General features: G+C 39.7%; 2 protein-coding genes across 3 annotated transcripts; one reads left to right on the plus strand and one right to left on the minus strand.

Moving 5' to 3' along the window:
* Positions 1-7717: 7717 nt before the first annotated feature.
* CLDN25 (claudin 25) lies at positions 7718-8513 on the minus strand. Its single transcript, XM_032284898.1, has one exon. It carries the CDS (start codon positions 8405-8407, stop codon positions 7718-7720), a length of 690 nt encoding a protein of 229 aa, XP_032140789.1. The 5' UTR covers positions 8408-8513.
* A 3827-nt stretch (positions 8514-12340) lies between these two features.
* Positions 12341-48475, plus strand: ZW10 (zw10 kinetochore protein). Of its 2 annotated transcripts, XM_032285505.1 has the most exons (16): positions 12341-12585; positions 13753-13887; positions 20348-20449; positions 20698-20775; positions 20921-21080; positions 22586-22738; positions 23446-23637; positions 31711-31874; positions 32504-32686; positions 36666-36904; positions 39227-39298; positions 41595-41764; positions 42614-42744; positions 43605-43736; positions 44484-44686; positions 47842-48475. In XM_032285505.1, exons 1-16 carry the CDS (start codon positions 12481-12483, stop codon positions 47960-47962), a joined length of 2340 nt encoding a protein of 779 aa, XP_032141396.1. In that variant the 5' UTR covers positions 12341-12480; the 3' UTR covers positions 47963-48475. The 2 variants fall into 2 exon arrangements, with proteins under 2 accessions (XP_032141396.1, XP_032141397.1); XM_032285506.1 differs by lacking the exon at positions 20348-20449 and having other exon boundaries at positions 12390-12585.
* The last annotated feature ends 9940 nt before the right edge of the window (positions 48476-58415 follow it).

The raw sequence follows: 58415 nt of genomic DNA on the forward strand, positions 1-58415 counted from the left end.
TATAGAACTTTTATACCTACTTTAAAAACATGACTTTTACATTATCATCAACACTTTAAATTCTACGGTTTTGTAAAAAGTCTGTAGAACCTCCTTCAATGATAGTTTAAAGGTTACATACCTTTTAAATTAATATTTTTTATCTTCTGCACATTCTTCATGTTAAATTTGACTGGTGGAGATATAGAAATATATATATAACATTTTCTGCATAATTGGCCTCTTAATTACCATAAACCCACCAGTTCCTTAAGGTTTTCTCATAAGTTGAACTTCTGAGTTAATCATTACATTACTTTTTCCTGAGCCTTAAAAAAAAATTCTCTACCTTCTTTTTAAGTTGTTAAACAATTAACTGACATTAATTTATAAATCTGAATAGAACTAGCTTAAGGGGGGGTGTGTGTGTGTGTGTGTGTATATATATAGTAAAGGGACACAAGCATAGGTGAGAAGAGATTTTAAGGATGTTACCATGTCTTCCTTTTAGCACTGTTGACTGAGTGTGGTGGCTCACGCCTATAATCACATCACTCTGGAAGTCTGAGGTGGGTAGATAACTTAAGGTCAGGAGTTCAAGACCAGCCTGGCTATCACAGTGAAACCCCGTCTCCACTAAAAATACAAAAATTAGCCAGGTGTTGTGGTGGGCGCCTGTAATCCCAGTACTTGGGAGGCTAAGGCAGGAGAATTGCTTGAATCCGGGAGGCGGAGGTTGCAGTGAGCTGAGATCATACCACTGTAATCCAGCCAAGACGGAGTGAGACTCTGTCTAAAACAACACCCTTGATTGCTGCATTGCCCATTAAGTTGTTAACGAGTTGTGATGACCCTCAGTCTCCTTGTTGTCTTATCTGATTAACCATTTATAGGCAGGAGAATAGAATCTGCTCAAGGAATGGGTCCAACAAGGCACAAACCTGGTCTCTTTCCTTTTCAAAAGAAGATAAGCCTGGGTTGTCCCTGCTATACCAGCAGGACAAGAAATTGTGATAATTAAAAAGCAGGAATGTTAACTTTGAGTACAAGTAGAGGGTAGAAACCATCTGAAGAATTTAGATGACTTGGAATTGATAAGCTGGCACAGAAGTGATACCCAGGAATGCCAATGGTGAGCTCTCAAAATTAAATATTTGCTGGTCCTGGTATGAGTAGTATTCATGGAGGGATGGTTGGTTTTCTATCTAGAGTCCTGGTGATGGGCTAGATGTTTCACTGCATGCTGAAGATGATCTTCGCAAGTTAGCACTTAGATTTTAACAGTCAGGGCAGAATCCCCGCAAAGTCATCCTGACTGTCTCTGCTTATGGAATAGCCAGAGCTCATTCATAGCTTAAGCAGTTCCACAGATTTCCTGATTTAGAAGTCATGACTGAATCTGTATGTCTTCTAAGATGTGGTTCCATGGGAAGAATATTGACATTGGAATCTGACAGATCTGAGTTCAAATACTGGCTGAACCTTTATTTCTGGTCTATAAAATGAAAATATTTACTTGGGGACTGTTTTAAGGGTTAAAGGAGAGAATAGACGTAGCAATGACTCAGTGTAAAGATGCAGTTGCAGTTCTCACAGGGATTAGTCATCCGGGTAAGAATTTTAAGGGTTATCCTGACCTGCATAGGGCCCACAGGTAGGTTTTAAATAATTGGGGTATATTATCGAGGTATCCAGAGAGCTATGGGCCTCTGGCAAGTGGATGTATTCATATTAGCAAGTGTGACTGGAAGACAGTGTTTTTGAAGGGCTAGGGGCTTATGCTTGATCTAAAAATTGCAGTAGTTCAGGTCTGATTCCGCTGAGCAGATGGTGCATGCTTGTAGCTTGAGCTACTCCAGAGGATGAGGCAGGAGGATCGCTTGAGCCCAGGGGTTCAAGGTTGCAGTGAGCTATGATCACACGACTGCATTCCAGCCTAGACTACACAGCGAGAGCCTGTCTCTTAAAAAAATAAAATATTCCAGATCTAACTCTTACCCTGTTTTAGATATATTTTTCTTTAGTCATCTTATTGAATGGCCTGAACTTGATAGGGCTTAATGAATCAACAGCTTTATTTTGGTTTTCACTATTACTTTCAAAATGATCTTTCCCTTCCTTGGCCCTTGACAGCATCTAAAAAAGATCTCAAAGCTTTATTGTCATGTATGCGTAGGAAAACAGAATTATTTTCCTGTGGGAAAGAGCCTAGACTAGTCTCAATCCAAACTCACTCTTATTCATTGGTTTCAGTGCTTCTCCCCTGTCCTTAGTTCAGGCCTCAACCTGAGGTTCCAAGGCCAGCAGTAAGGAAGGAGACATAGGATTTCTTTCACTCTCCCTTCCCCATTCCTTCAGCTTATCCCCAATTTGGTTCCTCCAGAGCCTGGGGCTGGAGAGTTTATAGGAGAAAAAAGCAAAGGGCTTTTCTGACTTCTTAAAAAAGCTGTCATTGTCTAGGTGCAGTGGCTCATCCCCAAATCCCAGCGCTGTGGGAGGCTGAGGTGGGAGATCACTTGAGCCCAGGAGTTCAGGACCAACCTGGGCAACACAGTGAGACCCTGCCTCTATTTATTAAAAAATAAAATTAAATACTGGCATTTATGATACTCTCTTTATTCAGTGTCCTTTATTATGACCGGAACCCAATTACTAGCTCTTGTATGGGGCATTTAATGGGCTCTTCAGAGAGCCCTGTAGAAAACCTTCATACTCCATTCCTTCCTTGATGGCTTTGGGTTTTCTTTCTGACACCTTACAATTCCTCTTGGGTTCTGCTGTAGTCATTCATACTTTCCAGTGGTGCTTTGGAACATCAGCATGATTGCCTTCTCCAGCACCCATTTGGGTATAGGATGTTTACCACCTTGTTCTAGTAAAAGGCAGAAGTGCAGGTGCTGCTGCTGTCCCCATCCAACAAGCCTGCTGCCTTCAGGCTGCTTCAGTAGAGGTCACACACCCGCCTCTAGGCCTCTGCCTAGATTTTCCCAAGAGCTTTCTTGGTCTCCATTCTGGTTGCAGCAGGAGTAGGCCCACAGAGTTTCTGTGGCTTAGCAGGATTGGGATAGGGGGTGCCTCAGATTCCAGTCTTCCCTCCTGGGAACAACTTGGATCTGCAAGTGGTTCTCTTGCAGTCCACCTCCATCCCATTCCTCGCTAGGAAGGATAGAGAACATAATAATACTCTAGTCTGTTATGAATTCCCTTCCAGGAATTCTCCCCTAATGAGTCTGGATGCTTCTCTCCTGTAGGCTATTGAGAGTGAAAGTGAACCTGTTTGGACACTTCCTAGCAGCCCCTCTCTTTAGAATATAAAGCACTATCATCTATAGAATAGGGCTTTGAGGCTTTATTCAAAATTCTGGGCAACAGAAAAGTTCATTCCACATCCTATAAATGTAGATGTGGTCATGAGGAAAGCAACTGGATTAAATAAAATCAATCAATCAATTGATGGATTAGAAAGGGAGCTACAGCTTCTTTTAGTTCCCTGTGAGACCAGGGACTACAAACAAATATTTTCCTGAGTTTCTTGTTGTCCTAATCCTGACTGCGAGGACGCATCTCCTGGCCAGAAGCCCATGAAACCGCTCTGACTTCTTTCCCATCCCCAAATCAGGTGCCCTTAGGACTTTTCCCTAGAGCTAATTCAGAAGCTCGGAAAGGTTACCCACGTGTATTTTAATAGAGACCTTCCAGAATGCCTTCACTGACAATAGTGAAGCTTTCAAACCCAAAGACAGTTTGATGGAGAAGAGGGCACCAAGTTCCAAAACTCTAACTGCATCAAATTTGGTGAGTTCCTGAGTTATTTTCCTCTACTACTTTATAATAACACTTCTAACTTGAAATATTGATTGATTAGTGTTTCTGTTTCTGATACATACAACTACACACCTCTCCACGTGTAACCACAATAAAGAAATGTTTTTGATGTGAGACTAATTTGCCACAGAACCCTATGAGAAAAAGCTGTGTTGAAACTATGATTTAATTAGTTCTATTTTTATTTCTTATTATTTCCCCCTTCAAAGCAAGTGACTAAAAACAGTGGCAGTTTAGGTGAGCAGCATCTCCTTCCTCAGACTCTTTAAATATGGATTCCCACCAGAATGCAGATCACCTTCCCTTTCAGGGAAGGACATGCTGTTGGCCACATGGCCAGTATGTCATCAAGAGTTTCTGCCCACACCCATTTAAAAAAATGCCTTTGTGTCCTTTATAAAAACAGTTGGGAAGACAGAATATTTTCTTAACAAATCTTTAGTGTCCATTTCTCTGCAGAGGAAGCCATAATCACTTGCTGATGAAAAAATATCATCAGCACCTGCAAATGTGAGATTCGGGTGAGGGCTGCAAGCCACCAGCAAGAGCAGGTGAGCCACCTGGCAACAAAGAACCTGTTTAAACTTCAACATAAGCACAAAGGAGGGTTTTCTTTGAAGGTCTTTGGTTTTTCCATCGACTTCAGTGAGAGGTATTTTTTCTTTTGAGACAAAGTTTTGTTCTTGTTGCCCAGGCTTGAGTGCAATGGCATGATCTCAGATCACTGCAACCTCTGCCTCCTGGGTTTAAGCAATTCTCCTGCCTCAGCTGCCCAAGTAGCTGGGATTACAGGTACCCCCCATCAGGCCCAGCTAATTTTTGTATTTTTGTAGAGATGGGATTTCACCATGTTGGCCAGGCTGGTCTTGAACTCCTGACTTCACATGATCCGCCTGCCTTGGCCTCCCAAAGTGCTGGGATTATAGGCATGAGCCACCACACCTGGCCTTCAGTGAGAGTTTTTCCTTTGGTCTGGTCAATTGTCTAGGAAACCCATCCCATAAGGCCATAGGATAAGGTGGAGAAAGACTGCCATGGTGCCATACCCTGGCTTCAAGTCTTGACTCAGTTAATTACTCACCATGGGCATCCCACCTAACTTCTCAGAATCTCATTTTCCTCAGTAGCAAAACAAATAATATCTGTTCTTCCAAACTAATTTTCAAGACATGTTCAATAAAACTACCAAAATATGTAGGAGTGCTTTGTAAACGCTTAAGCCCAATACAACCATGTGATAGGGAAATTTCACAGAGACAAGTCATCAGAAAAGGGAGAGCAGGTTACTGCTGCAGTCAACTGGAAACCAAGCTCCTGTTCCCGGACCATGTGCTTGGCTTCCTATGGTCCTGAGAATAGAGACTACGTTCCTTACTGAGGCCTACAAGGTCTGGCTTCTTCCTACTTTGCCAGCTTCACCTTATGCATCTTCCTCTCCCCCTTCACCTGGAGCTGCTCCCCACCCTTTACCATTTCGCCAGTTATCTCTTCCTTTTGAGTACTGATCCATGAATCACTAACTAGGTGAAATCCCTCCTATTGCATGATTTTTTTAATATATATATATATATTTTTTTCTCTTGTACATTCATAAAGGTTGATTAAACTATTGCATGACCTTATAGAACCATGCACCTTTCCAAATTTTTAAAGGCTATCAAAGTTACTATTTACATTTATTTGGGTGATTTTACATTAATATTTGTTTCCTGGCCAGGTTCGGTGGCTCACACCTGTAATCCCAGCAGTTCCCTTATTTGCCTGAATGAGGGACAGAGCTATATTTTGTCTTATCATTTTATCCTGGTCCCTAGCACATGGTCAGTGGTCAATAAATATTTGTTAAGGGAGTGAATAAATGATCAGATGGATGAATAATGAAATAATTCTTTCATGTAGATACTGGAAGTTTAAGAAACTTAGATAATTGAGCCTCACCCTGATTGAAACTTGGTCCAAAGAGCTTTGAAGCTTTATAGAGAAGGAGTAGCTAATGTAACAGGCATTGGAAACCGTTTTCTGACTTACCAGACACAGAAAGCCAGAATACACCTCTGATGCAAACTGGCACTTTGTACTCAAAGCTGTATTTACCTAGGGATCATTTTGATTTGTGCATGCCAAGAAGACATACACAAAAGGACAGGCATAAAAGGAAAAGGAGCTTTCTGAAGAGATTGACTCCCAGAGAAATCTGCTCTGGGTAAGAAGGTAAGAGTTGCAGAAGATGAGCTGTACCTGGGCAGACTCCATTTACTCAGAAAAAAATAAAATAGTCATTTTCTAAGGAGGGAACTGTCCTGGGCTACTGTGGCAAATTTGTATACTCTTGTGTCAGAGTGCATGTATTCTTGCTTGAGCAATGGCTATCTTGTGATATTGGGGCTATTTTATCAGGTGGTGAGAGGCGTCATGAGAGCTGAGCTGACAAAGCTCCGTACCAGCTTGGGGAGGGAGGAGTGTCCCTGGTACTGCAAGGAATCCAGCATGCCTCTGAAGCTGGAGAAGTGACCTACTTGGGGCATTAGGAACCATCCCCGTTAGCTGCTCTCCTGAGGGAATTGTTGGCAGGGCCAATGGTGACTCTTGAACTGATTACAGGAGTGGAGGAGAGGTGGCAGGGAGGTGTATGCTGCAGGATGATTGCAGCTGACAACAGGTTTATGAGCAACAGGAGGCTCCTCCTTGAGGACCTGTAAAAATGCTGGAGGAAGACCTGAGGTGGGGTAGTCAGGAGAGAGCCTGCCATTGCAGGCAGAGCAAGCAAAGGAACTTAGGTTATTGATATGGAAGGGGCTTGATTTGCAGCCACAACCTGGGTAGGTCTGCTGACACTGCGGTTAAAATTTAAGGGGAGGCCACAAGTGTGGTACCAACCTGGGCAATAATATAGTGAGACCCCACTTCTACAAAAAATTTTAAAAATTAGTTGAGCTTGGTGCCTATGCCTCTAGTCCCAACTACTTGGGAGGATGAAGCAGGAGGATCCCTTGAACCTAAGAGTTTGAGGTGCAGTGAGCTGTGATCATTCCACTACATTCCAGCCTGCAACAGAGTGAGACCCTGTCTCAAAAACAAAAATGAAAACAGCACAACGAAACAAAAATTCAAGGGGTTTATACTGTGATTTTGCATATGGCTAAAGACATGTCTGAGAAGCTACTTCTTTCACATACATGCCCACATTGGGCAGTGTTTAGGCACAGTCATTCTAAGGTAATCACTGTGTCCCAGTTTGCTTGGGACTTTCCTAGTTTTAGCATGAAAGTATCTTGTCCTGGGCAAACCAGGAGGGTTGGTCACCCTACCACTCACTCAGGCTGGTGGTTAGCCTTCAAGTGGGGAAGACAGAGTAGACTGCTCATAGCCTCACGATGTAGCAGAAACAAGACTATGTCTCTCCTTTGGGATATTAAGAATCTATAACACAGCAAAGGTGTATTGTGAAGCTGTCTGTCAAATTGCACACCTGAGGCTGAAAATGGACACAAAGAGGATTTCTATCCTAAGGTGCTGTTCTGGGCTAATAATTCATTTTCCTTTGCCAAGGCACCTTCTTCAATTTTTTTTTTAAACCTTTACAGAATGGTAAGTGCCTCTTCACACTAGATTTTCTCTGATGGTTGCAATTTTATAATATATTTTTCCTTAGTCATAAAAGAATCAAATATGTAATTAAGGTTACAAATTTTAAAGCATTTTTTATATAAATCTCAAATCAGAAACATATGTTTGTTAGACACTGTGCCCTGATTTTTCATTCTGAAATGAGGATCGCCATATCATCAAGACAATCACATCCTTGATAAGTGGGACGGTGACCACCACCCCCAAAATGAAGCAAACAAATCTAGAGTGAGAAAGGATTCTACTGATACTCCTTTATTCCAGAGATCCTTGGAGGAAGCCAGTCCTAGATGACCAGGTTCCTAGGTCTTGGCAGGAGGTGGAAGGAGCCATCTGACTCCTCCACTGGAGCCCAGGATGGGGGAACTGTGGGATCAGCCACCAAGGGAGAAGGGACATCTTCTTTTCCCAGACAGGCTGAGAAGATGAGGAGTAGCCCGCCAAGAGCCAGGAAAATACCAGCAGCCCAGCCCAAGTAGAGGGCACCTCCAAACTCCCACCGAGGTATGATGTCAGGGATACTGTCATCCCAGAAGTCTTGGATTGTGGCATGGGCCACCCAGGAGATTGGAATGAGGGTAGTGGCTGAAGCTGATACCTCCAAAGTCCCTCCTAGGAGGCCAAGCCGCCTCTTGAATACCCATCTGATCCTGTGAAACTGGAAACATTCAGACCCAAAGCCAGAGAGCAAAAGCCCAAGTAGGCCCAGCCCATGGGAGGTTACCATGAGGATGCGTGCTACCTGGAGCTCCTGGGGCAGAGACAAGAAAGATTCAAAGGCCTTGCACACAGTGACAACTTCCTCTCGATCCACGCAGACCTCCCAAATCCCCATGATCCAGGTCTCCATCTCGTTCAGTTCCAGATTAAGAGTCTTCCACTGGGGCAGGACGGTGGTAACACAGGAGCAGATCCAGCCAAGGAGGGAGAGAAGTAGCCCCCCGAGCTGGGCTTTCCCACGAAAATTCCAGGCCATAGTCACTCCCACCACAGATGCAGAGCACAAGTGAGTCAGTGACAGGTTAGCAGAGACTACTTTTCGGGAGGCTTGAGTGGAAGATCTTTCGCATTGGGAGAGGGTTCTTGTTTCAGTTTTCTGAGTAGCAGCTGAGGCAGGTGCCAGGAATTGGCAATGTTTGGGTTTAGGGGGTGTGTCCAATATTGGATGTGGGTGTGGAGTCTGGGGGAGGGTCTCATGACAGGCAAAAAAGCCATAGAGGGAGCCATCAATACATATTTGATGAATAAATTCATAAACTAAAATCACTCCTTAGCTCTGAGATCACAAGAATGATTGATGCTCTTGGAATATACGTTGATACGATCTTTTTGAAGGGCAACATGACTTTATGTTTCATACTTTTAAACATATGCATACTTTGACTCAGCACCTTAGCTCCAGGAATCTATCTAATGTATCATAAATATATACAAAGATTTATGAAAATGTGCGCTGAAATAGTGTTAAGAATTGTCAGGTTTTGTTAATACAAGGCAGCCATTTAAAGTGATTTTGTAGAAAGAATTTTAATGATATGAAAAATATTTTTGATATCTTGTTAGTGAAAAAAGCAAATAACCAAACAGTGCGTAGATTATATAGAATACGGTCGGGCACGGTAATTTATGCCTGTAATCCCAGCACTTTGGGAGGCTGAGGAGGGTGGATCACTTGAAGCCAGGAGTTCAAGATCAACCTGGGAAACATGGTGAAAACTCATCTCTACTAAAAACAAAATAAAAAAAAATTAGCCAGGCATGGTGACACATGCATGTAGTATAAGCTGCTTAGGAGGCTGAGGTAGGAGAATCTCTTGAACCTGGGAGGTGGAAGTTGCAGTGAGCTGAGATGGTGCCACTATACTCCAGCCTAGGTGACAGAGTGAGATCCCAATCTCAAAAAAAACAATAAATAAATAAATAAAAATATAGAACTGTGTGTATGTTTGGTGATAGGATTATGTGCAGTTTTTATTTCCTTATTTGTGCGTACCCATGCATTTTACACATTTTATAAATTTATCACTTAATATTTTTATTTTATTATTTATTTTTATTTTTGAGATAGAGTCTCTGTCACCCAGGCTGGAGTGCAGTGGTACGATCTAGGCTTACTGCCACCTCTACCTCCTGGGTTCAAGCGATTCTCCTGCCTCAGCCTTCTGAGTAGCTGGGATTACAGGTGCGCACCACCATGCCTGGCTAACTTTTGTATTTTTAGTAGAGATGGGATTTCACCATGTTGGTCTGGCTGGTCTCGAACTCCTGACCTAGTGATCCACCTGCCTCGGCCTCCCAAAGTGTTAGGATTACAGGTGTGAATCACCGCGTCTGGCCCCGCTTAATGTTTTTATTACAAAAAGCCCACAAATGTTAATTTTACAAAATAATTAAAAATTCCCCAATCCAAGGAACCTACCCAGACCCAGAACATTCCCAGAGGGAGGTGCTCCCTCCCCAGACTCCCCTTGCTGCTGGGCCAGCAGCTATAAATAGATGATAATCACACCAGCTTCCATTCCTATTTGTTGCTGCTGCCAAGTAGCAGGTTCTGACAGGACAGGAAATAATTTACATTTACTGAGTACGGCTAAATGCCAGACTTTTTGCTAGACACTTTATTCTTATTTAATTTTCACACTGCCACTGTGTGATACACGTTAGGTAACTTGCCAAGGTCCCCCAGCTGGTAAAGAGCAGATCCAACATGAGCCAGGCAGCTCAGAGGAGGACATTTCATGTTCTTGTCCCCAGGTGGCAGCAGCTGCCCCTGCACACTGGTGACACAGCATGTGGGTGAGGCTCTAGTCTTTATGGCAAAACAGAGAAGAAAGCAGACATTCTGTTGGAGTCGTGAATGTCTGACTCATGTGTTTCCCTGTTTCCCTATTCACATATTAACTTACTGCACTCTGTGGGGTAGATATGAAGTGAAAGCAAAGGTGTTCCTGAAAGGAAGAGACATCTCCTGAGAAAGGAGGATCTTGACTTTGAATGATGGCTCAACACCCTAAGCCATCTGGTATACCAGTGATTGTCAGTGGTGCGAGGGTTTGTGGGGAGGCACAAAGAATCATCTGACGTGCTCATTTTTCTTTTATGTTTTATTACAGAAAATTTCAAACATATACAAAAGTAGAGTGAATGGTATAAAGAAATCCCATATTGCATCATTCTGCTTCAAAAAGTATCCACTCATCCCAATCTTGCTTCATTTCTACCCGCACCCACCCCTTCCCTTGCGTACTATTTTGAAGCAAATGGGTTGCTTTTTCAAATTGCAGGCACCTTGTGCTGCTTTTATAGCAACGTGGTGGCAAATACTGTGCAAACTTGGAAACGCTGTCTGCTTGTACTGTCCTTTGTCAGAATTATGTGTTTGCTAATTTGCTTCCTGAATGCAGGTACGTTGTGTGTATGTGAGCCATGTTAGGCCAGGAGGAATCCTTCCAGACTTTGCTCTTGATTTCCTTGCCTTTTCCTGATGATTTGTGAAAATTTGTGAATTGGGAGACATAATCAAGGCATGATAAATGTGAACTATGAAGAAGGTGAGGTTAATGAGGGAATACAGAACATATTCATTTATTAATTTCATTTTTTAAATTCAAGTATTCATTCATTGCTACATGCACTGTGTGTAGCCATCGCAGTCCATACTGCACGGTCTTTCTTGTCCTTTCTCAGTCTAACTCTGGCTCTTCCCTGACTTTTCCTTGGACCTTGAGGAGCAGTCTTCACCTTACCCAGTAGTCTCTTTGCTCAGGAAGAAGCAAGAGCTTAGGTAGTTAGTTGTGTTTTGTGGGTATGTATAGATAGGTTTTCTGGAGGGAGATCCCAGAACCTCAACCTCAAAGTAGCACTTCCTTTGATTCTCAGTTCAGATTTCTCATTACTGTTGTCAAAAGACAAAATTACAACAAATTTAAAGTTCTTAATTCACTTTATTCGTGATTCTAGAATCCGACAACACTTCATTCCATAAAGTGGAATCAGTGTCTCCATGAGCTGAACAGAGGACGTTGGTTTTATAGAAAGAAAAAGGCTGAAGAAAGGGAAACAAAGAACGAAAAGCAGATCGGTTGTTTCAAAGTTAATTTCCTTGTAAGGTGGGGACTGAGAAACAGGCGTGAACCACCACGCCCAGCTAGACTTACGTTTTTAAAAAGGAATCATACTACACATAGAATATTGTGAACATGGCCGGGCGTGGTGGCTCACGCCTGTAATCCAAGCACTTTGGAGGCCAAGACGGGCGGATCACCTGAGGTCGGGAGTTCAAGATCAGCCTGACCAACACGGTGAAACCCGTCTTTAAAAAAAAGAATATTGTGAACATCCTTCTGTATGCAATGCATTAAAATAAACGATTTTAAAAAGCTTTTGAAACATTTACATATTTATAATCTGATAGAAAGTACTTAAGTATCTTGTTCTAGTTCACACAGGACTAATATGTATATCTAAGTAATATAAATATGTAAGGTAGGTAACGTAAATGTGTAATGTATCACGTAGATGTAATAATATATGTACGTAAGTGTAATTATAGGCAACCTTTTATTTATAAGGTAGTGACGCCACTTCGTTACACAACTCCAGAGGGCGCCATTCATAGATTCTGATGCCACAGCGGCCCTATAAAAGTTAAGGAAAAAAGCTCGGGATGGGCTCGTTGGCTCTATCAGCTAGATAATTTTACAGGTACGCCTTTTGAAGTTTAGAAAGGTTCAGTTAGTGCTGGTTATTTAAAACGTTTAATTTCCTCTAGTGAAAAACGGGCGGGAAGCAACAAACTGTTTGAAAACAGCTAAGAAGGAAAACGCGTCTGCCTACAGTTTGCCAACTACGGGACACCGTGGAACTCCCATCCCAGGATTGGCGCGGTGCCTGCTGGGAGTTGTAGTGCGCCCCTCGTTTTCCGGGCGGCGGTCTGACGCCTTTGAGACTCCGTTTCCCGGCAGGCCGCGCGTCAAGACTGCCGGCGGGACGGGAGCTGCCGCGCTGGCTACGATAGTGACCCAGTCAGCGTTGGTTCCCGTCTTGGCCATGGCCTCGTTTGTGACAGAAGTTTTGGCACACTCTGGGAGGCTGGAAAAGGAGGATTTGGGGACCCGGATCAGCCGCCTGACGCGGCGGGTGGAGGAGATCAAGGTGAGATCCGGGCAGCTGTCAGCTGACTGGAAGGGGACGCCAGGTCCAAGTGTGAAGGGACTGGCGAGAGGAGTGGGGGGCTAAGGGCTAACAAAGTGGGGACCAGCAGACTGGGGCCTGCCGGGGAGATCTAGGTGTGGGGGCTCAATGAGGGTGGGAGGGCCTAGAGCTGTGGATTGAGGAAGGAGCTTGGAGGGGAGCCCATTCTGGGGTTGGGGACTGAGGAGGCCTGGGACTGTGGGGACGAAGAGGCGGTGGCTGAGGGGCACGGGGGAGTGGGGTTACGTTGGGGAGGGGTATGCCGGGGGAAGAGGGAGGCTGAAGAGATCAGCAGAGCGGGAGGAGCAACTGGAAGCTCGGAGGAAGCTAGGGAGCGAGAGCAGGAGAGGAATAGGAAAGAGACAGGATCTTCCCCCTCCCTTTCCCCAACAAGTAAGTGTATTTCCTCCACCCACTCCTTGATTTGTTGATAAATAAAATAGCCTGGGGGATTGCACCTTTTTCCTCCACGACATTAAAAAAAAAAAACCAAAAAACTCCAAACCCTCAATATGTCTTCATATTTATTTATTTGTTTGTTTATTTATTTTTGAGAGAGAGTCTTGCTCTGTTGCCCAGGCTGGAGTGCAATGGCGTGATCTCGGCTCACCGTAACCTCCGCCTCTCGGGTTCAAGCGATTCTCCTGCCTTAGCCTCCCAAGTAGTTGGGATTACAGGTGCGCGCCACCACGCCTGGCTGTTTTTATTTTTGTATTGTTAGTAGAGATGGGGTTTCACCATGTTGGTCAGGCTGGCCTCGAACTCCTGACCTCAGGTTATCCAACCGCCTCAGCCTCCCAAAGTGGTGGGATTACAGGTCTGAGCCACCGCTCCCGGCCCCTCAATGTGTTTTTAATTTTATTATTTTTTATTTATTATTATTTTTTTATAAAGACGGAGTTTCACAATGTTGGTCAGGCTGGTCTTGAACTCCCTACCTCAGGTGATCCGCCTGCCTTGGCCTCCAAAGTGCTTGGATTACAGGCGTGAGCCACCGCGCCCGGCCCCCCCTCAGTGTGGCAAGAAGATTCTAACATGGAAAATGCCTTGTGGAACACGAATATATTTTTTATCAGAGTTCTCTACTCACCTCACTGTCTTTTATGATAATTCTGTTTTATATTATAGGGTGAGGTGTGCAGTATGATTAGTAAGAAGTACAGTGAATTCCTGCCTAGCATGCAGAGTGCACAGGACCTGATTACTCAGGTGGATAAGCTATCTGAAGACATTGACCTGCTGAAATCTAGGATAGAGAGTGAGGTAAGGATAATCAGTTATATTGGGTAGGTTTGTTAGGGAGGTGGTTTGGCTTTCTGATTCCTGAGACAGCTTAATTGTGTACAGCTTTTCAAACCCTCACTTTTCTGATTGGTAAATGGAGATTGAACTAAATGATTGTAGGGTGACTTCAATTCTAAAATAGAAGTATCATCCAAAAATGCCATTTAAATAACTTATTTTTTATGGAAGAAAACTTGACCAGGCCTGGTGGATCACACCTGTAATCCCAGCACGTTGTGGGGCTGAAGTCAGTGGATTGCTTGAGCCTAGGAGTTGGAGACCAGCCTGGGCAACATGGTGAAACCTGGTCTCTACAAGAAAACAACAAACATTAGCCAGGTGTCATGGTGGGCTCCTGCAGTCTTAGCTACTCAAGAGGCTGATATGTGGGAGGATCTTTTGAGCATTTGAGCCTTGGAGGTTGAGGCTGCAGTGAGTTGTGATCATACCACTGTACTCCAGCCTGGGTGACAGAGTGAGACCCTGTCTAAAAAAAAAATTATTCAGCCATAATAATAATGTCTTGCATTTGAATAGCACTCTTTCTTTCCTTCCTTCCCTTCCTTCCCTTCCTTCCTTCCTTCTTTCCTTCCTCCCTCCCCTCCCCTCCCCTCTTCTCTTCTCCCCTCCCCTCCCTTTCCTTCCTCTTTCTTTCCTTCCTTCCTTCCTTCCTTCTTTCTTTTTCTTTCTTTTTCCTTCCTTCCTTCCTTCTTTCCCTCCTTCCCTCCCTCCCTCCCTCCCTCCCTTCCTTTCTTTCTCTTTCTCTCTCTCTCTCTCTTTCTTTCTTTCTTTTTCTTTCTTTTCTTTCTTCTTTTTCTTTCTTTCTTTCTTCTTTCGAGTCCCGCTCTTGTTGCCTAGGCTGTAGAGCTGTGATGCAATCTTGGCTCACTGCAACCTCCACCTCCTGGGTTCAAGTGACCCGCCTGCCTCAGCCTCCCAAATAGCTGGGATTACAGGCATGTGCCACCACACCCAGCTAATTTTTGCATTTTTAGTAGAGATGGGGTTTTGCCATGTTGGTCAGGCTGATCTTGAACTCCTGACCTCAGGTGATCCGCCTGCCTTGGCCTCCCAAAGTACTGAGATTACAAGTGTGAGCCACCCGCCCGGCCAGAATAGCACTTCATACATTAAAAAAAACTTCTGGAATTTATTGTCTTCATAATAAAATACAAACAGATGAAGCTTAGAAGTGGATCATTTCACCTTTTCTCATCTAATTTAATTGCTTATATCTCTGTCTCTGTCTCTTTTTTTTTTTTGAGATAGGTTCTCTGTCACCCAGGCTGGAGTGCAGTGACATGAATAGCTCACTGCAGCTTCAGCCTGCCAGACTCAAGCAGTCTTCCCACCTCAGCCTCCCAAGTAGCTGGGACTATAGGTGTGCACCACTACACTTGGCTAATTTTTGCATTTTTTGTAGAGACAGGATTTTGCATGTTGCCCAGGCTGGTCTCAAACTCCTGGACTCGAGCAATTCCCCTGCTTCGGCCTCTAGGTTTATAGGGCGGGAGCCACTGCACCTGGCTTAAATGCTTACGTCTCTTAATGGCCAACATTCTTTTAGATCTGCAGCTGGCCTCAACAAATTCAAGCATCAACATAATCTTCTGTCAGGTGTGGTGGCTCACACCTGTAATCCTAACACTTTGGGAGGCAGAAGTGGGAGGATGGCTTGAGCCCAAGAGTTTGAGACCGGCCTGCGCAACATAGTGAGACCTCGTCTCTACAAAAAGTAAACAATTTAGCTGGGTGTGGTGGCTTGTGCCAGTAGTCCCAGCTTCTTGGGAGGCTGAGATGGGAGGATTGCTTGTTGCCCAACCGTGATTGCATGGGTGACTGTAAGACCCTGACTCAAGCAGAACTAATAAACAAAACATAATCTTTGTCTTTTGGCCTTCTTCTGGAAAATTGGCTTGGTTTATCCATCATAACCAGTCTACTTTCTGTCATAAAGCCACTTTCCTTGGGCATACATAGGATCTTTGCCTTTCTTGTACAGTGTCACTTTGTGGGTTAGTGCTTCATAGACGTCTTAGGGGAAGTCTGGTGGGTTTGAGAAATATTTATCATGTTTGTTGGAGTGTTGTCATTAGAAAAAGAAGTAACTCAGTTTGAAAACAACTGCTTTATAATTTTAAAAACATTTGCTCATGTATCTCAGCAGGAATTTTTCCCCGAAGTTTTCTTTTAGCACAAATTGGCAGTTGAGAGCAAGCATACTGACATAAGAGGTTTAAACAAAGTACAATCGTAGGTGTTTCTATATCTATTTCTAAATTATTGCACAGGGCTCATTGATATTCAAAATCATGATCTTGAGGTATTCTGTAGGTTCTTAATACCAAGGAAAAATATCAAGTCTGTTCCCTATGTCATAGTTATTAAAAAACGAAAGTGAACAAATGTATTTTTCAGAAGTTCCCTAGAAAACCTGAATCACAAGTGAGGAAAACACCAGTTACCCAGAATATCTACTTAGTATCCCACTCACCAATCATTCTGATTAAAGATTTTAATAAAAATCAATCTGTTACTCTGCACCTCTGGCACAGTTCAAAAAATATCCCCAGAGTGTATTTGCAATTAGTGGATTAATTTGGGAGTCAGTATCCATAGTGCAGTATTAGACTGTGCTATTAGAAATGAAGTGTCTGGAACAAGACATTAATTGGCTCTCTACCTTTTACCGGCCACATCCTGGCCGTTGAAATTCATTTAGTTGTGGTTGTTGTATTTGGTTTAGCTCTGAACACTGTACTATTTGAAGAGCTATGAAATAAACTGAGGTTGTTTAGCCTTGGGAAGAAACAGTTTCAATATTTGAAGCTCTGTCATACAGGAGAAATACTCAAATTTATGGTTCATAATGGAGAATTTTTTCAGTAGGTGTATGTTACAGGTTTATTCAGGCATTTGGTATATTTATTGTGCACTTAAAAGGTGCCAGATACTGTGATAGTTGCTGAATAAGAATGTTTTTTATTCCAAGGTGTGATTCTCATGCCTGATAGTAGTGTGACACAACAATAAATAGGAGTAATACAGTTAGAGAGAGGAGATAAAGCTAAGGATGGCTTCCTATAGGAAACAGTATCCAAACCGAGATGGGAAGTGATAGGCAAAAGAGGAAGGAGGAGTGTTGTAAGTAGCCATAAGTTTTAGGTAGGCATAGGGATGGAGGTAATGGAGAGATGTCATTTTTGGGGGGCTACAAATATTCTATAAGATGAACGTTTAGGGATTGTGGTGAGAAGGGACATAAGATGCAGTTACAAAGGTAAGCAAGGAGCTTGCATATTAGGTTAGTAGTAATATGATAAAGTTAGTGTGGACGTTGTCTTGATGGCACTGTGGAAGCCACAGAGGATTTTAAGTAAGAGATTGAGATCATATTCGAATTTTAGTAGTCCTATTCTGCTTGCAGTTTGAAGAAAGGACTTGAGGGAAATGAATCCAGGATATGAGAAGGCAGTTAAGATGTTCAGAAGCAGTTAAAATAATTGAGGGAAAAAAAGGGTGGTGACTTCCCCTGAAGTCAGTGGCAGTGGGGATGGAAAAAAATTGATGGATTCTAGTGACATTTCAGAGAGAATGTTTGGGAATTGTTGATGTGGGCAGTGAAAGATGTAGGAGTCAAGGATAACGGGGAAGCTAGATCATGGTTTCATTCCATTCACTGAGAGAATTTAGAGAAAGAGCAGGTTTTTGTGAGAGATTTGAGGAATTTAAATTTAAGGTGCCTATGAGATATCCAATGGTCTTTCATAGGCAGTTGGATTATATTAAGGTGAAGGCTAGACTGTTGTAAAACAAAAAAAAACAAACAGTAAATAAAAAGAGATACCTTGAAATGCAATAGCTCAAACAAGAAATTTGTTTTTTGAGATGGAGTTTCACTTCTGTTGCCCAGGCTGGAGTACAGTGGCACGATCTCGGCTCATCAAAACTTGCTGTATGCCCAAAGGAATATAAATCATTCTCCTATAAAAACACATGCACACAAATGTTTATTGTAGTACTATTTGCAATAGCAAAGACATAGAACTAACCCAAAGGCCCAGCAGTAATAGACTGGGTAAAGAAAATGTGGTACATATACACCATGGAATTCTATGTAGCCATAAAAAGGAATGAGATCATGTCCTTTGCAGGGACATGGATGAAGCTGAAATCATTATCCTCAGTAAACTAACACAGGAGCAGAAAACTAAACACCGCATGTTCTCACTCATAAGTGGGGGTTGAACAATGAGAACACATGGACACAAAAAGGGGAACAACACACAGCAGGGCCTGTTGGGGGATGAGGGGCGAAGGGACGGAACTTAGAGGTTGGGTTAATAGGTGCAGCAAACCACCATGGCACATGTATACCTTTGTAACAAACTTGCATGTTCCTTGCATGTATCTGGTTTTTTTTTTTTTTTAGAGGAAATAAAGACACACAAAAAGTATTTTTGTACAGCTATATAGTGTGTTTGTGTTTTAAGATGTGTTTTTACAAATGTCAAAAAGTTAAAAAGATTAGCTGGGCACAGTAGCTCATGCCCGTAATCCCAGCACTTTGGGAGGCAGACGTGGGCGGATCACTTGAGGTCAGGAGTTCGAGACCAGCCTGGCCAACATGGTGAAATTTCGTCTTTATTGAAAATACAAAAATTAGCTGGTGTGGTGGTGGGCGCCTGTTATTCCAGCTACTTGGTTGGCTGAGGCAGGAGAATTGCTGGAACCTGAGAGGTGGAGGTTGCAGTTAGCTGATATTGTGCCACTGCACTTCAGCCTGGGTGACAGAGTAAGACTCCTCAAAAAAAAAAAAAGTTAAAAAGTTTATAAAGTAAAAATGTTACGGTAAGCTAATGTTAATTTATTTTTGAAGAAAGAAAAATTTTAGAAATAAATTTAGTGTACCCTAATGTACAGTGTTTATAAAGTCTTCAGTAGAGTACACTAATGTCCTAGGTCTTCACATTCACTCACCACTCACCCACTTACTCACCCAGAGCAACTCTGGTCCTGCAACCTCCATTTGTAGTAAGTACCCTATACAGGTGTACCATTTTTATGCTGTATTTTTACTGTATGTTTTCTGTGTTTACATATACAAATATTTATCATTGTGTAAATGGTATGGTAACATGCTGTATGGGTTATTAGCCCAGGAGCAATAGTTTTATATAGCCTAGGTGCATAGTAGAACATACCATCTAGGTTTGGGTAAGTATACTCTATGATGTTTGCATGATAACAAAGTCACCTAGCAGTGCATTTCTCAGAATGTGTCCCCATTGTTAAGTGACACACGATTGTACTAGTAATGTATGCTTTGGATTTAGCAATAAGGAGTTCAGTGTTTTTGTTTTTGTTTTTGGTTTTTTTTTTTTTTTTTTTTTTTGGAAGGAACAGTTTTGATAGAATGGTGGGGCTAGGAACCAGATCACAGTGAGGTATAGAGTGAGTGAGGGGTGAGAATGTAAAGACAGTGAATATTGATCATTATTTCAGGAAGCTATTTGTGAGAGGGAGGAGAAAAATGAGGCAGTTACTGAGAAATAGGGTGGTTGGTGAGGTGGAGGGAATTTTTTCTGAAAGACGGGAGAAATTTTAACATTAAATTTGATAGGATAAGTCATGCACTCATAGGTGTTCAGTCAATATATATTTCATGAATGAGTGAAGATAAATTAAGGTTAATCGGAGATTGTAGGAGAGAGGGAATAATTGATCCATGTAAAGTCATTGATAAGGTGGGACAGAATTCGGGGTAGATTCTGCCTCAATATTAAATCTTTTTGACAAGCTGCGGTGGCTCACACCTGCAATCTCAGAACTTTGGGATGCCAGGTGGGCAGATCACCTGAGTCCAGGAGTTCAAGACCAGCCTGGACAACATGGTGAAACTCTTTACAAAAAATACAAAAATTAGCCAGGCATAGTAGTACGTGCCTGTTTTCCTGGCTACTTGGCAGAGCTGAGGTGGAAGGATCGCTTAAGCCCAGGGAAGTTGAGGCTGCAATGACTTGAGATTGTACCACTGCATTTCAGCCTGGGCAACAGAGTGAGACCCCGTTTCAATTAAAAAAAAATTCTAATAGAGCTGTCTGACTGTAGAATGAGTTATCACTTGGCAGTGGGGATACCTTTCTAGTAGGTGGATGAACTCTCTGATGAAAGATACCTGCTGAAATTAAAAATAGATGGTGACATGAAGATATTATGTTGAGAGGAATGGGTCTTCTTGGAATAGGATAAGGATTTGGACTAGTTGGACCTCTAAGGTATCTTCCTACTGCATTGTGATTTTTATTACAGTCTTAACTAGCATTTAAATTTCAACATGAATTACGTTGACTTAATGAAACTTATTGATTTGCTGTAAATGTTATATTTATTAGGTATGGTATAGCTTAAAAGTTCTTGTCTTTGATGTGTGAATTAGGTCCGCCGGGATCTTCACGTATCAACTGGTGAATTTACAGACTTAAAGCAACAGTTGGAAAGAGACTCAGTTGTCCTAAGTTTGCTTAAACAGCTGCAGGAGGTCAGTAAACTCAACTTGAACCCTAGTGTTTTGGTGGTGAGAAGCTTGTTTTTTTTCACTTGGTCTCATTATTCAGTGGCTGTCTCCTGACTATATTGTATTTTTTCTTCATATTTTCTTTTCTTTTCTTTTTTTTTTTTTTTTTTGCATATGGGGGAGGGAGGGAAAGTGGGAGCATTTCTTAATATTTTAAAAGCAGCAAGACTTGAAATAATAGGATGTATAAACTATTATACTTAATTTTTCAGTTTTCCACTGCTATTGAAGAATATAATTGTGCATTAACAGAGAAGAAGTATGTCACTGGTGCTCAGCGTCTGGAAGAGGTACTAAATGCTTTCCCCAAAGCATGAGCAATAAGTGTTCTTCTTGTTTTCAGTAAATTTTGTATTCTTTATCATTATGCAAATATATTCTAATTGCCCTGAGTCCAGATGGAATGTTTAACAGTGATTCCATTTCATTACCCAGGCACAGAAATGCTTGAAGCTATTAAAATCCAGGAAATGCTTTGATTTAAAAATATTGAAATCTCTCAGCATGGAGTTCACAATACAGAAACAGAACATACTTTATCACCTTGGAGAAGAGTGGCAGAAGCTGATTGTGTGGAAGTTCCCACCATCAAAAGGTGCTGCTGACCTCAGGTGGACTGCTTTGCTTCATCTGCCTGAACCAGTGGTGTCTGAATATACTCTAAATTTTTGTCTTGGTAGATGAGGTTTCATTCATAATCTTCCAAGTCTGTATTGAGTGCTCCTGTTAGCAAGATGCTTTCTTAGGACCAACTCATCTGGGTCCCTACAGTGCCCTCACCTTACTTCCCTTACATTCCTTTTTTTTGTCCCATTCCCTAGGAATGTGAGAAAAAATGATAGGGTAATTGAGGTCCGTGTGGTGAGAGTGTGCTCAAGGAGGTGGTAGCAATTTGCGACCACATTAAGTTTCCGTTGCCTTGTAGGACATGCCTGTTCCTGACAGCCCTAATCCCAGCAGTTTGTTTGGCTAGAAAGTGTAAAGAAGCTATCTAGCCATTCTCTCTCTTGCTTAGGAAAGAAGATGGACCAGTAGACTTGTGGGTAGAAGAGGGGTTTTGCTCAATTTTTTTCCAGTCCTTGGGGAAAATCATGAGATAGGGAATGCTTTGCAAGGTGAGGAAATAGGATTACTTCTGCCCTGGCTTTGATTTATGCTACTTGGCTCTCAGCCTTTCTGCCTACCTCTGGGTATGAGCCCTCTTTGGTGTGTTGTTTGCTTTAAGAGTAAAACTTCAGAGGCTGTATATCAAGGACCTGCTATTGTACCTGTTGTATTTTCCAACATTGGATCTTGAAATTTAGTGTATTTCAAGAGAAACTGTCTCCCCCTGTTTCCTTTCCTGTAGCCACCTTGGCCTGCAAGTTCATTATATAACGTATGTGTGTACATAGACACACATGTGCATATGTGTATGTGTATCAGGTATTTGAAGGAAGTTATCCTGAAATTTTAGATTCTGTTCTCAAGTAGAATATTAGTTAAGAAAAGAGGGCAGGTATGTTGAATTATTTGTTATAACATATCCTACTTGTTAAACTTGTTGGGCAGAAAGAAAATAGAAAGGAAGGTCTGTCAAACTAGGACCTCATCTTTTTTTTTTTTTTTTTTTTTTTAAACAGAGGCTTGCTCTGTCGCACAGGCTGAAGTGCAGTGGCTCGATAGCTTACTAGTCTCAAACTCCTGAGCTGAAGTGATCCTCCTGCATTAGCCCCCATTACTTCCCCACCCCGCCCCCAGTGGCTGGGACCACAGGTGCGTGCTACCACACCTGACCAATTTAAAAATATTTTTTTAGAGACAGGGTCTCACTACACTGCCCAGACTGGTCTTGAACTCCTGGGCTCAAGCAGTCTTCCTGCCTAAGTCTCTCAAAGTGCTGGGATTATAGACATGAGCCACTGCATCTGACCTCAAAAAGTCATTTCCTTTTTTAAAGTGATGCTAAGGACATGTATGTCATAATTCATATTTGGTTGCATTAGGAGTACATTCTAATAGCACTGCATTTAGAAATATCAGAGAATGAACTCTGAGGAATAGAAGTGGGAACATCTTGTATTGGTGAGACAGCTGATATTTTTCCCCCTTTTCTCTTAGATACCAGCAGTTTGGAATCTTACCTACAAACCGAACTTCATTTATACACTGAACAATCACAAAAAGAGGAGAAGGTCCCTTTGCCACCCATCAGTTCTGTCCTCTTGGCATTTTCTGTTCTTGGAGAACTACGCAGCAAGCTTAAATCATTTGGTAAGCATGCTACTTTGTGTCATTTACACAAAATCTCCTAAGGCCCAGTGTTAAAGGGAAGACAGAAAAGATGATAAAATATTCTCTGGAGAGTATGAATATAGAGTCTGGCCTCTTGATTCATCAAAGGGAATTGTCATAAATATTAGCCTTTTTATTAAGAGATTGTTTTTTTTTTTTTAAACTGTTTTCTTTTTATCTGGTTTTTGAATAATGTAAATAAAAATATGTAGACAATCTGGGAAACTTTAGTGGTAAAACCTGCACTGCATAATGGTTGGTGTGCAATGTCATGGTATATGTATTTTGGTTGTTAAGCTCAAAGATTTATATATTTTTTTGACATGCTTTTTAGAAATTCTTTTTTTTTTTTTGAAATGGAGTTTTGCTTTTGTCACCCATGCTGGAGTGCAATGGCGTGATCTCGGCTTACTGTAACCTCTACCTCCTGGGTTCAAGCAGTTCTTCTGCCTTAGCCTCCCGAGTCGGCGGGATTACAGGCGCCTGCCACCACGCCCAGCTAATTTTTGTATTTTTAGTAGAGGCGGGGTCACACCATGTTGGCTAGGCTAGTTTTGAACTCCTGGCCTCAGATGATCCACTCTCCTTGGCCTCCCAGAGTGCTGGGATTATAGATGTGAGCCACCGTGCTTGGCCTAGAAGTTTCTTATAGTGATTTTTTGATGAATGATCATGTGATTTTTCAGGTCAGATGCTGCTGAAGTATATCCTTAGGCCTCTGGCTTCTTGCCCATCCCTTCATGCTGTGATAGAAAACCAGCCTGACATAGTTATTATTCGTTTTGAATCTATAATGACTAACTTGGAATATCCATCACCATCTGAAGTTTTTACAAAGATCAGACTGGTACTAGAAGTGCTCCAGAAACAGCTTCTAGGTATGTATCTCCAAGGCAGTGCTTTTATATTTTGGAAAAGTAATTGTTTTTCAAAATAAATGTGATTTTAAAGTAGAAATGGCTGTTATGTGTGAGAAAGGAGGGTCAGAAGCAGGTAACTTGTGCCATAGGGCAAAGTAGTTGCCTTCTGTTTTTTTTGCCTGTTTTGCATTCCTTCTCTGTACTATATTGACAAGTAGGGTCATCAGTGGTACCCCAGATTCTGGATTTGTAATATTATTTTAGTTGAATTCTAGGATGCACTTCTCTCACCAAACTCCCAGTACCATCACAGACTGGAACTCATGCTTTAATTATAGGGAAGTAGAAATGAACCAAGTGTTGTTTTACATATTTCCATGAAAATCCCTAATAATCTGATAAAAAAAAAAAAACTTGGCTTAACATAGGAAATACATTCTATCTTCTATTTCATCTTATTGATCTTTATGTATTCACACTAGAAACAGCCAGTTTCTGTATTCCTTATATCACTTTTTTTGGTTGTTATACCATTAAAAGTGAAGTCTCTTGTGTTTTAATACTAATTTTTTCTTTTTAAAGTCTATTTGATTTACCTTCTTTGTGCTTTTCTCAGTTGTCATATTGAATAGCCTGGCTAACCATTCTTGGTGTGGCTAAAGTAAAAAAGAAATGCTCCTATTGTCGTTGGCCTTTCTGGCAGTCATATACAGTATATTTATGTATAAACAATTTATATGTAAAGCAAGGACTTTTCTATTGTTTTGATGAGAGTAGAAAAGAAAAAATCATAAGGCTCGTATAAACTCAGAAATCTGAGGTGGTTTGTCTTGTCCCCAGATCCTTCCCTTAGGGAGAAATACAACTTAATTTTCATTAAATATAAATTAAGTTGTAAAAAAAAGCATCCAGAGATTAGAAGGAACTGGAGAGATGATTTGGTCCAAATATCTCAGATGCCTGAATCTTCTCTATAATATTCCATCAGTTTGTCAGCCAAATCTGAACACCTTTAGTGAGCGAGAACTTGAGGTATTTCATACTGCCTCTGGGCAGTTCTGAGTAACAGGCAGGTTTTTGTTATGTTATGTTTTTAAAACTCACATTTCTTACCTGTACTCTTAAATACTACTACGAAAATGCCACTTTTGCAAATTAAATCTTGAGGATAGTTGTTTTTAAAAGTTTGTCAAAATATACTACTCTGTAATGACTGCTTTATCGACGCTGTTTCTATTGTGTGGAGTTGTACAGAATGAGTCTACTTCTTATTACACATGATAGATTTTCAAATTCTTTATAGTTGCTGTTATTTCCCCTGTATCTTATCACCAATATAAACATTTTTATTTTTCGAATGACATAGTTTTAAGTGTTCCTGATCTTCACTGCTCTTCTGGTGTTGGCAGGTTTGATTTTTCCTAAAGCCTCTCTTCTTATCTTGCAGATGGCCTTCTTGCTGTGTCTTTGTATGGCTTTTTCTCTTGCACTTGCATCCTGGTGTCGTGTCTCTTCCACTTCTAGAAAGACAACAGTTGTATTGGATCAGGGCTCTACCCTTATGACCTCATATAACTTTAATTACCTCCCTAAAGGTGCTACTAGCATACCTCAGAGATATTGCGGGTTTGGTTTTAGACCACTGCAATAAAGTAAGTATGGCAATAAAGCAAGTCACACAAATTTTTTGGTTTCCCAGTGCATATAAAAGTTATAGTTACACTATAACCTTTTAAGTATACTATAGCATTATGTCTAAAAAGTGTGCATACCTTAATTTAAAAAATATATTATTAAAATATGCTAACAATCATCTGAGCCTTAAGTGAGTCATAATCTTTTTGCTGGTGAAGGGTCTTACCTTAATGTTGAGGGCTGTTGACTGATCAGATGGTGGTTGCTGAAGGTTGGATGGCTGTGGCAAATTCTTCTAAGTAAACAATGAAGCTTACCTCATCAGTTGGCTTCTCTTCTTGAAAGATTTCTCAGTAACATGCAGTGCTGTTTGATAGCATTTTATCCATAGTAGAACTTTTTTCAAAATTGGAGTCAATCTTCTCATCCTGCGACTGCTTTATCAACTAAATTTATGGACTATTCTAAATCCTTTGTTGTCATTTCAACAATGTTCACAGCATCTTCACCAGTAGTAGATTCTGTCTCAAGAAACCGCTTTCTTTGTTCATCCACTAGAAGCACCTCCTCATCCATTTGGTTTTATCATGAGATTGCAGCAATTTATTTATATTTTCATGCTCTATTTCTGATTCTAGCTCTCTTGCCATTTGTAATACATCTGCAGTTACTTCTTCAACTAAGTCTTAAACCCCTCAAAAGTCATGAGGGTTGGAATCAACTTCTTTCATACTGTTAATTTTGCTATTTTGATCTCCTCTCGTGAATCATGAATGCTTTTAATGACATGTAGAATGGTGAATCTTTTCTAGAAGATTTTCAGTTTACTTTGATCCATCAGAGGAATCACTGTGGCAGCTATAATTTTATTTCTTCTTTTTTTTTTTTTGTTTTTGAGATGGAGTTTCACTCTTGTTGCCCAGGCTGGTGTGCAATGGCACAATCTCAGCCCTCTGTAGCCTCTGCCTCCCGGGTTCAAGTGATTCTTCTGCCTCAGCCTCCTGAGTAGCTGGGATTACAGGCATGCACCACCACGCCTGGCTAATTTTGCATTTTTATTAGAGATGGGGTTTCTCCATGTTGGTCAGGCTGGTTTCGAACTCCTGACCTCAGGTGATTCACCCACCTTGGCCTTCAAACTCATGAACCAACATCTGCTAACTTCATCCTTTTCTTCTGCAGCTTCCTAACCTCTCTGAGCCTTTATAGAATTGAAGAGAGTTAAGGCCTTGCTCTGGATTAGGCTTTGGCTTTAAGAAAATGTGGTGGGTATGAGCTTCTACATAGACCACTCAAACATTCTCCATAAATGGCTGGGTGCAGTGGCTCACACCTGTATTCCCAGCACTTTGGGAGGCTGGGGCATGCAAATCACTTGAGGTCAGGAGTTCAAGACCAGCCTGGCCAACATGGTGAAACCCTGTCTCTACTAAAAATACAAAAATTAGCTGAGCATGATGGCATGTGCCTGTAATCCCAGTTACTCAGGAGGCTGAGGTGAGAGAATTGCCTGGACCCAGGAGGCAGAGGTTGCAGTGAGCTGAGATCATGCCATTGAACTCCAGCCTGGGTGACAGAGTGAGACTTCATCTCAAAACAAAACAAAAAAATAAAACCTTCTCCATAAATAAGGTTGTTTTACTTTATCATCCATGTGTTCACTGATACAGTTTTAATACACTTTTTATTTCCTTCAAGAACTTTTCCAACTAACTCAGGAACAGAAAACCAAATACCACATGTCATCACTTATATAAGTGGGAGCTAAGTAATGAGCACACATGGACCTATAGAGGGGAACAACACACACTGGGGCCTATTGGAGGGTAGAGACGGGGAGGAGGGCAAGAATCAGGAAAAATAAAGAATGGGTACTAGGTCTAATATCTGGGTGATGCAATAATATATACAACAAACCCCCATGACACAAGTTTACCTGTATAACAAACCTGCACCTGTACTCCTGAACTTAATGTAAAAGTTAAAAAAAGTAAAAATAAATAAGTAAATAAAAGTAATGTTTACATTAAAAAAACCCAATCCTCTCCTTTGCATTAGAAACTTGGCTAACTGAGGCAGGAGGCCTGGTTTTTGACTTATCTGAGCCTTTGCCATGCATTTGTCACTAAGTTTTATTATTTCTAGCTTTTGCTATAAAGTGAGAGATGTGTGACTCTTCCTTTCACTTGAACACGTATAAGCCAGTGTAGGGCTATTGGTTGGTCTAATCTCAGTGTTGTGTCTCAGGGAATAGGGAAACCCTAGGAGATAGAGACATGAGTGGAAAGGGTGGGGGAATGAGGGAAAGGGGTGGCTGGTTAGTGGAGTAGTCAGAACACACAGAACATTTGTTAAGGTCACTGTCTTATGTGGGTGTGGTTCATGGCCTCTCAAAACAATTACAATGGTAACGTCAAAGATCACTGATTGCAAATCACCGTAACAGATATAATAATAATATAATAATAATGTGAGAATTGCCAGAATGTGACACAGATATACGAAGTGAGCGCATGCCTTTGGACAAAATGATACGCATAGACTTGCTTAATGCAGGGTTGCCCCAAACCTTCAATTTGAAAAAAACCCCCAAAACCAGCATCTGTGAAGCACATTAAGCAAAACACAATAAAATGAAATATGCCTGTATATCCAAATCTAGTCACGTTGGGGGCTAGGGCTTCAATGTGTGAATTTGGGCAGGGATACAATTTGGTCCATAACAATTGCGTGTGTATCTATTTGGCAAACACACACACACACACACACACACACACACACACACCCCTTGTTCATATGCAGTATGACATAAGAAAAGTTTTTTGCCATTTTTTGATTATTTGAATATTTGGCAAGCATTTCTTTTAAGAAAGCCTTAAAGATAACAATATAACAATGTAGTAAATCTTTCTTTCTTTCTTTTTTTTTGAGAAGGAGTCTTGCTCTGTCTCCCAGACTAGAGTGCAGTGGCACTATTTTGGCCCACTGCAACCTCTGTCTCCTGTGGTCAAGCGATTCCCCTGCCTAAGCCTCCTGAATAGCTGGGACTACAGGTGCGCCCCACCACACCCTGCTAATTTTTTTTTATTTTAGTAGAGATGGGGTTTCACCATGTTGGCCAGATTGGTCTTGATCTGCTGACCTCGTGATCCGCCTGCCTTGGCCTCCCTAAGTGTTGGGATTACAGGCGTGAGCCACCACACCCGGCCTGTAGTAAATCTTTCTAAAACCCTCAGATTCAACTAATGAGCATTGGCAAAGAACATAAGATCATCATATTTATTGTCCTCTGTTTCTTTCAACAGTCCCATTAACCAGTAATAATTTATAGTATTTGCATGTATGTAAACTGGATTTCAACTGTGTTCATTAAACTATTTTTTATAGAGTATATTTCAGATAAAAAAAACACAAGTTATCACGTGAGAGAGTGAAGCCATAAGGGAATCGTTAGTCTTCTGTTTTAAAATCCCAATAAATCTGGATTTTTTCCCGCTAACATAGAACTAGAACACTATTCATTGTAATAAAAGTTAATTTTTTCATATTGCCAAAATTCTTTGACAAATGTGAAAGATTAAAAATATCTATGTAAAACAGACAAAACAAAATGTGTGCAGTGAGATTCATTTTTTTTAGGCTGTGAATTGATAATGTTTCTTTGCAAATTTGGAAGTTCCTTTAGATAAAGTATGATTTAAAACTAAAGTATGATTTAAAGCTAATAAATGTAATTGGCTTTTTTACCTCATTGAACTCCTGAGAGCAAGATAGATCACCAGCAGCTATACTGGAGCCATTGGTGAAAATTGGCCAGGATTCTCTGTCTTGTGTCTGCTCCAACCAGCATGGTCTAATAAGGAAATATGGCCTCAATATGTGCCACCAGTGTTTCAGTCAGGATGCAAAGGATATTGGTTTCATTAAGTTGGACTAAGTGATCTTCCTTGAAAGGATTATCCAAGGCATCTACCCAGTGAAAAACTATGTTGACTCTTTGTACATAAAATTAAAAAAAGAGAAAAAAAAAAAGAAAAGTATTTGCAATTTTCCAGAAATTGAACCAATTGATCTTTGATATTGTTAGAAAGATATATTTTATGGACAGTATTCTGTGGTGGCTTCATTGAAGATCTTTCACATTAAAAAAAAAATCTTTTTCTTATAATTTTTAAAGAAAATTAAAATAATTTATTTTGTCATCTCTCCATTTAAAAAGGATTTTCTTTTTTGTACAAGAATCCAAGTTATTTTATAGCTGGTGAAAGTGAGAAGTTCAGGTCCTGTTAAAATCACACTTTTTATTGGACATTTAATTGTGATTTCAAGTGATGATTTTGTCAGTTTTTTCACAGAAAACATCAAATTCCTAATGCATTTACTGAAAATGTCCCTTAATATTGTTCACTTTATTATCTTAAAAAATGTTTTATATACAAGCAGGCAGCTTTTTTTGTTTTGCTCTGTTGTAGCAAATTACAGCTGCCATTGATTGTGAAATTTGTGACATACTTTCTTCTCTTTTTTTTCCTTTGCTCTTTCAGTGGTACTACTAGCTTCTCCATCTTTAACTTGACTCTGTATCAATAGTAGGCTTTGTTTTAAATTTAAAAATGTGTACATAGTTATTTTCTTAATCTGGAAAAGAATAATAACTATTTAGATTTAACTACCTATTACAGTTTATGTAGGTATCACCATACTTGTGGCCTATGCATAAAATATCCAAATAGACATAGTACAGTGTCATATTAGTGCATGGAGGAAAAAACTGTGATAGGATCAGTCTGGAGAAAAAAATCATGATGAGGTCAGTCTGTTTACACTGACTGGTTTGGCAATGTTATATGAAATACCAGAAATGACATTTGTGCCTGTTGGGTGCTTGACAGTGTGACAGTAATATTTTATGTGATGCATTGGTTGCAGTGAAATGTAGTTCCATCAAAACAATGGAATTGTGTTTAATGGAAAAGTATTTTACACTGCTTCTTTAAAAAATTTTTTTCTATTCAAAAATTACAGAGAGCTCTCGGTCTCCTTCACTCAATTTGCTTCAGTGTTAACATCTTAAATATTATATAGTATTACATAGTGCAGTATAGTGCAATATCAAAACCAGGAAATTGACATGGGCACAATTCATAGAGTTTATATAGATTTCACTGGTTTTACATGTTTGTCTGTGTGTGTGTGTGTGTGTGTGTGTGTGTGCGCGTGTAGTTTTGTGCATTTTCATCATATGTGTAAATTTATGTAACCACCACTACAAACAAGATACAGCAATGTTCCAAAATCACAAGGCTCCCTTGTGCTTCCCCTTTGTAAGCACACACCCCTGCTTCCATTTTTAAACTTAAATTTAAATTAATAAAAACTTTAAAAAATTGAATTTCTCAGTCACACTAGCCACATTTTAAGTGCTTAGTAGCAAAATGTGGTTGGTGGGTATCATATTCAGACCAGACTTTAGAACGTTTTGAGGTATCTTAAAGGCTCTGAGATAATATATTCACTTTCTTCTAAGGGGTGTGTGTGTGTGTTTGTGTGTGTGTGTGTGTGTGTGTGTGTGTGTGTGTGTGTGTAAAGAGACATAGTCTTGCTATGTTGCCCGGGCTGGATTTGAACTCCTAGGCTCAAGTGATCCTCCTACCTCAGCCTCCTGAGTGGCTTTGCCACTGTGCCCTGCTCTTCTAAGGCTCTTAATCCTCTAATTCTTCCTTGGTGAATCAGAACTGGGTTCATAACAGCTAGCTTCACAACTAGGTTCATGAACAGAACTAGGTTCATAACCTCTTTCAAAGAGTCCTCTTTTATGAAAGAGGTTATGAACCTAGTTCTGTTCATGAACCTAGTTGCGAAGCTAGCTGTTATGAACCCAGTGGCCACTGGTTCTTAACTATTATTTAATTGATTAATAGGATATTCTTAACATTCTAAATATTTGTTGGAAAAAACCCCTATAACATATACCATAGAGGAGGTATTGAAATATTTTGTTTTATAGACTGCTTATGTTTTACTATAAAGTATAAGCACTCAGAGTCTATGCAGAGATGAAAAAAGTATGTTTATTCACTGTTAAAGAAGTGAGATTTTATTCTAAACTAGTTTCAAGTTAGAATGCAGAACTTCTGAGTGCTTGTCATATAATCAGATCAGCAGCTTAGCACTAGGTGATTATAACGTAGATGGCTTAATACCTTATTGTTACAGAGTACAGGCAGTAATATAGTGCAGACAATTCATTTGAGCAGTGAAAATAAAATAATAATAATTGTGTGTCATGATTTGTCCCACGCAGTCAGTTGAGAAGGCTGTAGAATTATCTGTGCTGTTTTCTTCCCCATCATCTTAAAATTAAAGAATTCTAGAAAACTAGGGAACTTAAGAATATATGACGACCGTGAATCGTTTCTTGTTTAAAACTTTTTTTTTTTTTTTTTTTAAATTCAGATTTGCCACTTGACACTGGCCTGGAAAATGAAAAAACATCTACTGTCCCAATGGCTGAGATGCTTGGAGACATGATCTGGGAGGACTTGTCTGAGTGCCTTATCAAAAACTGTTTGGTTTATTCTATTCCAACAAATAGCAGCAAATTACAGCAATATGAAGAGGTAAAGAGCCGTGATATCACAGGTTTTAAGACACTGTTGATTCTTATTGCTGTCTTTTGTTTCTCCTTAGAGATAGTTTGTTCTTAAAAGTTATACTTTTAAGAAAATTATTAATAAAGAATAGAGGCAAATTCCATAAAGCTTCATTTTTCTCTGGGCTTCCTACCTCTTTAACTGTGGAAGTTTGTTTTCTTATTAAATATATTTTCTTTACTGTTGATTTATACTTATATCAGCTATAATAGCTATTGTGTGACATTTTGCTTTTTCTTCTTTTCTTCCTTTTCTTTTTTTTTTTTTTTACAATTGACACCTTGCAGTAATCACTTCAGACATTTTACTTTTTTGCTTCTTTTTAGTTGTTTCCTTGAGTGCTAAAATAAGTATACTTATTTTGAAGATCTTTGTACTTATTATTACTAAGTAGAGTCAGAAATTTCTGTTGAAGATATTCTTTCTAATGAATTTAAGGCTGGAAATATGTATATTTTTATACCTAGTAATTGATGGTCCATTCTAAAACTTAAATGACCAGCTTGGTCTTTATTTTTTTATATATTGGATTTGAAATTCTAGTATTGAAATGGAATATATGTATATGATTCTTTTTTTTTTCTGGCATATCTCAGATCATACAATCCACTGAAGAATTTGAAAACGCCCTAAAGGAAATGAGATTTTTAAAAGGAGATATTACAGATTTGCTGAAATATGCTCGTAACATCAATTCTCATTTTGCAAATAAGAAGTGCCAGGATGTGATTGTGGCAGCCAGAAATCTAATGACCTCTGAAATTCATAACACTGTGAAGGTACCAGGGTTATATTGTATTGTATATGAAGCATTGTATATGAGAAAGCAACTCATTTTTGAGATGCATATAGTAAAGTGGAAGAGAGCATGACAGTTGTTGAGCTGAGTCAAGTTAGTAATCTTTTTTACATTGGTTTTGTCCCTTTTAAAGTGGTCCTAATCTCTTTCTCTTCCATTGGGTATTGTGAAGTCCAGATAAGACAATGCACATAAAAGCCTTTTATAAATTGATAAGGTCTACATAAATGTAATGGATTATTATTGTTGAAATGAGACTAGATTATTCTCATTTTCATTTCTGAAGGTTTTAGGGCACAACTTTGTGACAGGTATACTTGGGCTGTATTATGTCCAGAAATTATATCCTATTATGGAAATGCTGACTTCATCTAGTAGAGGGACTAGTCTTAAAGCTAAAATAATAAAACAGGTAAATAAAAATATAGGATATAAATAATTACCTGTAAAGGCAGTAGACCTTTGCAAATCTTACATGTATGAAATAATGTATATACCTTGAATTGGGTATAAAGCAAAACAAACTAAGGCAATCCCTTAACAGACAGTTCCTTAGCCATTTTTCTGCTATCATTGAGGGGACTGGGCTTTTCCTCTTTTGCTGTTTCCCATTTTCCTTGGGGTGCCCTGTTATCATGTCCACTTCAACAAAATGTTTAATTAGCCATTTGAAATGCACAGATATTAACACTATTTGAGGTAATTGTGGATTGTTAAAGGAGTCAAAACCTACCCAGTACCAGAACTGTGCTGTAGTTTCTTTTAACATAAATATCAATTGATTACGTCACTGTTCTGCAGAAAGTCCAGTGGCTTTCCATCTTTTTAAGAGAAGACCCAGTAGCCTTACAATAGTCTACAAGGCCTTATCTGATCTGCCTCCTATTGCCTCTCTATCTCTATTTCCTACTGCATTCATCCATCACTGTGCTGCAGGCACCCTGGACTTATTTCTGTTCCTTGAATGTTCTAGGCCCACATGGTTTCAGAATCTCTGAACCACTTGTTACCTCTGCATGGAACATTCTTTTTTTTTTTTTGAGATGGAGTTTCGCTCTTGTTACCCAGGCTGGAGTGCAATGGTGTGATCTCGGCTCACGGCAACCTCCGTCTCCTGGGTTCAGGCAATTCTCCTGCCTCAGCCTCCTGAGTAGCTGGGATTACAGGCACGTGCCACCATGCCCAGCTAGTTTTTTGTATTTTTAATAGAGATGGGGTTTCACCATGTTGACCAGGATGGTCTCGATCTCTTGACCTCGTGATCCACCCGCCTCGGCTTCCCAAAGTGCTGGGATTACAGGCTTGAGCCACTGCGCCCGGCCTGGAACATTCTTACTATAGATACTCACATGATTTGCTTTTTAAAAAGTGCTTTCTGATGACTTTTTAAAAAATCATAGCCTCCCATATTTCCTGTACCCCTTCCTTGCCATATTTTTCTTTTTATTGTTTATCAACCAACATTTTAAATGAATTGTTTATTGTTTTTCCCTCTAGAAAGTAAGCTCCATGAGGCTAGGGTTTTTTGTTTTTTTGTTTTTTGACTGTTTTGTTTACTGTTATATTGTCAGCACTAAGAAAATACCTGGTACATACTACTGCTATGTACTCAGTGGTCAGGTGCTTACTGAGTACCTTTGGTAAATGAATTCATATATATCTCACAACTCCTTGATGTAAACAGTATTACTTCTGAATTGCTCTGTGAGTCTGGGCTTAATCTTTTCACCTTGTTGAACCTCATTTTCCTCTTCTGTACTGTGAGAGAATTGAGATAATCTCTGAGTTTCCTACTCAGGTGGTTTTGGAAGTTTGTAAAATTGCATTTTTCCTGAGTACTCAAATCCTAATGTATCCTCCTCTAGGACAGGATGTCTAAACAGTGGCAGTGTTAACATTTGGGACCAGATAATTCTTTGCTGTGAGGGACTGTGCTCTGGGATATTTAGCAGCATCCCTGACCTCTATTCACTAGATTCCAGTAGCATCTCTTCCAGTTGTGACAAGCAAAAATATCTCCAGACATTGCTGAATGCCCCCTGGAAGGCCTATTGGTCCTAGATTGAGAACCACTGTTTTAGATCCCATCCTGGTTCTTTCTTTTGGCATTTAGGTCCTGAAATTAGATTTTTTAAATTTCCCAACTTTGAAAAAGCTCCTCCTCCATTTTCTAGAAACCATTTTCAACTAACTTGCCTTTCATATTCTTTATCTCAATTCTCTTTATTCCCCTGTGTGTACTCACTGCTTTTCCCAAAAGATCCATAGTTGTGTTTTTTGTTGTTTGGTTTTTACATTTTGACTTAAGAGACGTCTTATTAGGTCTAACATTCTTCCATTTTAGTTTCCTTTGCCCCTCCTCATGAAGTCACTTTTTTGAATCTTATGTATTTTAGGCCCACTATTTTTCAGACAAAGATTAGCATTCTTAACCATCTCTGTAAGTAAATTTTTTCGTCATCATTCTAATCTTAGCCATAATTTTTGACTACTCACCCTGACATTTGTATTCTCATTTAAACTTCATAACAGCTCTCTGAAGTAGATATTATTATACCATTTTACAGATTAGAAAGCCAAGCCCACTGACTTAAATAGTTTTATTAGGCTTTGAACCTGTTCTGCCAGAAAATCTCTGTCGAAGTCCAGTATGTGCAAAGCTGTTATTCTTGCAATGGGAGTAGGGAACTTGCTGCCTCTACCTGCTTAATCTTTTTTTTTTTTTCTTTTTTAAACCCCTGAGGCATCTTTGAGAAACAAGGTTCAAAAGCCATGAGTAGTAGTTTTATTTATTTTACAATGAGAAAATTGAGATCCAGAGTGGTTAAATGCCTTTGTTAAAGGTTAGGGTAAAAAATATTACTGTTTTCACATTCACAGCCCACTGTTCTTTCATTTAGTCCCAATCAAGGGAATTTTTGATTTGAAGCTTTTTGTTTTTTTTTCTTTTTGAGGGAAGGATATGTTAGTTTAAATGAGTTATTTCTTAGACTAAGCCAACACATGTGCCTGGTACAAAATAATTTGTTCAAAAATCTAGACAATGGAACCCAAAATTATGCTGCTCTGTAATAATCTAATAGTCTAGTATAAGACAGATGATTTTTGAAGGTCTTCTTGGAGTCTTGCTCTGTCACCCATGCTAGAGTGCAGTGGTATGATCTCGGCTCACTGTAACCTCTGCCTCCTGGTTTCAAGCGATTCTCCTTCCTCAGCCTCCTGAGTAGCTGGCATTACAGGTGCCTGCCACTGTGCCTAGCTATTTTTTGTATTTTTAGTAGAGACAGGGTTTCACCATCTTAGCCAGGCTGGTCTTGAACTCCTGACTGCGTGATCCACCTGCCTTGGCCTCCCAAAGTGCTGGGATTACATGAGTGAACCACCACGCCCAGCCAAATGTCTTTATTTAGCTGAAATCTTAGGTCAGTTGCATAGCTTTGTTATTTCAGCCAAGATTAAGAATGCTTGGGGCTGGGTGCCTTGGCTCATGCCTGTAATCCCAGTACTTTGGGAAGCCGAGAAGGGAGAATTACTTGATCTCAGGAGTTTGAGACCAGCCTGGGCCATATAGTAAGATATTTTCTTTACCAAAAATAAAAGTAAATTAGCTGGGTGTGGTGGTATCTGTAGTCCCAGCCTAGAGGTTGAGGCCGCAGTGAGCCATGATTGTGCCACTGCACTCCAGCCTGGGTGAAAGAGCAAGACCCTGTCTCACAAAGAGTGCTTAGAAGAATGTCACAATAAAGGGGATTAAGGAGATAGCTTATCACTGATGACATGTTTTCATCCAGGATTCAGCAGTCATTAAAATATTGTCATATTTACTCAAATTTTTAAATTACTCTGTAAAGCTGTAGCTTCATCATGAAAGCAAGCAGTATCTTATTCCTCACTGTGTGCTTACATTTGAATTATTCTGAAAACAGTATATTTTCTATATTTCTTTGTTTGAATCTTAGATTATTCCTGATTCTAAAATAGATGTGCCAGAGTTACCCACTCCTGATGAGGATGACAAACTGGAAATACAGAAAGTGTCCAAAACTCAATACAACGAAGTGGTGGATTTAGAGCCTGAAAATACATTGGACCAACATTCCTTTTCCTTGCCCACATGCCGTATCAGTGAATCTGTGAAGAAATTAATGGAACTTGCCTATCAGACTTTACTAGAGGCAACAACCAGTAGTGATCAATGGTATGAATTCTGGGTTGTGTGGAAATGGCAATGACTTGGTTAAATGCATATCTAATTAGATGTTTATCAGGAAAACAGCTGGAATTCTTTGGGTTTTCTTATCCTAGAAGTTAATGCTTTTTCTGGAAAAAAAACCACAAAACTCGTGCATCACATGGATTTGTGTCTATCTCTAACTTTTATTTACAACAGCATAGATGTTTGAGCAAGATATAAGAAGTAGGTGCACTTGTATGGATGGACAAATGGATTTTTTTGACATTAAAAATTGTTAATCATTTTTTAACAAAACTCTTTAATTGTTGCTGAATTTTTACTTTACTTTTTATTTGAATAGAATGATAGTATATGAGAAAGCACATGCAAAGAACTTAGAATCCTACCTGGAAAATGATTAATTTTCAAATGTTTGTTATTGTGGTGGCAGTGGGTAATAGTCACTATTCCAGCTTACTCTGGCTCTTTAGCTTAACATTCTTTTTACCTTTTGAAACCCAGTCCCTAATTCATTTACGTTTTAAATGTTTATATTTAAAGCAGTAACAATTTGTTAGGCAGTCAAAGGCAGAAGGAAAAGAATGGAACATGCTAAAGATTTGATTTCACTCTTTCAAGGTGGCTTCTAATCTGTATTGCATTCAGGTTGCCTTAAATTCTATTCTGTATCTCATTCTGAATCTGTTTTTATTTAATAAGCTTCTTCCCTACTCCCAGACTAAATTGAGAAGAAAATGGCAGAGCGTGGACGAAGTTGATTGCAAATCAGGTTTACAAAACTTCTTTAGTTTGAATCTGTGTTTAGCAATTTCATTCTTCTATCCTCATAGGGAAAACAGTTTCAGTTAGGGTTTGGCCCTATCTAATTGCATCTTTAGATGAACTTCTAGAGTTTCAATTTTTATCTCACATGCAAGCAACTCCCCCCTCCTTTTCTTCTCTCTTTCTTTTTTCTTTTTTTGAGATGGAGTCTCGCTTTGTTGCCCAAGCCGGACTGCAGCGGTGCAATCTCAGCTCACCGCAACCTCTGCCACCTGGGTTCAAGCGGTTCTCCTGCCTCAGCCTCCTGAGTAGCTGGGGCTACAGGCACGCGTCACCATGCCTGGCTAAGTTTTGTATTTTTAGTAGAGATGGGGTTGCACTATGTTGGCCAGACTGGTCTCGAACTCCTGACCTCCTGATTCGCCCACCTTGGCCTCTCAAAGTGCGTGAGCCACTGTGCCTGGCTGCAAACCCCTTGATTTTATTCTGCTCTAGAAAGAACATGTCTCCCAAGAAACTTCCCCTGGCTTTAATGAATCATTATATTCACATGTCCATTCAAAATTAATTATAAGAAGGAAGAAAATGAATATAGGAGTGACTGTTGGCAAAATGAATATAGGACTGTTTCTTCACATGGCACTCTCCTGAAATATATCAGAGCAGAAGTTAGAGATGCAGGGCAATAATTCTTAAATTTTTTGAGAACAAAAAACACCAAACAGTATTTGTATACTGACTTTCTATGGACATTCTTTCCACTAAAAGTAATAGTTTTTAACAGGACAAACAAATCCAACAACCTGTTTTTCATTATCAAACTCCAGCAGCTTATGCAGCAAAAATCAAATAATTTAATCAGGTATTATAATAAGCAAGTAATAACTGTTTTGGGATGTGACTTATTTTCCTAGATATTTATGGAATCCCTGTAAGCTTTTTAGGTACATAGCTTAAGATATTCTTATGTAGAGGTAAGCTACACAAACCTTATGTTTGCCTTTTGAAAGTGCATTTTAATAATCTGTAGGTGTTTTAAGGCTAGATTTAAAGGGCAAAAAATTTTTGGGGGGCTAGATTCTATCCTAGAAATGTTGACTCATCTCCTTGCATTGAAGTAAGAAGGAGAAAAGGTGAAGGCTGAAAGTCAGATTGATTCTAAAAGAACCAAGTGAGAGCTTTTATTGATACCTTGCCCTTTGTAGAGCGCATCAGTGAGTAGGTGACATTTGCTCGAGGCTTAGCTCCATTTGTTACTGAAGGGATACTCTGGGTACTGGCAGAATACAAATTGATAAATAGAAAAGAGGCTTTGGGTTGAATGCTGATGTTCTTAAAATTATTAATGGATCCAAGTGTTTAGAATTGTAGTCTAGTTAGTAAATACTGGTTGAGAATATATTTCCATCTAGATTAATGGTGTTTTCCAGCAACCAAGGCAGGTGTTCTCTGCAACTGTAGTTTTAGCTCATGATTCTCACTGAAGATGCACTTGGCTTAAATTTTTTTCTTATTTTTAGTGTATTCTTAGGCATTTCTGTTAAGCCTATGTTTTCTTTTTAGTGCTGTTCAACTTTTCTACTCAGTGAGGAATATCTTCCATTTGTTCCATGATGTTGTACCAACATATCACAAGTAAGTACCACTGTGTCTTATTTCTGTATAATAATTGTGTGTCTAAAATGTGTAAGTTAAGTTAAAACAAGTAATTTTATATTCCTACTTAAGATATTTTGATTACTAAAATGCAGTAAATCATTTTAAAACACGTGTTTAAAGGATTTGGTCATTTCTTACTAAATTAATAAGGATACTATAATTTTGCAGTATAGTTCATGATGCACATTTTAAAATTCAAAAGAACTATCTTGTTTTGATGCTAAGCATTTTCAGAACTGCTTAACTCTAAACCTCTAGTTCAGTTCTTTTTGTTATTTGAATTAAAGTGTTTAGATGCTTTCATTAATATCTTTGATAATATGTCAACAAAGCTATTCTTTAACCAAGAATTCTGAATTTCAAAGACAAAAATCAGCCAGGCACAGTGGCTCACACTTGTAATCCCAGCTCTTTGGAAGGCAGAGGTGGAAGGATTGTTTGAGGCACGAAGTTCGAGACTAGCATGAGCAACATAGTTGCTTAGAGACAAGACATAGCCTTGTCTCTACTTTAAAAAAAAAAAAAAAGCCATTTATTATTTGAAGTATTTTTTAATAATTGGGATGTTTTAAACTAGGCTCACCTGTTGTTTTTTATTATAAAAAGCTTATTGTGAACCTTATTAGTTTCATTTGTATCCTCTTTACTGTGGTTTAAAATTCTTATTTCATTTTTTACTTAAGCAAAGGAACAGAGAAAACATATTTGGGTTAGCTGATAGCCTTGTCTTTGGGGATTCAAAGACAGTTGTCTTAGACATTTCGTGGCTTGGAAACATTTTTCACACTGTTGTGGAGTTAGATTTGCCTCTCTTTCTCCTTTGTATAACTCGGAACTTTAGTGTGCATCAGAATCACTTGGAAGTCTTGTTGAAACACAGATTGCTTGATCTGTGCCCAAGGTTTCTGATTCAGTAGGTCTGGAGTGGGGCTTGGATTTTTAGCAAACTTCCAGATGATGCTGATATTGCCTGTCAGGGGACCACATTTTGAGAACCACTGTCTTTAGATAATGGTTCTCAGCTTTGTCAGCATTTCATTTCATTTCATTTCAATTTCATTCCATTCATTCGATTTCGTATTTTGAGACAGAGTTTAGCTCTGTTGCCCAGGCCGGAGTGCAGTGATGCAGTCATGGCACACTGTAGCCTCTAACTCCTGGGCTCAGGCAATCTTCCCACCTTAGCCTCCCAAGTAGCTGGGACCACAGGCATGCACCATTACACCTGTCTAATATTGTTTATTATTTTTGTAAAGATGGTGTCTCTATATTTTGCCCAGGCTGGTCTTGAACTCCTTTGGCTCAAGTGAGCCTCTTTCCCTGGTCTCCCAAAATGCTGGTATTACATTTGTGAGCCACTGCACCGGCCAAGCTTTGGCAGTATTTTAGAATAACATGGATATTTTAAAACGTACATATTTACCCTGTTCCAAGAGCTTTTGATTTATGTCTGATGTAAGACCCAGGCATTTTTTTTTTTTTTTTTAAACCCCACAGGTAATTCTGATGTGTAGCCTGGAATGACAGCTATCTTTCATTGTTGGTTTCTGACTTATATATTCTAGTTTTATATTGAGTTAGCTAACTAGAAAGGGTTAATTGAAGTGTTAGTGGGTAGATGGCAGAAATACAAGATTTCTTCCCAAGCTGGGTAGATAAGACTAACATGTGTAAAAGAATTAAACCAGTGATTTTTCAATCCTGGATGAAAATTAAAGTCACCTGGGAAGATTTTTAAAAGTATAAATGCTGTGATTTCACACTTAGAGCTTGCAGTTTAATTTGTTTGTTGTAAAGTCTAAACATCTGTGTATTTTAAAATTTCCCAGATGACTCTAATCTGTAGTCAGTTTTTGAAAACCAGTGAATTAGAAAATAACTGAACACTTCATTATATAAATGAAGTCAGAATTTGGAGAAAGGGGAAGTAAACTTGTATTTCCATAGATGTATCTGTGTAAAATTTCAAGGACATTATTACGCGTAGCTCTGCTAGGTTTTCAGTACAAAAAGTTGACTCAGGCAAACATCTTGATTCCCTTAATCTATCTTTTTTGTTAATCACGAGGATAGTTTTATAGCATAAGATCTCATTCAGGCAGAACAGCCTCACTCTGGGAGTGGGAGTGGTGTGATTGTATCTTGTTATGTATAGTGTTTAGAAACTAGAATAGTTATTAAAGCCTAGAAATACATTGGAGACATTGTGACTTTCATCAACCCCAGCTTCAGTAACAGATGGTTTCTTTTTCTACCCCTCCTTCTGGCCTAGGGAGAACCTTCAAAAACTTCCCCAGTTGGCTGCTATTCATCACAACAACTGTATGTATATTGCTCACCACTTGCTGACCCTTGGACATCAGTTCAGATTACGTCTTGCCCCCATTCTTTGTGATGGCACTGCTACTTTTGTGGATCTTGTACCTGGCTTCAGGAGACTTGGTAAATGATAGTTTAAGTGTAGGAAAGCATATGGATTGTGGAGCTTGTCAACATAGTATCTTTATAATTTTTGAATGAGATAATTAGAAATTAGGTAGTGGTCCTGAGCTGTATTGGAAATGGGAGGGCACTTAATTTGCAAGTGTTTCCAGTTATTTAATTTTATAAGGTGAGTGTTGTCTTTGTGGGAGACTTTTTAACTTTTTTGTAACATTTCACGTTATGTTAGAGTTCCAAACTGCATTGCTAGTGTGCATTGAATTTGCCAGATCAGGATTATATCATTAGAATGACACATAATAGGATTTGTATTGTGGCAGTTCTGTTGTTGGTAATAATATTGTTGGTAAGAGCTCACTGATGTCAGTGCTAGTTCTTTTGCAAAACCCCAAGATAGCTCTCCCATCTTATACCTCCTTTAGTTTTACTTGGAATTACTAAAAGTCAAAAGAAATGAAATGTGGAGCAAAGCAATATGTTGATCATAGCAGAGAATCTGTATGGTTTACTTAGCTTTTCAATTCCTTACTTTTCCCTTAGGTGGTGTAGATATATCAGAATAATAAGTAGTTCCATTTTCTATAGTTAATTTTTCTTAGCTGATTCTGGCTGTAGGCAAACTACTGGAAAAGACTTATTTATTATCTGGAGGGTGGGATGTGAGGAATGGGCTAATATATTCAAGGTGATTGTTTCTAGTAGCTTCAGGACAGCTTTCTGATATTATCTAGAAACTATTTTTATATAGGCAGAGCAGATACATGGTTTATGCATCTCTCTTCTATCCTGGTTTTGAAGTGTGTAATTGAACAGCTTTAAAAAAAATTTTATTCTGTTTTTCCATGATAGGGACAGAATGTTTTTTGGCCCAAATGCGGGCACAGAAAGGCGAACTTCTGGAAAGATTATCAAGTGCTAGGAACTTTTCAAATATGGATGATGAAGAGAATTACTCTGCAGCAAGTAAAGCAGTCCGGCAGGTAGGAGGCTCTTGATAGCACTGAAATTTGTGTTCTATCCTTAGATGCTTTTTTTTTTTTTTTTTTTTTTGAGACGGAGTTTCACTCATGTTACCCAGGCTGGAGTGCAGTGGCGCGACCTCGGCTCACCGCAACCTCCGCCTCCTGGGTTCAGGCAATTCTCCTGCCTCAGCCTCCTGAGTAGCTGGGACTACAGGCATGCGCCACCATGCCCAGCTAATTTTTTGTAGTTTTAGTAGAGACGGGGTTTCACCATGTTGACCAGGATGGTCTTGATCTCTTGACCTCGTGATCCACCTGCCTCGGCCTCCCAAAGTGCTGGGATTACAGGCTTGAGCCACTGCACCCGGCCTAGATGCTTTTTTTTTTTTAAGGCAGAAGACAGTATGTTACAAGTACTCAGTTGATTCCCTGCATCCCCACCTTTGGAAACTCTAGATATCTTCTACTGTCATGTTTAAGAACTTTTTCTTCCTCTCTTCCACCAAGACAACAGGAAACTGTCTTTTCACTGACTCAGTAATTGCAACTAGTTACCTGGAAAGTCTGTTGTAGCAAGTAGTTGATTCCTAAACTTAGATTTGAGAATTTGAAATACTGGCTTTTATCTTAATGTTCCCGTTTCTTAAGTGATTTATTTTTTTGCTGCAGTTTTCCTATCCTCGGATTGATGAGTCTGCTTTTCATCTACCAGGGATATCACTATGGTTAAATGTTCAAGAAGCATATATCCTTAGTTACTTTACCTTATTTTGGCATAATGCCACTTTCCCCATAAACTCACAAATGGTAAATGTAAATCTGGAAAATAGGAGTTACAATAATCTTTCTTCCATATAAATAGCTGTATTCTTCTACAGGTACTGCACCAACTAAAGAGACTTGGAACTGTGTGGCAGGATGTCCTGCCAGTGAATATATATTGCAAGGCCATGGGGACTTTACTCAATACAGCAATTTCTGAGATCATTGGCAAAATTACTGCCCTAGAGGTAAGGGCCATTAGATGCTACACCAGCCTTGAGATGCAATTCATGTCCCAGATTATGCCTTTGCTAACAAAGTGATGTTGAAGAAATTGTTCATGTTTCATTTCTAACTCATGCTGTTTTTTGTTTTTATTTTTATTTTGCTAGAAACTAGTTAATCTCTTTTATATGAAAGGGAGATTGTACTATTTCTCAACCTACCATCTAGATTATGAATAAGGAAGTTAGATACTGGGTAGTGGTCCTGAGATGCATTGTATAGTGTGAAGTCATTTAATATGGAAATGACTAAATCAATAATTTGATTTAGTAAAGTTAATACAGTCTTGTGCAGTTTCCATTTTTCCAACACACTGTTGTAGTTTAAATTTTACATGTGATTCTTCAGGAAAATTGTGTAGACATGGCCAGCTGATGCCTCTAAATCATAGATTTACTAAGTCCTTATTTGTAATAACATCCCCTGCTTTGCAACAAGCTGTGTGACATTCTGTTGGAGAAACGGGCTCTTTCATGCAGGCAAACTAGATTACTGACAATCTGTTGAAACATGTTTTGTGTCATTCTTATATAGAAGTATTGTCAGACAGCTGATAAAATGTAGTGTCTAGTAAGTTGTGCTAAATTGCTTGGACAATATATTGTTGTAGCTGACCCACCTGGATAGCATGCATCAAAGATCTGCTGCCCTTTCTCTGCTTCCGAGCTGGCCCAATTCTATTCTATTGTGTTTCCTTTGTGCAAAACCAGGACATATCTACTGAAGATGGTGATAGATTGTATTCCTTATGCAAAACAGTGATGGATGAAGGACCACAAGTATTTGCACCTTTATCTGAAGAAAGCAAGAACAAGAAATATCAAGAAGAGGTTCCAGTCTGTGTGCCAAAATGGATGCCATTCAAGGAATTGATGATGATGCTACAAGCCAGCTTGCAAGAAATTGGGGATCGGTATGTGTAACCCTTCTGTAAAGGCATGTAACTCTCGATAGCTACAAAAGAGTAATAGTGCCCTTGGCAGCACAGCTTTTCCCTGTTTCCTCATGTTACTCATGAAGAACTTTCATATTGAGCAGCAGTAGCTGGGGCCTTTTCATGATCTATCATAGTGCAGATCTCATTACCACTTTCCCATATTTTTAACATAAACACTTCTTACCCATATTATTTTGGTCTTGAATATGTGGTTTTGGCATGCTGTACGAATGATCTGGCAACTGTAAGAATTATAACCTTCTGATATCTGATGGAAAATTGTTGCTCACTTTAAGCAACAGTGGATGCTTTTTTTCTTTTCTTTTTTGAGACATGATCTCACTCTGTCACCCAGATTGGAGTGCAGTGGCTCAATCATAGCTCATTCCAGCTTCAAACTCCTAGCTCAGCCTCCTGCATGTCTGGAATTTTAGGTGCCTACCACCACACCTGGCTATTTTATTTTATTTTAGAGATGGAGTCCCGCTCTGTCACCTACACTGGAGTGCAGTGGCGCCATCTCAGCTCACTATAACCTCCGCCTCCTGGGTTCAAGCGATTCTCGTGCCTCAGCCTCCTGAGTAGCTGGGATTACAGGCGCATGCCACCACATCGGCTGATTTTTGTATTTTTAGTAGAAATGGATTTTCACCACGTTGGCCAGGCTGGTGACCTCAAGTGATCCGCCTACCTTGGCCTCCTAAAGTGCTGGGATTATAGGCATGAGCCCCTACACCTAGCCTGGATGCATTTTGGGTGCGGTGGCTCACACCTATAATCCCAGCACTTTGGGAAGTCTGGGCAGGTGGATCACGAGGTCAGGAGATTGAGACCATCCTGGCCAATATGGTGAAACCCCGTCTCTCTAAAAATACAAAAGTTAGCCAGGTGTGGTGGTACATGCCTGTAGTCCCAGCTATTCTGGAGGCTGAGGAAGGAGAATCGCTTGAAGCCGGGAGGCAGAGGTTGTAGTAAGCCGAAATTGCGCCACTGCACTCCAGTCTGGCGACAGAATGAGACTGTCTCAAAAAAAAGAAAAAAAACCCTGGAGAAGTGACTTTTATCTATCTTAAATATTCAGCATGAAACTACTGTTTGATTGACCAGCAGTCTTTCTTCAGGAAGTACAGTAGTTTTAGAGATTAAGCACCATACACCTAGAAGAGATTCATATTTTCTTAAATATAGTGGATGGTGTTTACTCTCAACACCATCAGTTAATGTTGCTGTGGCCAGTAAGTGTATGCTGTATCATATCATAGTGCGTGGAGGCCGTTGCACAAAGCGGAATAGATATGGGTCAGTTACATATCCATGGATGCTTTTGTATTGTCTTGGTAGATTATTGGCCAGTATGTATACCTTGCCTAGAATACTCTCTGTAGAGGCCTTAAGGTTATCTCCATCCCTATAGGTACTTGTCTGTCTGCCTTAGCTTGGTTTACTACAGATGTCTGGTTATATTAGACCAGTCATCCTACATGTGTCTGAGTTGTTTGCTGCAAATATTAGTCATTTATACAATGTAAACAAGATCTCCACTTGAAAAAAAATCACATCAGAATACCTCTAATCACATTTAATACAAAGTTTAGATTTATTCATTTAATATTTACAAGTCTTAGTGGGTAAGAAAGATGTCTTAAGTAATAGGCTCCAGAGGGCAGCAGATAAGAATTTTTCTGGTGTTAAAGTGCCTTCTTGAAGTCTAAGAATGATCATTAATTCCTTGTTATAAGAAAAATTATAATACTAGTATAACTTAACTTCTTTTTACTGCCTAGGAAAATTTACCCCCCAGAGATTTCAGTAAATATAAGGCTAAAGTTGTAAAATATACATATGAAGGAATACAGTAGATATACTCTATATTTTCAATGTAAAGAAAAAAGAATAAACATGTACCTTTTACCCAACTTAAGAAAAATAATCCCAGTATTTTGAAGACCTTCTCCAAATGCTGTCAGTGAGGGGTAACCACTATCTTGACTTTTATGTTATTTCCGTGCTTTTCTTTATATTTTACCACATTTACATGTATTCCTAAATAATGTAAAGTTTAGACTTGCCTTTTTTTGAACTTGGCGTAAGTGGAATCATCTGTAACTTGCTTCTTGTCTTCAATATTGTTTTGGAAATCTATCCTTTTTTTTTTTTTTTTTTTTTTGAGACGCCCAGGCTGGAGTGCAGTGGTGTGATATTGGCTCACTGCAACCTCTGCCTCCCAGGCTCCAGCAATTCTCCTGCCTCAGCCTCCCGAGTAGCTGGGATTAAAGGTGCCTGTCACCATACCTAGCTATTTTTTCTATTTTCAGTAGAGACAGGGTTTCACCATGTTTGCTAGGCTGGTCTTGAACTCCTGAACTCATGTGATCTGCCTGCTTTGGCCTCCCAAAATCCTGGGATTACAGGCATGAGCCACTGTGCCTGGCCTGAAATCCATTCTTGATGGTATGTGTAGCTGCTGTTTATTTTCACCACTGTGTCATTCCATTGTACAAATATTTCATAGTTTATTTGTCCTGTTTAGTCTCATTTTCACCAGTATTTCAGACTTGAAAATTTCTGCTAATCTAATTGGCATGCAGTGATAGAACATTGTCATTTTAATTTGTATTTCCCTAAATTCTAATGATGTTGAGCGTCTTTTCACTGGTCATTCATGTTTCTTCTATTATGAAATGCCTGTTCATATTTTTTTGTCCTTTATTTTAATAAGTTGCTTGTGGTTTCACTATTAATTCATGGGGTTTCTTTATATATTTTTATACTAGCCCTTCGTCAGTTAAAATTTGTTGCCTGTGGCTTACTTTGTAATACAGTTATAGAGCCTAAGGCATGAGAGTATGGTCATAATTATTAGTTCAAAGAGGGCTTGGTATAGAATAAGGGAAAATAGTCTCATATTCCTCACTTGGTCTTTATCTGGCTGTGCTGATACCAGTTGTAGTGAGTAAGCAAAGAGGTCAAAGACATTGAGGGGTAGTTCTATAAAGACAAGGAAGGATGCCCAGGATTTGTTTTATTTCCATGTCAAGCAAATAAGCATGTGGATCAAATAGGCAATTTTTAAGTCTTGCTTATACTTCAGAGACCTAATAGGAAATGGAACTCTATCTTTTGTTTTGCAGGTGGGCAGATGGAAAAGGACCCCTGGCAGCTGCATTCTCTTCCAGCGAAGTAAAAGCTTTAATTCGTGCCTTGTTTCAGAACACAGAAAGAAGAGCAGCTGCCCTTGCTAAAATTAAATAGCTCCATCTTCTTAAGAAAGCTATGTCTTGAATATGTGGATTCTTCCCTTGGCATAATTACTCCCTTAAAGACTTCTTTGAATTGCCCATTGGTTTTGGTGAACCAGTATGTCACAGAAGTTTGACTTTACAGAAGAATGTCTTACCACCTGGCCTGTACAAGGCTTTGTTTAAGAACTGTATATTAAGATAAATCGTCAAGTAAAGCACCTCAATTCATTGACTTTCTAGCCATTTTCCTTTGATTACCTAACAAACTGTCAGGCAGCATTATTTCATGTTGCTTCCAGAGCCCTCTGGGAACTATAGACATTGTAAATGTAGGCCCGGGCTTTGGAGCAAGGAAATCAGGGGATTCCAGGAGTCAGGGTAGAGAATTTCTGAGCAAATGGGAGCTATTTTGAGGGTGTGGGTGGAGGGGAAGGGAGGAGTGGGGCACCATATTTGTCCTGGCAGGAATTAAGGAGACTTCCTGTAATATTTCTTTCCAATAATGAATGCTTTTTACAGTTAAGGGTGTCTTTAATAACATGGGAGCTTTGACAAAAGAGACCAAGATGTCTTATGTTCTATGCCATTCTTTTTGTTGAAGTATTTGACCATCACACAAGACTTACTGACTGGTCATCTTCATCATAACACTACCTGATAATTTCTCAGAATTCTTAGGATCCTAGGACTTTTTTTAAGCATACATTTTTGGCACTTTTTGCTATTTCAACTAAATTTTATGTTCTTGGTTGGACTTTCCTGCCTTCTCAACACTATTTGTTTATCTTGTCAATTGGCAGAGGTTTTAAATTGCCAATGTTTCTTTGGAATGTATGTGCCATGACATGCTAACTCTGGTCTCTATAGCCTAATCCTTTATTTGGTGGACATAGGTAATCCTTCATCTCAGCTTTTTGTGTTTTTAACTCTTTGCAGCCATTGGAGGAATGCGTTATGTTAAGGTTATCCTGGACCTGTCTAGGACTTTGGATTATATCTCTTCATACTAAAATATAGTCTCCTGTCCTGAAAAGAGGGTAAGGAATATGATTTAGGTTCTTTTGAGGCAGGTACTGTCTGAAGAAAGTTGCTAATACAAACCTGGCCGGCATAGTGAAATCCCATCTCTATTAAAAATATAAAAATTAGCGGGCATGGTGGTGGGCACCTGTAGTCCTAGCCACTCGGGAGGCTCAGGCAGGAGAATTGCTTGAACCCGAGAGGTGGAGGTTGCAGTGAGCCCAGATTGCACCACTGCACTCCAGCCTGGGCAACAGAGTGATACTCTCTCTCCCCCGACTCAAACAAACAAATAAATAGCTAATCCAGTGGGTGTGATTCCTTAGTCTTCAGCCTTGCAGATGAGATGGTCCTCCAATTCCTTGCAGATGTGGAACAAACTGTTTTTCCTCCTGCCCTTAACCCTTTTTCTTAGTTCTGGCTTGGCCCCTTTAATCATGTCTTTCTGGTTGCCTAGTCTTTCTTTTTCCTATTTAAGGGTCATACAAGAACTATTAAGAAAGACGACTGATTTTCTTTTTGTAAAAGAATTCAGCTGTGGTTAACAACAAGCTATTTATCTACATTCCACATGTCCTACTATGAGAATGCAGAAAAGAATTGCCCGAATAAGCTTTGTTTTTTTTGGAGAACAAAGAAGTTGGCTTTCTAAGAGGCGGAAGGGCCCATTTTCACAGGTGAAGAAAATACCCATTTTGAAAATTCATGTAATTTCAGGTAGCATTACTTTTCTCAGCAATTGAGAGAATGGGAAACTAAGGGTAGAACTGAAATAAATGCATCACAGGGCTATTACACAGAACAGCCGATTTCTTTTCTTCATAGAAGCTATTCCTGTTGCTTGACAGGTACAGCAATTTGGAGGTAGGATCTCTTGTAACTGAGAAGCATGATTTTCACTCGTTTTTTCACAGTAACACAGAAAGCTGCATTGCAGTTCTTCTTAGCCTATGTAGATTCAGTCCCTTGGGACTGTTTCACCTAATGAATAGTTTATATTAGGTTGGTGCAAAAGTAATTGCAATTTTTGCCATTAAAAGTAATATGGCACATAGAGTAGGCAGACTCTTCCCTGGTCAAGGCAATTGATAACTGATGATTAAGTGCATGTTCATTCTGGTTAGGGATAAATCATCTGGTGGAGCATGTGGAGGTTGGCATGGCAACTGTTACATGACCCTTGAGGGGACCTGTTCTGATGGGGAATCTGAGAGTTCCTTGGGATCTTGAGGGCACCTGTCCCACCTGGGAATCGAACCTTCTTTGTTTAGGAAAAGCGTGTAGATTATGGGAGGAGCGGAACTGTAAGAGGCTTCACTCAGTAGATCTATGGGCCAAGTAGAAGAAACCCTGTTCCTAAAGAGCAGCTAGAACTATACAAATGACTTTGAGTGATGAAATTCAAGAAAGGTTTCCCAAAGGAAAGTTTTTATTAAAAAGGCAAGTCTGCAAAGCCTAAATCCATGCAATTATTTGATAATGGTTCCTATTTCTATGTGGATCCTGACCTGTTTTATGGTCATTTTTGCAAATGCATTTCTCTCTGAAATGGAGATCCTCCAGATGGCACTCTTCCCTCAGCCTGGGAACCTCACGAGGCATCTAGACCTTATCTGTAGAAATGCAAGCCAGAGAACCTGACCATTTTTACCCTGAGCTTATATTCTGACCTTGGTCAGCTCTGGAAAGGTCATCCATACGCTGAACAGCATCTGTACTATATGCTGCAGCACATTGCTCAGCAATCACTTGTGAGTATTTCAAACAGTATTTTCTTTCATTAATAACAGTGTTAAAGGAGTTTTGGATAATCCCTTTCTCATGCTTGCAAATATTTATGCTATCACTTAAGGCAGTGATTCCCAGCTTTTTTGGGGTGGGTTTTATTTTATTGTTTATCTGACTTCCCAAGATTTTGTCTGTCTTCTGAAAGTAGAGTGGTACACACAAATATGTGAGGACATATGTGTGCACACACACACAGACCAGGATATTTTTGTGATCGTAAGAAAACCATCTCAAGGAACTAATTTGTTCAGCTCCGTAGCTAGTTGGTAGAGATGTATAGGAGTAACTTCTTAGCCGTGGGACATAGCTGTCAGTGCAGGGAGGGATAAGCCTATTGGAAATTGTCTCATGTACAAAAGCCTTGGCACCAGGTAGTCCTAAATTGGGTTTTGATGTCCACATTCTTCCTAATCACAAAACTGATTTTGAACATTTATTATGTGATAACTTTCTTTTAAAAATATGCATTTTGCCAAAGCCTAAAATTTCCTATAAACCACAAAGCCCTGGCTTTGAGAAGTTTTCCAATTATTGTGTAGTTTATACAGAAATTCCTTACTTTGTCATGAAGAGCTTGGTTAAGAATTTTGTGACATCACAAGCTATAGCTGGAAATAGCCTTAGATGTCTCAAAACCAAGTTATGAAATCTCCGCCTAGGAGCTGGGGAGGAGGGCAATAATTCTGAGGAGCTATGTATAAGTTTTTCACTCCTCTTCAGAAATTGGGTGCCCTAGTTTTTTTGTATAGCTCCGGAGAATAGGGTGGGAGTGTTGGGTCTTAGCTACTCCAGCTATTGAAGAAGACAAGGCCAAAGGCACCTACACTCTCCCTTGCCACAGGCTTCTAAGTAGTTCTTAAACTTTCTACATTCATTCTGCTTACATTTACTGGGTGCCAGGCATCATTCTAGTCACTGAACTACAACCAAAAAAAAAAAAACACCCAAAACAAAAATTTCCTGTCCCCCTGGTAATTTAAATTCCAATGATGAAAGAAAGATAATAAACATGAAATAAGTTAGATATATGTTTGAAGAAAATAAACATAGGGTGTTGAGGGTTAGGAGTTCCAGAGAAGGTGGAGTAGAGGGGCGAGCTGCAGTTCTCTGTAGGCAGGGCAGAGTGCATCTCCTTAAGAAGGTGAGTAAGCTGTGTGGATGTCTGGGAGGAGACAATGCTAGGAAGAGAGACCAACTCTTGCAAAGCCTGGGGTGAGAGGAGCATGTCTGGTGAGCTGAAGGGATAGCAGAGAGTGAGGGAGCAGGTAGGTGGCAAGGATGCTAGAGAAGTAAAGGGAAGAGAAGCCGAGATTGTCTCGGGTTTTACAGACCAATATAAGAATGTTTCTTTTTTTCCTCCGAGTTAAATGGTAAACCCTTAGTAGCTTAGAAAAAAAACAAACAAACTAAAAAATGGAAACATAAAACTAAAATAGTATGGTCAACCCGTGTACCCATTACTCAGCTTCAACAATTATCATGTGGCCAGTCATGCTTCATCATGCCCGTCCTCCCTCCCTTCCCCTGAACCCGCAAGCACAGTTCATTGTTGAAGCAAAGGCCAAGCAGTGTATTTGAAACTCAGAACTCATTCCATAGTTTGAATTTTGTTTCTTTTGAAGTTTTCTCTTGTGGCATCCTTCTTTCAACTCTTGTTATTCCCCCTTGCCTTTGCTCCCAGGAGCTGTCTTCCTTCCTCCTCTTGCTTCCAACCTCAGTTCTCCACTCAGACTCATCCTAGTATCTCCACTCCGCTCCCATTCCCTAAACATTCAGTATTAAATAACAGACACCCCCAAGCGGCTGACAGCTGACTCATGTCTCCACTTCCCCTTTGTCTGCTTTCCTCTGTCTCAAACACTTGCTCCAGCTAACCCAATCCCATAGCTTCTGGGTGTTCAAAATCTGCACGGGTGGCTTTCCTCTGACTGACTGTTTCATCAGAGTGTATCCCTTGAACTCTTAGAACCACCTTATCTGGGGTTACTTTCAAAGACAATCCCAGAAGCCATCATTACCCAGCTTCATCTACTGAGTTCTAGGACTTGATGGTGGCTGGATTCTGGGACTGGCTTGGTTTAAGGTAGAGCTACCCCTTCCTTAAGATCTGAGTGGAATGGTGGGTAGTGGAGCAGCCACTGGCTGGCTTCTGTTTTCTCATTTCCCATTCCCTGCTTTAGAAATGATGCTTTAAAAGCATTCCTGTTTGCACGAAGGGTTCCATTTATGCTTGATTACCATGCAGTATGATAAAATTGTATATAACATTAAGTATGTCATTTACTGTTATAAATTTCATTTAATTTCAATACTAAGTTATGTTCCTAAACACAGTCTAGTTTGCCATATCTGTATCTACATTATTGCTTACAACTAAAAAAATTAGAACTTTTGCTCACCAACTATTTATGTAGCAATCTGCTCTAGGATCATTTGTAAAATTAACAGTAGATCTTTTGCCCCCTTTTTGAAAATTAGAGAATTTGCTCATCTGAAGGACTACGTAACACGGTTTTGATATTGCATTTGCAGTTTCTTTTATTTGTAAGTCCCACGGGATATAGTTCTCTGGGTCTGGTATTACAGACTCACTGAAAACCTAGGTTTTCTTTTCCTATCTTTTCCCTTATTTTAGACTTCAGTTTCCTCTCAACTACATTTGTTCTAGCATTTTCAAGTTGAAGGTAATTCTCAATAGGGAATGTAAAAGCAAAATACTGTTTCAACCCTCAGCTTTCTGTCATTAAAATTTTTTTATTTAAAACTTTTTTTTTTGTAGAGCTGTAGTCTTGCTTTGTTGCCGAGCTTGTCTTGAAGTCCTAACTTCAAGCAGTCTTCCCACCTCAGCCTCTCAAAGTGCTGGGATAACAGGCAGTGAGCCAGGGAGCCACTGTACCCTCTGTCATACTTTTTTTTTTTTTTTTTTTTTTTTTTTTTTTTTAACATCAAGTCATCAACTTCAGGCATAATCTCTTATTTCTTTTTTTTTCACTGACTATACCCCCTTCTCTCACCCCAAATTCCTTAAAATAATGCTTTTCTGGCCTTTGATTTTCTTGTCATTATTTTTCCATGTTCAGGCTATTCTTAGTGGTTTTGCTTATGAAGGGACTGTTTGTTGCTTGTTTATATTGTCATGGAATGTTACAGAATTCATTGCTGGTTTCCATCTGCAGCTATACTCCTGCTTTTTATTGTATCATCGTATTTTATTTTATGGTCATATTTTCCATTTGAAAACCTCCCTCCTCACTCCCCTTTTCATCCATAGTTTGATATCTTTCTTTTAAAGTCTATGACCATGAGCTTATTTTTGGCATTTTTCTGTGCTCCTTGAAATATGGTTTTCTAAAGCCAGGGCCTATGCCTGAGCCACATTTCTTACTCACCTATTGTGAAATTTGCAATTGTTTGCTAACTGATATTTTCTATAAAAAATCCCTTCTTCTTTGATTTTCTGAAAGGTGGTTATTAGCAAGGCAATTAAAAATCACATTGGACATTCTGATTTTTAGCAGAGTGGGGCCTGTATCTGACTTGTGGAGAATTGAAACCCTCTATGTCATCATGTCAATTTTTTGTTCATTTTAGAAAAGTATCAGCCACCTCTTCTAGCTGGCTGGGTGGTGCTGCCGTACCTGCATATGGCAGTATTCGTTCTGACTTTTTTGTTCTGTTTTGTTTCTGATCACCCCAAGGGCCTGGTGGTTTAATGTTCACTTTGTCAACTCGCGAGAAATTAACTTGGGATCCCTGAGAACTCAATAGATTCTTAATTTTTTGTTTTTTATTTGGCTTTTTACTAATTTCTGCCAGCAAAACAGTAAGAAGGAAAGAATAGTTCATTTAGGAGGAGAAGCAGACCTATATAACAGCATTTTTTTTTCTTTTTTAAAATAAAGACAAAGTTATGGTCTCATTGAGAGACAATGTTATTCTTCCAATGAAGCAAAGATAGCAATCACCTTCTTTTTAAATTTGCAATGAAGTTTGCTTCAGAGTATAAGAAAAGGGCTCCTGAGAAGCCCTTATTCTTAGTTCTCTGTTTTTAAAAAATCTAATCTTGGGAGAGATTGGTAGGAGCTGTGGGCGGAATATGTAGGGATCAAAAAGGGAAGGGGAAAAAAGACACAAAGGAGCTTGTTCTGATCCTTTGTAGGATTATTGCTGTGGCCTCCTGATCTACAGGACTTAGATAAGAAGACAGGTGAAAGAGGCAGTGTTAAGGGGGTGAAGTGGGCTGTGGGGTTGTGCTGACTGGGTTTTCATACCTAAGTTGACATTTACTTAGCTCTGTGACCTTTGGCCAGTTACATATTCTCTGTCAAGACTGAGAATCTTCATTTGTAAAGTGAGGATAATAATATGACTCAGAATATGAGCTGATTAAGTGTGGTAATCTATGTAAAACATGCAGCACAGGGTAGGGATCATAAAAGTCAACTCTATTCAGCACTTCAAGCTCAGCGCACACAATGTAGAATTTAATAACATAGGCAGTTCTCCAGCTAAATTGGAGCTCCTTGGAAGACAGGAATAGCATCTAATGCCTCTCTTTTTGTAGAGCTGGGCAAAGAAGCTTAATAAATATGGACTGATTCGAGGTCAGCTCCATACAATGTGTGGCCATGCAGCCCGAAAAAAGAGAAAAGGATGAGGATCTCTGGTGTGAGCTGGGGTATCCTTGAAAGTAACCCATGAGTGCTCCAACCTGAGAACGATTTGATTTTGGGTCACAGGATAACTTCCTTTGGCTGTATGGATATTTGTATTTACATATCTATTTAAAAACCTGCTTTAAAAAAAAAATTCATACCACCAGTAGGTACAAATCACCTCCAGTTCTTATTAGAACACTGCAGCAGTAATTGAGGCCCTGACAGTGTCCCCCAAGCACCATTAAATTCTGCAAGACTGTTAAAGAACCAAGTAAAGCTCCAGCCATCCCTGCGCTCTTGGCATTCGGTGTATTTGATTTACTTTCTAATTCTTTAAAAGTTAGGCTTCAGTTTCGATAGGGTAACTTTTAAGTGGAGTGGGCAGTTAACCAAAGTAGTCAGTTTCCCACAATTCTGGACAAATAGGGCTTTATTGTCACTGGAGGTATTTCCATTTGGTTTTATTAGGATTATTATTTTTTAGTGCAGATAGGAGGGTTTAAGTAACATTTTTTTAGAAAACCAGGCAGTGCAAAAAGAAGTGCAGTTTTTGTCTCAAAGTCTATATGGCTGTTTACAAGAGTGAGCATGAGAATGAGGTGGTGAGAGGCAGGCTCTGAGGGCTGCTGAATGGACCATCCCCTCCTGGCCCAAGTTTGGCAGGAGAATGGAGAAGAGGGACTTCTGAGCATAAAACTGAAGTTTCTAGTCAGAGAGACAGAGCAAGTGATAAATCAAGTGGAGCAGAAAGAACAGAGAATGGAAGCGTTCATCATAATATGTGCAGATCCGCTAGAGGGCATGGCAGCCTCAGGCCAGTGTGCGTTTGTAGTTATTTTATGAACGTGACTCATGCTCATTATTGTCAGTATCCGGTAGGTGGTCAGAATTTACAATGGTGACCGTGCCTGGTTGTGAGGGGCCATGTGGGACCTGGATCTACATAAGCCAAAGACTATAGGTTTTCACATTTAATTCTAAGAACAAACCTTTGAGGAAAATGTTATCCCTATTTTACAGATGAGAAATCAAGGCACAGAGAGGTTAGGTGTCTTGACTGAGGACACGTTGTGGATAATAGCAAGGTCAGGGTCTCAACCCAGGTTTGTTTGCTTCTAGAACTAATGCTGTTTTCATCATTCTCACAAAAAGTCCTCCTTATCCAGGGCTTTTTCTGCCTCTTGTATATCTCCAGATGTTGGTTTGCTAGGCTGCTATAACAAAATACCATAATGTGGGTGGCATAAACAGCAGAAATGTATTGTCTTACAGTTCTGGAGGCTACAAGTTGAAAACAAGGCCTCTGAAGGGTGGATTCCTTGTGAGGGCTTAAAGGGAAGGCTCTGCTTCTCTGCAGTCAAATGCTGTACCACTGAGCATACTCCCTCTGCCAATGTTCATCTTCTCTGTGTGTCTGTTCATGTGGCCTTACCCCTGTGTTTCTGTGTTCAGATTTCCCCTTGTTACGAGAATACCAGTCACATTGGATTTGGGCCCATCCCCATGACTTTTTAAAAAACTTGGTTACCTCTGTGAAGTCCCTACTTCCAAATAAGGTCACATTCTGAAATACTGGATTGAGAACGTTGACATATGAATTTTGAGGGGGCACAATTCAACTCATAATACCAAATAAATCCCCTATAGGTCACACACCCCAGCTGCTGTGCTTTAGACACTGTGTTTACATTGAAAAGATTTTTCCCATGGCCCCTTATTGTTTTTGTCCATATTGTTTAATCTGTGAACTAACAGCCTTGAACATAGTCACCTTCAAAGTGGGCCTGCTCACTGGAGTGAGCGTCAGGTCAATAAAGCATTCAGTGGGCTCTAATTTAATTAGCCAAGTTACTGTGGCAGCTGCCTTGTAACTGTGATTCATAGACGGGCAGAGAACAGAGATGGGACTGGCAGAGTTCATTGTTGATTCCAGGCATTGCTGATGCAGCTCCAGGCCCTAGGAACTTTGCTCCTGTTCTGGCAGGAAAACAGAGGGAAGCTGAAGGGGCATTTAGGATTTTCTGTCCTGGATGTGTCTTTTGAAATTTAAGTGGAAAATCGAGTAAAAGTCAAGGCCCTGCAGCTTCAATCCCATCTTTCCTCATCTTGCCATGTATCAACTCAGCTCTCTCATAATTTAAGAGTCCTGAAAATTTCCTTCACTACAAACCATAGCCTGTACACTAGATTTGTCAGCTGCTTCCATCTCACCCATCCAAGCTGGCAGGGTTCCTTCAACCTCTCCCTGCCTCCTGCTTCTAAAACCCAGTCCTAAACTCACCTCTCAGTCCCAGGAGCATTGACTTTATCAATCTTTCACTGTTCTTCCGATAGGAGAACTACTGACCAGTGGCAACTTGGACAAACCATTTAGCCTCTCTGCCCTCAGTGTGGTCACTAATCAAATGGACATAGACATCCCTGGCTTGCTTATCTCTCAGGAAGGTCGTGAAGAAAGAGTAAACCTCACTGGAGCTGTCCCTAACACAAGCTGATGAAAAACCAAAGAAAACTGATTTTGCTTGTATTGTATTTACCATAGGACTGTGATCATTTTGTTGTCCGTTCTGCATGTATGTGTCTGAGTCAGACTGAATTCCAGGAGCGCAGAGCATTTTTTACAAGGTCCAGCCTGCATGGTATGCAAACAGGCATAGAAGACTTGGGATGATTGATGAAAGCCAGTCTTGGAGAATAAAGAAAAGACCAGTGGGTGAAAAGGGGGGTATCAAAGAAGATTACACATGGAGTGACTTATTTTATGTGAATCACAAAGGGTTTACACTTATGCCAGTCATTAGACATTGATTTAAAGTATTAGATAGCTATTATTTAACAAGAGCAGATGTTTAGGAATTTTTTTGTGATCAACCACATGATTAATATTTTTTTTGCTGCTCCTTTGGGTCTTAATTAAAGCAGATGAAAAATGTCTTGTGTGGTTGATATTGACACCACTGACTGTGGGGATTTGTTCTCATAGTCCATATTCAGCTG

This window comes from Sapajus apella, unplaced genomic scaffold (assembly GCF_009761245.1).
Source record: "Sapajus apella isolate SASKATOON/1434 unplaced genomic scaffold, GSC_monkey_1.0 scaffold16, whole genome shotgun sequence".
Classification (NCBI taxonomy): domain Eukaryota; kingdom Metazoa; phylum Chordata; class Mammalia; order Primates; family Cebidae; genus Sapajus; species Sapajus apella.

What these genes read in the sequence shown, in the direction of transcription:
- CLDN25 (XM_032284898.1), bottom strand. Translation starts at nt 8,407, where the DNA reads ATGGCCTGGAATTTTCGTGGGAAAGCCCAGCTCGGGGGGCTACTTCTC.
- ZW10 (XM_032285505.1), top strand. Translation starts at nt 12,481, where the DNA reads ATGGCCTCGTTTGTGACAGAAGTTTTGGCACACTCTGGGAGGCTGGAA. An exon ending in GTTGTACCAACATATCACAA is followed by an intron (nt 39,299 to 41,594) that starts GTAAGTACCACT and finishes CTTCTGGCCTAG; the next exon opens with GGAGAACCTTCAAAAACTTC. An exon ending in ACCTGGCTTCAGGAGACTTG is followed by an intron (nt 41,765 to 42,613) that starts GTAAATGATAGT and finishes TTTCCATGATAG; the next exon opens with GGACAGAATGTTTTTTGGCC.